The sequence below is a fragment of the Tauraco erythrolophus genome, chromosome 10 (genome assembly GCF_009769465.1).
Source record: "Tauraco erythrolophus isolate bTauEry1 chromosome 10, bTauEry1.pri, whole genome shotgun sequence".
Lineage (NCBI taxonomy): Eukaryota > Metazoa > Chordata > Aves > Musophagiformes > Musophagidae > Tauraco > Tauraco erythrolophus.
This window is the reverse complement of record NC_141474.1, coordinates 28520482-28577349: the sequence shown is the minus strand read 5'-3', so window position 1 is coordinate 28577349 and position 56868 is coordinate 28520482. Positions and strand designations below refer to the sequence as shown.

Sequence of the window (56868 nt, the reverse complement as noted above, 5' to 3'; positions counted from 1 at the left end):
GGAACGCTCCGTCCCGGGCGGGAAGAGGGAGCGGGGGGGGGGGCGCGGGCGGCCCGAACGCTGGTCCCGGGGCCGAGTGAATCCGTGGGTCCGGTCGCAGGAGGCGCCGGTGCCTCGGCGGAGGGAGGCGAGGGCGGCTCGTTTCCCGGAGAAGCAGCCCGCTTTGGTCTGGAGCCTGTAAAGCGAGTTTGTAACCTGAGTTGCTCCCGGCCGGCGGCGGGGAGTCGGTGCCTTTGCAGCTCCAGCCGGACTCGTCTCCTCGCCGTGGTCCGGGGGCCGGTCCGCCCCGCCGCGGGCCGGGACCACCGGCGGGCGCGCCCGGGTGCAGCCCCAGGCGGGGCCGAGCTGCCTGTCGGGCCGCTTTCGCCACTGACCTGCGCGCAGCTTTGCGCGAACGACTGTCCGTCTGTGCCTCCCTCCGCTCTCCCACCTGGACGTCGCGGCTGAAGGGGCAGAAACTGTTTTTTTTTTGCGCTTGCAGGGGCTTTTTTTTTTTTTTTCTTTCTTTTCTTGGGCAAAAGCATTAGCTTAGGCCAATTGCACACCTGTGCTGTAGTCCTTCAGCAGTAGCACGCAAATCAGCTTTGGTCTTCAAAGTGGCGTTTCAGAGCAGCGTCGTATCTCTAAAGCCTGTGGAAGACCAAGTCCTTTTCCTTGAGCTCCTGTTTGCACAGCTTGCAGCTCCCCTGGACAGTGAAATGTTGACGTTAATTATGTAACTCGGTGCCTTCTTGCTCACCCTGGTGAACAAGCTGCAGGTGGATAACTTTCCCTTCTCCTTTCCACGTGTGCACTCCCACTGCCTGTAAAATACATAAACTCCCATTGTGTGCGCTTGAGGGAGTTGTTTCTTCAACAGCTGAATCAGTGTGCAAATAACATTCTTCCCTGGTGATGGTGGCATGTTAAATCTTAGACGTGGCCACGTTAAAGGCCTGTTTGTTGATTCCCTATTTGACGGAAGACTTTTGAGATAATATGCTTTATCAGGAGTAGAAGCTTTTAGGAGTGCAGTTGCTTGAGAGGTCAGCAAACCGTTTCTTTCCTTAGAAGAGAGGTAAAGGGTCCGTTCACTGCTCTCCATGAAGTGTTGGAAGTGGTGTTTTGCTGTCTTTGCCTGCATGCTTTCCCTGTATCTTAAAGTTGAAAACAGCAATCATCACTTCAAGACTTCAATTCTTCTGCAGAAACCACGATGGAAAACATTTCCTGAATTTCAGATTATGTAAACTACATGATAATGCTGATTTTTTGATGGCATCTATGTTAACATTAGAATTATTACAGAGAGTGAAGGTAGATGGTCTAGTGGCACTTAAAGCAGCAAAGTCACATAGGATTAAAAAAATACAGTGTGTTAGCCTTGCTAATGATCCAAAATGACATGTGTTTTAGTATTTGTAATAGCCTTATACAGTTTTGTTGCCACATTCTCTCTCGATAACTCTTTAATGGATCAAAAAAATTTTTCTAAATTTTTTTTCTACTCTCAAGGTTGGTAAGGTGGGTCATGTGTTTGCAATAATGCTTTTAAATAACATCATTAAATGACTTCCAGGTCTTGGTGTTTGCATTGACAATAGTAGCAGCAGAGGCTGAGAGATTGCGATTGTGAATGCCTTGCACTTCAGAAAGTTTTCGACATGCAGAAGAGCGTTTGCAAAAATGTTCAGAAGCAGGAAGGAGTTTGCTGAATTTTGCTGGGTTGGGCAGGTTGTCCTAAAAGCCAGACTGTGTTACTGAAGCTGCTGAAGAACTTGGTGCTGGGTCTTCATTTCCTTTCTGCAGCTCCATCTACTGGAACCAGCTGTCTCCTTCCAGTGTGACATTGCACCGAGGTGGAAACTGCTTTAGATGTTTCAGTTATTGTACTACAAAATGTTGAAAGCGTATATGTCAGGAATTTTGCTAATTTTGGGGAAAAAATATAACTGTTTCCTTGTTCTAGTTCCCATTTTACCTAAAATGCTCCTTTAAAACCCCAATGAAGCTCCTAGGCAGTGTTTTTGCAGGGCTGAACTTGTGATTTCTTAGGTTTCAAATGTATTTTGGGAATAGATTGGCTTTATTAGCTCATAGTTGGAGGACATGATGGTCTAGTGAACTGATTGGAACTAAAAACTAAATGCCAGGTTTTTTGAGTAGGGGTGATAGAAAATGACCTCCTATTTTGCAGATTTTCAGCTTTTGTCTTCACTTCGATAATAAAACTTTCCGTTATCTTTTGTGGAAAAAACAACTATCAGAAGAGAATCTGAATGTTAGGATGGTCATTCAGATCTTCTTGACTTAATGGCTTGAATCTTGAATGCAAATTGAATAGAGTGCAATACTGAATTTGCATGTACTTTTACCTTTCTTTCTCTTTGGCTCTAACTAAAATTGTTATCCTGAGACGATGAAATCTTCTCTCTATGTCTGCATCAAAGTTTTTAATTTTGACCAATCCATGTTTCCTATCAGAAGGGGAAAAAGTCCGGAAAGATCCCAGGCTGTTCCTAGTTCAAAATCAGTCTTGCCTTTTTTGTTTGATTTTTTTTCTATCCTCAGGTAGCATACTTAGTTGTTTTTGCGCTCTAAAATGGAGAAAATAACTGTCTGCTTCTTGAAGCCGTCGTACCTAAGAATAACTCTTCAAAATGGCTTTAGAAATACTGAGTGCCAAGAAAACTTGCTACTAGTACTTTTTTTCTCTTCTTGAGTATTGATTCAATAGGCAGTTTCAGAAGAGTTATGAAGGCATATTGAAGTGCTAGGCTTGAATTTTTATTTAATTAGAGAGAAAGTGGCATTGTTTTTGGTCAAGGTACCATGAAGTATGCTTTGCAGATGGCTTCTGAAATCTAAAGTCAGTCTGTTGGAAGCTCTCGGGGAAACATAATCTGAAACTGTAAAGCGAGGATTAAAGGCAAAGCAGCAATCCTCTGTTAAAGTATTTTATGTCATTCCTGTATATATTTTTTTAATGAGAGCCTAAAGTACTGTTCAGCAATGGAACTGAAACAAAAGCCTGACTTTTAAAGTTGCAATAAAGCATATTACAGAGTAATTTATTTTGAAAATACTTTGCCTAGATTTAATGCAGAAAACCCCCAAACCAAACAAAACTGAAAACCAACCAAGAAACATTTCAGCTCAGGTTTTAATACTGCAGGAAATTGCCTTTTGGGCCAAAATGTATATTTCATCCCTTCCATGTTTGTCACTGCACTGAAGTCTGAAAGAAGCGAAGTGTAAGTCAGCATAAAAAAGCATGAACCAGACTTTACAAAATGCTGAAGAAAGATGCTTAGGTAACTACTTCATAACCTACCGATCAGTCTGTATTATTGCTAGGTAACAGAGAATCCAACCAAAAGGGAAAATTGCATAACATTGCTCCCTAAATTCCCACTTAATCTTATTTCAGAAATAATACAGCCCTCTACCGTGATCTTGCAGTCCTTACAAAAATAAGTCTCAGATTTTGTCTGTCTTCTTACCGTGAATGTGGCAGACGTGAGCTTGCATTTTGCTTAATGCTTTTTTCGGTAGCTTGCTGGATACCTAAATGTACTCAACACCGTTGCAAGGCAATGGTCGAGTGCAGCACTTGTTGATTTCTCATTAGTTTTAATACGAACAGGATTAGGCCTTTAAAAATCGAGAGTAACTATGTCAGAAGTGTAGGTTGACCAGAGGCAGTAAAACTGTGAGAAGTTATGGGACTTTGAGGAAAGAGCAAATGAGTGTTTTAAGGTTGTCTGAAGACTCTTGAAAGCCAAGAAGGCATGTTACGAATCACATCTGTCCTTTGAAGTGATAAAGATTGTAGAGCATTTGAATTGGAAAAGAAGAGCTGTTAAAATGTGCTGAGCATCAATACAGACTGATTTATGATGAAAATTTACTCTGAATTGCAGCATTCCTGTGAATTTCTTTGATGCTGGATATATTTATTGTCTTTTAGTTTTGACCGTGTGTGATCTAATGGTTTCTGTGTTCTTTACAGTAGGTTATTGCAGTTCCAGGATGCTTGGGTTTATCATTTTTAATTTGCCAGACTGTATCATGTGTATTTTGGGGTTTTTTTCATTCTCTCTGATGCAGGCAATTCTGCTAACTGAGAATAATCACCCATAATGGTGCATTTAGCCCACTGTGAGCAGTCATGGCAGTACAACACGGAAAGGGAGCTGTAAAAATGACACCAATACCTTTTATTTGTCTGAACAAACCTATCTTAATGAATTTATTGCGTTGTTTGCCCGTTCAAATACAGGATGAGAACTGTGAGTGTAATGCAACTTAGATCCTGCTTGGTGCAAGTTAAACAGCGGTGGAACCAAGGGCACAACACAAGTCTACTGATTCCCTGGACTTTGTTCTGCTCACTTGGCTGCTTTGCCACATCCCTTTGTTTGTGAGCCTTTGCTGAAGCAGAAGGGCCAAAAGCTTGAGTATCTTTTTAACAGAAAACCTTTGACATTGCTGAGGTATCAGCAACTCGGTGGTTTGAGAGCTGAGTTAACCTCAAATATAAGCTGTGTCATACTCCATGTACAACTTGAACTACTGACTAAGATCTCCTGAATTCCAAAATTGCATCACTGTTTTATGACTATGCAGAATATTTGGAGAACATGAATATTGAAATCTTTTCAGTTGCTTCATTGGTAGAAGTATTGGCATTTCTGCAGCACTGAGGAGTCTTAGTCACAGGCCAGAAATGTGTTCCAGAACACAAAAAGATAAATGCTGAGGTATTACTAGCTTGGCACATAGAACAGGAAAGGATATGGTACAATTAATTTTCTTGCATTAACTTATTTGCTTTTGAATTATGAAGAAATTTCTGTATTGTCTGAAAACTGAAAAGTAAATTATTGTGAGAACTGCTTACTGGGTTCTCCTTTTCCTGGTAATGAGAGCGCTGTTCATCCTAGATTATTTCAGATCTCGTGGGGTCTCGAAAGTATTGCAAAGAGGAAAAGAATTGTTCCCAAGTGATGTGCTTTTTGTTTTCTTTGAATGTAGAGGTTTTTTTCAGTCTCAGGCTCAGAATATTTGTAATGCAGTGTTGCTCAAAGCAGTCATTTATTTACAAATTGTAGTAGTGGTCATCGATTTAGGAGTGACCTGGCAAACTTGAGAAGGCTGAAGAAAGTAACCCTAGGTGTATCCTGGTATCTCGTAATGTCTCTGTGATTATCCAGCATTATGAGAACAGAAAGGGGAGTCATGGCAGGAATTTCTGTGTTCAGTGGGTGTTAAGTTTGCAGACATGGAATGAGAAGGGCACCTGCGTGTCAGCGACAGTGCTCACCACACGCGGTGGCCTGCGTTATCAGCAAGCCAGGTCGTGTTCATGTGTTGGAGGTGTCTTAGGTGTGGGGTTTTTTTTTTTGTTAAGAACTGAAACGCAGACCTTTGAAATGTGCTTTGGGGTGCTCCTCACATCTGTGAATGGGTCGAAGTGTTAGCACTGATGAAGCTCTGGAAGCCCGAGTGGCACAGTGTTTGTAGGGAGCGATATGGCCTTGCTACTCCTTACTCTTTGGGAAAAAATGAAGCTGCTTTGATCATGTGAGACTAATCTCTTTTCAGTTCCGTTTCACGCTCTATAAAGAGGTTGTTTAAGAATTTATTACTTTTTTTCTGACTACATGGCTAAAATCAACCCTCAGTCTCTTTGTAAAGATAGAGAGAATGCGATGCTAATTGTTGTTCCTGTGTACGTAGTGAGCTTTCCACCATCATAGAAGTAAGGTGTGCTGCCAAGTGTATGTGGTATTGATGCAGGTAGCTTAAAACAGCTGCAAAAATATGTGTTGGTGCAACCCAGTCTTTTCTACCATCGCTATGAGTGTTTGTGCTGCTTTTTAATAGCATCAGATTATCATTATCATGTAAAAATTGAAACTGTATGTTGCATAGAAAGCCCTTGATATAAGGGGAGTAAAGGAGGCCAAACCACTGTACTGTCCAAATTCTTAACTATAAAGTCAAGAGAAATTCTTCAGAATTACTTAAGAGGAAACTTTTGAGCTGAATTTGTAACCCTTCAGATGGACAGCCATGTTCTCCTTGCCTTCCATGTAGTGAGTCTGGGTGCCAAACAGTTTCTGTTGTGTTGCAGAAGTGGTGTTTCAGTGGGACAGCAGTAGCAGAAGCCAGTTGTGCAGTATAGGTAGAATTATTGCATCAATCAAGCCAGAACCCAGGTTGGTATTCACTGGAGCAGCTTTGTTGATGTTTCTGAAGAAGATGAAAGCTATGTCAGTTACCATTGAGCCTAATTGCACCAGTGCTATTGAAGCCTCTGAGACAGAAGGTCCCTAGTGTGATTACAGAGATTTTGCTGTGATACTTCTGTGGGATGGGAATGTACTCTTTCCATTAGATGCTTTCCTTTGATCTTGCGTCTCACTTGCTTCATGTGTTGGGGATATATTTGAGAAAACAGGATGTGCTTCCACTGCTCCCCACTCCCAGAGACTCCTGATAATGGAGAGAAGAGAGTCAACTACTGAGTCACCAGCACTTGGTCGTCTTTGTGGTGGTTTCTCATCAAGTACTGGTTCATGTCAGTTGTGCTTGGCGCTCTGTATTTTGTTCTCTTCCTGCAAGTTAGGTTACCCATGCACACTACCTCAGCTGACTTACGCAGATAATATAGATTTGGCTGAGAAGTGCACCTGTGTTTTAGGATTTAAATGATTTAACTTGCTTTCAGTGTTTCACAATGCTGAAGGAGCTCTCGAAGTACTATTAATGGCATTACTATGAAGGCACAAACTTCAGACTTACCTTTTCTTGCAAAGTTCTGTTAGTTACTGAGGTCAAATGAGTCAGTAGTTCAGCCTTTTGCAGAATACAAGATTCAAGATGCTTTTTATTAATGAAATCTGTAAAACCTAATAACAAATCATAAAACATATGCTGCAAACTTATAGTAAGAAACCGCTCAGTATCATGCACACAGTGAAATAAAATTGATGCAGAAATATGGTAACTCCCATGCTCAGAAAAGCCTTCCCTCGCCCCCGCTTTTTACCATGGAAAACATCGTGATTCTTTGCTTTTGAAAGTGCTTTACTTTTCAATAATATTCAGCAATTTAATTTTGCTCAGTTCTGCTAATTTATTTTGTTCAATACTGCTGTTGACATAAAAAGGATTTGATGCTCAAGTAAAAAGGGCATTGCCTAGGATGTACTGAGCAGTTGTGCTTCCAACTCGAGACAATGAGGATCCAGTGGAGTAAAGAGATCAGGTCTTATCTTAAGTCAGAGGATACGCTGTAATTATGATTTGTAAAGCATCCTCAGTCATGGTCCCCAGGGCTGAGAACGATGATTTCATAACCAATAAAACCACAGTGAGAACCAAATGACTATCCTTGCAAGACCTGCCACCAAAAAGCCAAAAAGGAAAGACACTTCTAAAACCAAGAGGGGAAATGGTGTAAAATTGGAAATATTTCAGATCTTCGGTTTTTGTATTTGTTTTCTTTAGTTAAAACGGTGATATATGTAAGAGAAGAGAGGGTGCATGCTGAAGTTTATCTGAGCATGTAATTGTTTCCAGAGAAGTGATATTCAAATTGAAACCTGCCAACTCAACTCATGAAGAACTTGGCAGAAACAGGCATAGCTTTCACCATACAGAACTTCAAAGACCATGTGGAGAAATATATTCTCAATTAGAAATTGTATAAACAGCTAGTGAAATTTATTAGTATTTTTTTTCAGAGTCCTGCCATGGAAGCACCCCAGTTAATTTTAACTTGTAAGCAGTAGTTATTCCTAACTGGGGGGGGGGGGGGGGGGAAATGGTTAATGTCTTTTATCTCCTGCTGTGGCCCAGGTACATAGTGCTGTTAGGAACATGTAATGGAGTCATTAATGGGGCAGCCTGTGGATCTATTACAATAATTTTTATACCAAATGCAACACAGGCTTTTCCTGTACAGGATGTCATAAAAACAGCAAGAGATTTAATCAGGTATGTTAATGCCTTCAGAGTGTCTTCCTGAAATTATCCTTCGCTTGTTTGTCATGTTTAGGTCTTCCTTCCGTGGTTGATGTCTCTTCAGCATTGGTACTGCTTGATGTAATCTAACAAGTAAGACCGGATATAGGAGAAAGATATAGGAGAAATAATTTTTAACATTAGATGCTTCTGGAGAAACTAACTTGGATAATTAAATTGTAGCTCATCAACTTCCATGGTCCAGCTGTCGTAATGAGAAAGAAGACTGTTCTTGCTGCTGGTAGCTGCCCTTCTTATGTGCAGGACCAGTACTGCTGATGTGCCAGCAAAGCGGTTTGGGAGCATACACTATTTTATTTTGGGCAAACTCGGCCAAATGAGCTCACTCCACCAATTCAATTGTTTATACCAACCTGTCATTTTGCATGGCATTAAGGAGAGATTTGTACAATAAACGTGTAAAGCCTTGCAACCTCCCAAATTTATAGAAACCAACAATAAGCAGCAGTTTAGCTAGCTGGTGGATTGAAGCCTGTTTTGCGGAGAATCCTTGCTGAAGAGAGGCACTTTCTCATCTCTTTTTCTGTCTGCTTCTCACATTTGCAGCAATAAATGCCTCAGTTCTCTTGCATTTCAGCTGTCCTCCTTTCACTCTCCATTCTGGTTCGTAGTTTTCTGACGTGGTCCACTGCCATGTGCAGTAATTTTTGTTGTTTCGGATCTGTAAATACAGGGATACTTGACTTCTGCCTAGTTTGTACCAAATGAAAGCCAGCTGATGCTGCCACTAACTTCCAACAGCTCTGTAGATCCAAGACACTGGCAGCTGCTGGCACCTTTCTGCATCAGTAGTGAGTATCCAGTGATACATGAACTTCATGTGTCATGGACTGGCTTCCAAATCGCTCCTTCGGAGTACGTTGTAAGTGAACTAGCGATGCTCCTAACTCTCATCGTGTCATCCGTAACGGCCAATCAGAGGGTATGGTACCGCGGGCGGACAGACGGACGCTGCCTGGCGCTGCGCTCCCAGCGTGACCGGCAGCGGCTTCAGTAGCGCCAAGAGCTGCCGCTGTTGCTGCTGCTGCTTAGATGCTCGTGCCTGAAGGCTGAGCGCACATACAGATGACTATGTCAGAAAGCACAAGAGGTTTACCAGAAAGGTAAGTAGCAGCACTTTCCCTTTGGCTTAGAGGCAGTCCTGATCTTGCTGTTGAAAGGAGAGAATCTGCAGCCCACCGAAGCATGACTAATCAGTTTGCAAAAATGCTTAGCACTCTCTGCTTTGAAGTATTTCTTCTCTGTTGTTAACAGCAACAAATGATGATGTGTAGCATTTATGTAAGGCGTGTGTTGTGTTCAGGCCTTAAGCCCTTTACTTGAGAACTACACCAAATGTCAGGTTTTCTCGGAGCATGGGGGAAGTGTGCAACTTGTATTTTTGCTGCTGTGTGCAACTTGTATTTTTGCTGCTGCTGGCGGTGGCACTGTGTTAATAATTCTTACTCCAGAAGAGATGCCAAGTAATTAATGTATCTTATATATGAATCCTGAAACTTTGAGCTTCAACAGTGTGTTTATCATCTTTCTGTTTCAAAGGAATGTTTTGAAAAGGTTTATTTGTTTTGAATGGGGTAATTCTTCTGCATGACAAGAAAAAAACAAACAAAACCCCAGGTAAAATGTTACTAGTCTAAATATTTTAAACCAGATATGAATATGTTTTATATAGTTTTAAATATGCTGTTTGGTTTCAGGGACACAGGTTTTCGAAAGGCAGGTAAGAATTGTAATATATGTAGACAATAATTGGCAAAGTTTTAATTATTACAGTAAGTAAGGCTCAGATAGTTAGGCAGACATAATATTGCATATTGTATGAGATGAATGCAAAGATTTGGTTAATCAATGTTTGCTAAGCACTTGGAGAATCTCTGGGATGCAGATTGATTTGCAGTGTATCTGAAGTGTGATGACAACAGCCACTATGAACAGTGTCATATAATGTTTCTCTCAAATTTATAATCTTGATTTTCATATATATAATTATGCTCTTTTTTTCTTTGCAGTCATTTTTGTTTTTGCATTCTTCTTTGTTCTTAAAACCAAAACCAAACCACTGCTGCCGTCAGTGGTTATTACTGATGATACTGGTTTGTTCTGTGCTCCTTGTCTTTTCCTTAAAACAATGCCAGGACTTCGCTTTCTGTTTTTCCTTTTAGCAGGCTGTGTTGTACCACTTTTTAAGGAAGTAACATAGTTTCCAAGTCACAAGACAGTTCACATCAGTTAGAGATGTTCCGGGTCAGGAACACAATGAGGATTTGTTTGTATTTTATTGGGGGAGCTTTTTTTATACAGACTTGTATGCAACATTAGTGCAGAATAGCTCTTTGATCATTAGATGCAGATGTTTCAGCTGTCCTAACATTGGCCAGGTTACCTTAACTTTGTTAGTGCAAGGTTTTTCCTGTGGATTTTTTTGTCCAGCAGTTCTGGTGGTGATGAACTTGGGCCAAACTTATTCAGCTGGTCTGTATTACCCTGTTGCCAGTAACCCGAAGACCAGCTGAGAACCCTTGTGCCAGGTCAGGCTGACATCTGAATGTTGTAAAGGAGAAGAGTACAGCCAGAGTAAGCCACTGAGATAATCTTCTAGCTTTGGGATGCAACAGCAGGGTTTTTTTTGTTTGAGTGCACTTCTTAGGGCCTGTGATGTTCCCAGGAGCATGCACAATGTGAAATTTTAACCCGCCTGCAAGTCTGTAGTGGTCTACTGATCAGGAACCATACTGAACAGGAGCTGAACTAAAGCAGATGTTCCAGCAGCAGTCAGTATAATAATCTGATGCAGTTTGGCAGTGTCTCATCCTTCAAGTGACAAGATGATCCTAACGTCACTAGCCTGTGGCCGCTGTCAGCCTTACACACAGTCAGGTGTGCGTTGTCACCCATTGCTGCTGTGTTCCTGATACCTGAGCTCATCAAATTGCCGCGCTCCCACATGATACCTTCTGCATGTCCAGGTTCTTATTTACAGTACATGCAGTTTAGATTATTGCCAGAAAGTACAAAACTGGAATTGCTTTCCACATGTCATGGAGTAAGCGCATAGTTTAAAAAACAAAAACAAAACGCCACAAACGTAATGGAAGACACTTTGATTTTTTGCAGTCACTAGAAATGGAATAGCAGATTATACACGGGACTAAGGCTAGAACTGTAAATGGGGATAGAAGGAGAACAGATGTGCTGAGTTTATTCTTTTTTTCTTCTGGCAGGTCACCGACGTCAGACCTCAACATGGCATTGCATGAGTGTATGGCAGCTCTGGATTTATTTCTTAACAACAAGTTCTCGGATGCTTTGGCTTCTTTACAAGCAAAGTAAGTTGATTAATTTTACTAATTTTCCTCTCTTTATTTTTCTTTGCTTTACCAGCTCTCAGGAGAATTGACTAGACAGCTAATTCTCCATCAATAGTTTATAAGACTGCATGGTTTTGGTTCAGAAGGGGGTGGTAAGTTAATGCGTTAAGTTTTGGGGAAGACAGAATAAGTGCTTTACACTTAGGTGAGTAAATAAGAAGATTGATCAAAGGTAACTACAAAAAGTTACAGAATTGTTGTCCAAAGAAGTAACCCCTCAGCTGTAGTACAGTATGTGAGATTCTTGCTTCTGGAAGAATAAAACCCATCTTCTGTCACTTTTTTCTTTCCCTCCTTTTCCATATTTTTCTGCGTGCTGTGAGAATTTGAGAATTTATAATGTTGTGTCTAAATGAGCAACTGACCATGAATTGCCAGGTTCGGGACGCAGTACTTTAGGTATGAATTCTTTTTTTGTCTGTTTTTTAATAACCACTTGTAGAAACTTTCTCACAGCTTATTTTGCAATTCAGTGTTGTGGTCGTGCACTCTGTTTCCTGATTACATTGCGTCCCAGTATGTAATGAGTGGCCCAGCTGCAAGCGGTGAGGTCGTAAAATAGCTTCTAAAAATTGCTGTGTTTTTACAATGTCTGTGATTTTTTTCATATCCTGTCCTGAAGTTACCTGTGCTCTTGGCTTGTTGAAGTCTGTGGTTAATTCACATTTTTTTCCCCAGTTTTGCTCCGTTTATTTTTGAGCCATCAGCAAATTACATCATGCCTTCTTTCAGGCCACTGAAATATGAAACAAGCAAAATTCGTAGGTAATGCAGTCGTGTGTGTTTGATATGCATCGGGGTAACTATAGTGAATACTACCTATCTACTTTGCTGAGGTATCAGCCTTAGTCTTTGATGCCAAAATCTGTAGCTTAACCATGCAAGTACACTCCGTGAAAGGCATTTGTGATAAACTGTAGGCTCAGATTTCTTAATAATACTGGGTTTATTCACAGCAGTGTTGTTTTGTGTTTATATATCATCAGAAGATACCATAAAAATGGTAAGAAGAATAACTGTGTTTTCATTAAATTCTGACAGTAAAGTCTCTGTGCCCATCTGGAAATGCTTACTCAGTGCTCAGCATAAAATAGGGAGATATTTTATCAAAGGCAGTTTCCAAAACACTGCAAAAGCTAGTGAGGCTGTGGAGGGAGGTTGTGTCTGTAAATCCATTTTTTCTTCTATTGCGTATGGTTTTCATTGAACTTTTCATGGGCCCTGCAAAACTTTTCATGAGCTGATACTCTGTTTTTGTACCTGTGTTCCACACTGCAAAACCATTTCGAAACTGATTTTTCATGTTAGCCTGTTGTAATGAGGAGGCCCTTATTCCCGTTGCCTTTGGCAGTAAGGGAAATATAGGCGTGTGATCTTTGCGAGTGTAGTGCAAAAACAGGATGCTAAATTTCCCCTCAGATTATATCCATTATGGACACATTCCGTCTCTTTAGGGAATGACAAGAGCTGTAGAGTGGGCACATGTGGTAATACTGAGTATTTTCTTTGGGAGTCATCAGTTCCTCACTGTTGTCTTTTAGTGTGCTGAGATTTGAAATTGGTTTTCACAGTCCATAAACATACTATCTTTTCAGTTTTTACATGCTTGTAAAGAATTTCATATCATAGATTTTGCAGCTTTACCACTTATGTTGTAGGACATGCTCTGCTCTGTATTACATTATAGCAGATTCACTAAATTACTCACATTTGGCTTCCACAATGAGTGTATTTTCGACTGATTTGTACCATGTGTGACTGACAGCAGATTTGGCAATGTATGAGAGTTAAAATCGGAATATCTTTCCTAGTGGCTTAAAAATAAATATCTGAGAATGGAGTCTAGACTTGTGTTGAGGTAAAGCTCTTTTTTTCCTGTTAGAAAAGCAAATCCATGATAAAGACAAAATCTCATTTTATTAAAAAATTAATTTTGTGTTTTTGCTTCATGTTACATAACTTCTCTTGTTTCCTCAGCTACCTTTTAGGTTTTAGAGTCAGTTTTCTTTATTATCCATTAACAATCATTGTACAATAGTGTGCTCCAATTATCTTGTGGTTTCTGCAGTAAGTTTAATTAAATTAATCGTTTATATGGAGTATTCACAATAAGTTTAAAAACTCTTAAGAAATTCCTTAAATTCAGTCACCAAACACAGCAGTGATTTTCAAACCTGTTAACTGTGGCAATGAATACTACTGAAACTGTCTAGTCACTGGAGTGGGGAAAACATCTCATCTTCCTCCTCAACCCCAAGATACATACAGTAAATTGATTAGAAGCTGGCTATATTTTAGCTCTCATGTAATTGCAAACAGATAATCATAAAGTAGAGAGTTGGTTCAGGTGAGATGTCCCCTTCCCTTCCTGAAGACAAATGTTTGCTATTTAAATAATTATCCTGAAGAAAGGCATGACATAATCACCTAATATTTGCTGATGTCAAATCACTTGGGAGAATGGTAAGTGATAAATTAATGACACAGAGTAATCTGGATCATTGGAAGAGCTGCAACACATCTGTGTTGCTAGTTGCAGTATTATAAAAACAATATGAGAATTATTCCTTCCGGGCAGTTGACTTTATTCTGAAAATAGTCTCCAAAAAGCACCTGGTGTTGTTTGGTGGAATGTTCGTTCTAGAATGACTGTGTTTGAAAAGTAGGTTCAATCCTTTGATGTAGGAGTATCTCAGGTAGGTGTGAAGAGATTGTGTTACTGCTCTGCTGGTTACTTGCAAAACTCTTAACGGAATAGTGTAGTTCTGCAACACTTATTTACTATCACTGGAATTTTTAATATAAATCCAGTTTACAGTATTAGATGGACATGGAGCTGTTGGAGCGAGTCCAGAGGAGGGCCACAAAGATGATCCAAAGGCTGGAACATCTCTGCTACGAAGACAGGCTGAGAGAGTTGGGACTGTTCAGCCTGGAGAAGAGAAGGCTCCGGAGTGATTTTATTGCAGCCTTCCAGTAGTTAAAGGGGACCTACAGGAAAGCTGGAGAGGGACTTTTTACAAGGGTGTGTAGTAATAGGACAAGGGGCAATGGCTTTAATCTGAAAGAGGGGAGATTTAGATTAGATCTAAGGAAGAAATTTTTTAGGATGAGGGTGGTAAGGCACTGGAACAGGTTGCCCGGAGAAGTTGTGACCGCCCCATCCCTGGAAGTGTTCAAGACCAGGTTGGATGAGGCTTTGAGCCACCTGATCTAGTGGAGAGTACCCCTGCCCATGGCAGGGAGGTTGGAACGAGATGATCTTTGAGGGCCCTTCCAACCCTAACCATTCTGTGATTCTGTGTCATACTGTATATTCTGATCTGTAAAAAGGATCTCCGAGGTACTCTTGTTGAACCACAGCTTTTTGGCTGAGACCAGATTTAGACCATTCTGGTGGCTTGTGGTAACTAGGGAACCAGGCTGGTGGCTGATGGGAATGGTCCTTTCTACTTGTAAACTTAACACTAGTGGGGAGTTTTCATAGGAAACAGTTTTTTATTGGAAAATGTCAATTCTTCAAAACAGAGAGTTTCTATGGAAGCCCATGCAGTGGGCCTAGCGAGTTGTTTGGATATTGGGTGGAACTTCCGATCAAAGATGAGGAAAGCCTTCAGACCCCGTGTAACCATGTTCTCCTGATGCAGTTTCGATTTGGGCCTTACCCTCTCACTCTTGGCTGCATCTGGATGAACGGACTGTTGACTGGTCTGTGGAGGGTCTCACTCTGTGCTATTGGATTTGTTTTGCTTGTTAGAAACATCTTGATGCTAAATGAGGACATGGACTTGAAGCTGGGATGTCTATAACTTGATGGTGCATATCCTCGATTACTGTAAAAGAATCCACAAAAAGATTTTGGGCACTATGTTTTTCACAAAAAATACTAGCCCCTGGGTTAATTCTGAGGCCAAACCAAGCCAAGTTTTTGATTTTCATACTTAAGCTGGAGGGGAGAGCTTTCACCGTCCTCACTGAGGTGCTTGTTTTCAAGCAGGAATAAAAGTGTTCTCCAACAGCTCTCAGAAGAGGCATTGCTACAAGATGATAATGATTGCACCGTAGTTGGAAAACAGGCATGTGGCATAACTCCATGAGTGCCTAAAGATATTACTTATAATCCTCTTATTCAGCCATGTGATACCAACTACTGGGATAAATCATTAATCAGGATATTAGTTGTATTTATGTCATAAAGGCATGTTAAGTCCAACAGTGTCCTGGGGAAAGTGCTGCTGAGGAATCAAAATAAGGAAAAAAACCAGCAGCAACCTATCAAGTTTCATTCTGTATCCATCCATATAAAATGCAGGCCTTAAATCTTCTGACAATATGCCAGAATATAACTGGCAACTTTAACTGTATGGTTAGTATAAATAACATAGATAACTGTTACATGTAGTTGAATTTCTACACACCTCCCAGCCCCTGAAAAAGAAAAAAAAAGGGTAAATTTTAGTGTTGATAAATACCAGTTGACAGATGATAAACTGTAATTATTATCTCCTTTAAAATATTAGAAGCAAAATAGATGAAACCATAGATTAGGGCAGGAGTGATTTGGCATCAAAAGCAAATTACTAGAAAGAGAAATCCTTTTTCACTGTGTATGTGTGAAAAGTATCAATTTTCCTTTAAGTGCAGTGAATTTAATATTTGTCTGCTTTGATTGTGAAAGCAAATTTCTAAAATTTCGGAAGGGGGTTATTTTAGTGCCTTCTAAGTGCTTTGAATTTAAACCTTTGTAAGGGTTTTATTTTAATAAATATGTGATGAAGTGTGTTTCTCTGCGCCCACTGAAGCTGATGAGTAATGAAACGAACAGGAACACTTCATCAGGCTGACATTTTATAGCATGTTCATTTTTTTTCAATTTTACGTTGTCAATCTACTGAGAGAATCATGATGCAGAAGGACAGGACAGTGCTGTCCTGACTCCACAGTATTTTAAAGTAATTTCTCCATTATCTTTCTGTTCTTATTACTCAAGTTGGAGATGAGATGGATGTTTGCATAGTCTGGAACTCATAGCACTTACAGCAGTAGGTGATTTCCCAAAATGTTTTTTTCTGCTAAATCAGTTTAGATGTTGGTTAGAGCAGCTTGTTTGGTGACCTGTGGACATGGTGAGGGCAACTGGGGATTAAGGAGAGGCCCAAAACACAGACTGCAGTGAGGTTTAAAGATGGACACTGCAAATGTCATTGAGAGGGGGTTACTTTAGATGTAGACAAGGTTGGTTTTTGGCATTGGAAAACGCTAACCAGATGTCAGGGACTCCTGAGGATACTCAAGGGTGTTTTAGTCCATCGATCAGAAGAATTAGTGCACAATAACGTTTGAATTCTTAGAAAACTTAAAGAGATCCAAGTAACCACAGTGAGTTACTAGATCATTAATTAGTTTAGGATTGTCTCAAGTTATCCTTAAAATTATCTTTCAGTTCAAGCCAGGTATCAATGCTTGGGGGAGGCAAGTGCATTTACAGGGGAGAAATTAAATGGTTTGAGGTGTCTTTAAGGTTTGGCTTTTCCCTGTAAAACAGAACCACTGAATCAGAGTGGTTGAGTTTGAAAGGGACCTATGGAGGTCACCTGCTCAAGCAGGACCACCTGTTGCTGGTTGCCCAGGAACGTCTCCAGACAGATTTTGGGTATCTTCAAGGATACAGACTCTACAAGCACTCTGGGCAAGCTGTGCCAGTGCTTGGTCACCCTGATAGTAAAAAAAGTGTTTCCTGATGTTCAGACAGAGCACCCTGCCTTCAGGTATTTCTACACATCATAGGAACCCCTGAGCTTTCTCTTCTCCAGGCAGAACAGTCCCAGCTCTCTCAGCCTTTCTTCATAGGAGAGATGTTCCAGTCTCGTAATCACCCTCATCACCCTTCATTGGACTTTCTCAAGTATATCCGTGTACTGAGCAGCCCAGAACTGGACACAGTACTCCCGGTGTGGCCTCACCAGTGCTGAGCAGAGGGAAGAATCACTTCCCTCAACCTGCTGGCAGCCACACTGCTCTTAATGCAGCCCATTAGCTCTGTTTGTGGCCAGGGCAAGTTGCTGGCACACCGCTTTCTCCTTGAAAGAAAAGAAAAGAAAAGTGGCTCGTTTTGAGAAACAAACACCTGAAATACACGTATTTAGAATAGATGTGCTGAGGGTGGAGATTTTATTGGAAGATATCCTTGTTTAACTGCAAGTATTCTTAAATATTCCCTGCCATAAAGAACTATCTGATCCATTCTGAAAGTGTAAACAATTGAAATAGCAGTTGTTGCTCTTCAGCCATGTTTGTCTGTCATGTTGTTTGTCAGGAGTGGGCTGGCAAGGTCTACAGAGAGTTTCTGGTTCAGGAATTCATCTGAGCTTTCCCTTCAAAGTATTTCCCGAGTTATCTTCATTGGACCTCTTGGCCTGAATATATTTTGGTTGGTTTGCAAAGGATTACAACATAATGGGTATATTAGAACAACATGGCTACTGGCTGAATGCTGTAAACGTGTGCAATGTGTAAACCCTTCTTCTGTCAGAGAAAGGGTGCAGGCAATGGTGGCAGGTAGGAGTTAATCGTTTTCCTTGCTGTAATGCCAAAGTTTTTGACTTTCTGTAAAAGAGGCACCATCTGAAATCCCACAGAAAAATATTTAAGTTGAATAAATTGAGGTGGAAGTTCAGCAGAAAGGGAGGGGAGGAAAAAGCTGTAATGTTTGGTGTAGACTGGAGTGCTTCTGGTCAGATCTGTTTGAAGAAGATTCTGCTTCGGCCAAGGTTATAGTATTGAGTTACTTATCTCCTTGAGTCTGTCCTGAGTAACTGTTCCAAAATAGAAGAATAATATCTGGATTTGTGTCACGTGTTGTAGTATTCATTAGACGCTCCATTAAAAAAAACCCCATGATTCTGTCGTCCTTGACTGGTTGGCCACATGGTTAATTCCCGTGCTTTACGTGTGTTGAATACCTATCCTCAGCTCAGAATTGGAACATTTTAGCACAGTTGTTGAAACTGGGGCTGTACACACGGTTTCCTGTTCAAATTTCTATCTATTAATGTTTCTTGATTATTTTTTCATGTCCTTTGTGTTTGATTTCTAGTTCATTTAGACCTTGTTCCCATCAGACTGATAAGTTTCTGGAATTGGATTTGGATTTGTTTTTTAAAACTGATAATGTAGTCAAATCAGCTGTGCTTTGCATCTTGTGTTTTGTTTCAGGACTAAAGATAGCATGTATCATGCACTGACTTATGCCACTATATTGGAAATGCAAGCTATGATGACATTTGATCCTCAGGACATACTGAATGCAGGAAACACAATGAAGGAAGCTCAAGCCACCTGTCAAAAGTAAGTGTGGAACAATTCAGTCAATAAATTGTACTTTCATGGGAAAGTTTTGAAAGACATACAGCTTAAAATAGGACATGTAATTTCATAGAAATCATAGGAAAACTGAGGTTGGAAGGGGCATCAGGCGGTCATCTAGTCCGGTCTCCTGCTCAGAGGAGGGTCAGTTATGAGGTCAGACCACATAACTTAGAGTTTGCAGCAGTCTCATCTTGAAAACATCACTTTACTGCAATATCTGATTTTTCTTGTCAATTACATTTTTGTCCTGTCTGTAGCCCCGCTTCTGCAGTGTCTGGAAGTTATTTATCATTTAAAGATGCTGCAGAATCTTCCTGTTTGGTGATGGCTGTACTGTAGCCAGCTGTCTTTGAGTCAGCTGTGCTCCCACTCCTGTACACACACATGCACACGTTCACACACACACAATAAATCTAAAAGCCCCCTTATCCCCTTCCTTCATCAAGATGAATTTCTGCACATGAAGGGTAAAAGGCAAATACCAAGAGGACCATGTTGACTAAGTTCTGTCTGGAATATGCTGAAGTTTCTGTATGTGGTAAGATGACAGAGGGTTGGTGAGCACTTAAGGTATGCTAGTGACTGTGTGCATGGCCAGCTGAAAGATACTGTTCTCTGTTGTTGATGCTTCATGTTTAGAATGACCAAAGTGATTTTCTGCAGGTTTAGGAAGAAATCTACAGTAGCTGATTCTATCAACAACCTTGTGCATAGACAAAGCCTGGAACACTTTACTGAAGGTAACGTTGTCTCTAACATGCATAATGTTTTTGTCTTTTTTTTGCTGCAATTTGAATTGTGTAGAATTGTTCATCCAACGTGTTTTTGCAGATTGTGAGTTCACTGACAAAACCACTGTTTTGGCATTTCCAAAATTGCTGGATCAGTGTTTTGGCAGTTGCTGTGTCACCATATCCAAAATCAGTTAACTTTGGGTTTTTTTATTTCTGATTCAGCGTTTCCAAAAATTGGAAAGAAATACCTAGAAAGAGAGAAATGCCTAGAAAAATTCTAGATTCAGGTATTCTTGGAAAGCACTAGACAAATTCCTGCAAAGTTTCTGTAACTGTGTCATTACTGTTGTAGTTGCTTCAGTAGTAGTTGTTTCAGTCTAGAACTGAAACAGTACAGCAAATTTGGAAGAGATTTTTCTCAGTTTGAAGCTTCGTAATCTTATTTCTGTATGAATGGGCTAAGTGTTTTTTAGTTACTTTTTGTCTGATTTATTTGTTTTCTTCCTCTCTCTGTGTAATACTAGAGGAAATCCATGCAGAAATTTGCTATGCTGAGTGTTTACTTCAGAGAGCAGCACTCACATTCCTCCAGGTATGGACTCCTACATGGTTCTTCAGGCATAAAAAAGTACACACCATACAGATTTCTTTTCTTAAAATTAATGAAATGGTAGAAGACCTTGGTTTGACCTAATGGTGTAAGACTCTCTCATCTGGACTAAATCTGGATTTTTATCTGTATTTTCTGCTGATGAGATATTAGAATGTTTTGTTATCCTTCATGATTACCTAAAGCTGCTTGTTTTGGTACACATAGCACTGAGTTCCCCATGATGCCCTTCTCCAGTCCCTTTTGGATGTGTGAAATGTAACTGCAGTAAGCACCAGTTTTCAAATTCTGTGTGTTGGGCTATCAGATTATAAAAAAAAAAGAGGGATGGTCATTGAATCTGAGCCATGCTGGAAGGCAAGTGAGATTTTTGTTTCAGGCAGGCTGATGTTTACTTTCCCAAGACTTCTTTCTCGCTCGTTTATTCTTCAGCAGCTATTGTGATCTGCAGAGCTATTAGGCTCCACGTGCTTTGTGCTGAACAGTGCTGCCTGTCTTTAAACGAAAGGGAGTTCTCCCTCTTCTTTGAATTTTATCTGTCTGTACTAATGAAGCTTGATTTGTTTGATGGATCAACATTAGCAATACTTACCTGGGCTCCAGCTTGCAATTTAAATTGTTAATCATATTTGGAATAGCTGATTTTTCTTGACTTGGCTGTACTTGCTATGTGACAGTGGGCCTCTTCATCTGTGCAGAGGGGATAATAAAAGTCACATTCACAAAGAGCTTCTGCTTCTTGGCTCGAAGATGCTGATGGAGAATGAAATGCAGGTGATGATTTTATAGTGTTTGAGACTTGCCAGATGGGCTCTGATTTATGTCGCTCGTGATAGTTTATGAACCGTGTAACTTTTTTCAGCGATCTGCCATGCCCCTCTGCTGGAAACTATTGCTTCATAGCAAAACCAGTAATCAGAGTAGCTTCTTCTGAAGATTTTTAGAGTGCTGCTGATGATGACTTCATGGTGAAATGATGGAATTTGAAATGGCCAAGATGTAGCTACCTATTTCCATATTCCTGCTGCTTTGGGATGAGTAGCCTCTAGCGCTGGAGACAGCTTGGGTGATATCTGAAGCTATGGAAGCAAGGCTTTTCAGAACTTCTCCATTGTGCCTGTGAGAAAGGAGTGTTTTAATGCAGCGTCCCTTGGTTTTAAGCATTATTTTGACAGCTATCTGTTTTTTGAATTGTTTATAGATACATGAGAGATTTAAGAGTAAGAAAATAATTTCTTGTCCTCTTCTGTATAAAGAATATCTGTATATTTACATGCTTTTCTATTCTGTGTTGAATTTTTCATGAGCACTTGAATTAATTTTAAAAATTAAACAATGGCACTTGGTTCTGACAGTCGTTGAAGTGGGTTAGTTTTGATGCTTAATGTAAATGACCAAATCCAGTTGAAAACACATAAAAATTAGTCTCAGGATTTTTCAGGGGCAAGACTATTCTCACATTGATTATTTCTGTTGTTGGTATCGTGAGTATTCTGACTTTATATATTTTAAAACCATCTTTTTTCCTCTTTCCATTTTCTATTCAAAGGAAAATATATCTGAAACTTTACATATGGTTAGGTGTGCTGTACCCTTTGCCCTCCAGTTGCTAATTAGAAACTGACTTTTTCTGCAGAACAAATTAAATCAGGGTCATGTTTTTCTGTGGTTATTTTGTTTGCATGTGAATGGGATTCAAGTCTCTGGGTTCATTTATAGTGCATAGTTTCTGTCCTCAATTATCATTCTTGATAATGTTGCTTAAGGATGACTGTCAAGGACGCCAGGCCAGTGGTGGTGTTGCAGGCTGCAGGACTAAGCCCCTTCCCTTCAGTTCAGGCCATCAGGCTTCCTATACTAGTTCATAATTCCACTTCTTCCAGACTTTGTTTTCTCTGTGATTGGATTGGATTCCAGGAGCCTGGAAAGCTCTTTGAGACAGGTACTGTCTCTTTGTTTACATATTGATGAGCACAACTGGACCCCTGTTTCCTTAACAAGAACAGTAAAACAACCAAATATTCCTCTAATCTGTGCTATTTTCTCCATAGTGCTTCACACAGCCTTTTAAAATGCCATCACAGAAGAACCATCTGCTAAAACACACGTAGTCTTCCTATCGCAAAGTAATAGCAGTTATCAAAACAAACCAGAATGACAAGCTCGATACGATGAGTGAGGCAAGAAACTGCCACCAGAAAGTTATGAGACTAAACAGTTTTTTCTTTGAGATACAGCTGTTAACTAATGGTCCCTCAAATACACTTTGCTGTAACTTCTTAGTTCATTATAGTTTTCTTTGTATATCTGTATATATATTTAAATTTATATATTTATAAATATACATAAAATATATAATTATATGTATTTTATATATATATATGTTATTGTACTAGTATGGATCTCATAGATACTTGAATATTCAGACCAGAAAGAGCATAGCCTGTGTAACGTTACTTAGCCTGCTTCCTTTTTAGGATGTGAAACTATATTCTGTAGACTCCTGAGGACAGGCAGTTATTTGTATCTGGTGCTGAGCCAGGAAATGTTCAGATCTTAACTGTGCTGAAGGACAAATGAGAGAAAGCTGTTTTTTGAAACAGCCACAAATGCATGTACCTCATATGCCATTCATTAGCTTAGTCCCTGTGTTCATTAATGCAAATTCAGATGGTCCGAGGGTCAGAGAGGCTAAACTAATCACAGAAGGCATCATGGAAAGTGTGTATGTCTGAACACAGTAAAAATATTTTAATATCCAAAAGGAAATCCTAAATCCATGTATTGTTTCTCAGAGACTCATATTGTCTGTGCCATGGTGGTTATATGCAAGACATGCATTCATCTCAAGAAGACAAAAGCTCTTTATAATGCTTATAAATTCATATTACTTCCTTGTGTTTCCTTTCTAACAGGATGAGAATATGGTTAGCTTCATAAAAGGAGGCATCAAAGTCCGAAATAGTTACCAAACATACAGGTAAGTCAGAGTGATGATGTGGTTATCATAGAATCGTCTGGTTGGAAGAGACCTTCAAGATCATAGAGTGCAACCATTCACCCTGCACTGTCAGGGTCCCTAAACCATGTTGCTCAACACCAAATCCACACGGTTTTTAAACACCTTCAGGGACGGGGACTCCACCACCTCCCTGGGCAGCCTGCTCCAATACTTCACAACCCTCTCTGTAAAGAAATTCTTCCTGATATCTAACCTAAATTTCCCCTGGCATGACTTGAGGCCATTCCCTCTCGTCCTGTCATTCATAACGTGGGAGAAGAGACCTACCCCCATCTCCCTACAACTTCCTTTCGGGTAATTGTAGAGAGCGATAAGGTCCCTCCTGAGCCTCCTCTTCTCCAAACTAAACAGTCCCAGCTCCCTCAGCCGCTCCTCATAGGTCAAGTTCTCTAAACCCTTCACTAGTTTCGTTGCTCTACTAAGCATTCTCTTTCAGTAAAAAGTGCTGCTGGTCGAATTGTCCAATTCACAAATTAATTACTGTTCTGTTTATTGCAGCCCTTATTATGGGTCTGGTGTCTGTAGCCTTTCTCAGCCCACACAAGGTCCTCCTTTCCATAACAAAGGACATTGATATTATGGTTGATTTGGATTGTAAAGATAGTGGTGGACTCTAATCCTGTTAACTTCCAAGCTTCGCCTGCTTCAAATACTATATCCTTGAAATTATGTCAAAAAATAACTGTTCTAAATGATGTAGTGCTCATTGTGTCTGCACGGCACAACTTGGAGGTCTCGCAGTCAGGCATGTGAAATGGCATTTCTTTATAGTTCTAGCTGCAGGTTTTTTGAAATCAAAACCAGTACCTGGAGCACAAGTGATTCCATAATAAATGCATAAAACTAAAACAAAATGAAGAGACAATAAACTGAAGACCTTGCAACGGAAAGTATAAATGGCTTCAAACAAAGATTAAACAAATTTACGGGAAACAGGTTTATAGGGGCTAGTTAGCATGGTAGAACAGATGCAGTCTCTCCGTGGTATGAAGTCCCTGAACAATCAATTCCTAGAGGATGCTTTTCCAAGCATATGACACTGAGTGAAATATTTGGTTAGCTGGACTTGTAATCTTGTTAAGTGTGGCCATTGTTCTACTCTAAAGAGAAGATGCGTGCTATTGAAAATGACAAGCAGGGTTGCTTATCTGAACTCACAATATGCTCGTTACTTAGTGTCTGTAAGACAAAAACATCTGCTTAAGCAGATTTCTTTTCATTGAGGAAGCTATGGAGAGCTACTTTTAACAAGTGCAAAAGGTTTTGAAGTGCAGTAGTAAATTCTAAAAATCATATTAAAATGTACACCATAGGAAGCATATTCAGTTGTGCCTCAATAAATTAAGATCAGCTCTAGTATCTGTAAAACCAAAGTGTTATAAATCTAGTAGCTCTTAGGTGGTCGTCTTGAAAAGAATGCTAGTAACAGCTTGCATATTACTAAAACACGTATTTTAACAAAGAGAAGGTTTGTGTGAGAGATTTGCAGTTAGGATCTTTGTCCTGTTCCTTTGATGTGGGAAGAAATAGTTTTTTGCAGTTTTGGTGAGAGTGTAGTGCAACAGGTTAGAGAAAACAGTGAAATATGGAAATGAGACTTTATTTGCTTTGATTGATCAATATTTTTTACAGCATAGTTTATGATATAAAAAGCCATCTTTCCTTTCCCTGCTGTCAGCGGTACTGCTTGATAATCTGCAACAGCAGCAACCCTGAAAAGACAGGAGGAGTAAATGTTGCAAAGATAAAATTTTTCAGACTCTCTTTCAGGGAGGAAATGTTACCATACACTGTAAAAAAGATTGAATGAAACAAAACAGTAATTCAGAATGAAACATTTGCTTATGGTCAGTAAATAAAAAGTATCAGAAAACTTTCACTGTAGTACAGGCTTACATGAATAATATAAAAAAGTGAAACTTAAATATGCATTGTATTTTGTTTTAATTTAGGACTTCAAATTTGAACTCAGAACAGCTGCAAAAAGTCACATGTCTAGCAGACACAACACAGCATCCAGTCCAGGTTCTCCAGTAGAATACTGAAAGGGAGATAGATGAGTGTCCATATTTTTGTGGATCGAAGGCGATGCTAATGCAGGTCCATTGTAAAGACTGCAATTACAATGCATAGTCCTAAATCTGTTGGCAACACCAGCAGATAAAAATACGACTACCTGAACACAAATGTGTGACTGCTATTAAAACAGTGTTTTTCTTCTCCTAGTAATTAACAAAATTAACTAAACCAATAGTGTGAAAACACATAGCTTGGAGACAAAACAGGTTCAAATCCAGCTGGATTACACAGGAAAATAAAGGGACGCTACAAAGTTGAGATCTATGAAAGTCAGAAAAATGAGTGAAAAGCGATTTCTGATATACCTACCCCTTTAAAAATATTTGTTACAATTATCTTTTCCTATATATAACAAAATATTCTTTTGAATGAACATGCACAAAAAGGGAATACCTAATCCAGGAATTAGTGAAACTCAAATCAAATTTGCTAATTTAAATTTAACTCTCCTGCACTGCCCCATCGTCTCCTTTTGCAGTAGTAAACGTTGGTGTTGCTCCCAGCAGCCGTTCTGGAAACGTTTTCAGGCAGAAGTGTGGTTGCAAATTGACTATGTCTGTTTGACAGGAATTAATCTCCAGGACTCCACATTGATAGTAATGTGACAGAAATGACTTGTTGATAAATGCAACAAAATGTTGTAGATGTTGACCTGGGTGAGGTGACAAATTGGCCTTTTTTGAACTACTAAGTAGTTCAAGGTAATTGGTTTACTTCTTACTGAGTTGTAGTTAGTAATTTTATTTACTGACAATGTAACAATCTGGTGTGTTTTCAGGGAGCTGGACAGTCTCATACAGTCTCCACATTATGTCAAAGGAGAGAACCATCTTCATTTTGAAGGAGGTGTAAAACTTGGAGTTGGAGCATTTAATCTGGTATGTACCAACAGTTCTTCTCTTGAGCTGAAGTCTTGCAACCTCCTGAAAATGATCTTAACTTAAATACCTGAGGAGTTTCACTGACATCAGTGTTACTCATCATGCGGTTAAAATTAGGTATGTGCGCTGACGCTTGCAGGATCCCAGTCTCTGGCCTGAGAACATCAGATACTAATACACTTTGGAAATAAACAGACTACTACCTGCAACATGGGCAGTACTGCTCTGTGTGTGCAGCCCCACTTGCGCATCGTCATGCAGAGATTATCAACTGGGAGATTATCTCATCTGACATGGGCTAAGGCCATGTTCTTTGAGAACATAACTGAGTGCCTGTGCCCACCTTCCAGTAAGGGTGTTCATTAGCCAAGTGACCAATGCTTGGGAGGCGTTTGGAGAGGAAGGTGTTTAGTCTGTTGAGAAGGGATCCACTGGGATGGGGGCCAGGAGAAGCCTTGCACAGAAGCAGCAGTTCCCTGTGCTTGTTGACTTCCATTTACTGTTTAACTGTCACTTGGGAAGCAACCAGGGACTGCAACTGGGGACTTGGCTGTTAGGACGACAGTTAGTCAGGCAGGGTACATGAATGGGGTGCTGTTCAGGCCAATATTGGCTGTTGTTGCTTGTGTTCTGGTCAGAACTCCAGTGATCAAATGGTGCAGGATGGTTCCTGGTATGTCAGAGAGGCATTGACCCACAGATGACACGGGGTGACGTGATTGTTCAGGTGATGGGCTGCAGAAAGTGTCTGGCGCTTCCCCTTGCTTGCATTACTTTGTGTGAGGCTGGCACATGCCCAAATGTTAGATTTACTGCACAAAACCCAAATATGTACTGTGTGGTATGCACCCAGTATTTCTAAAACATCCAAGAAGTACTGGAGGATGTGCTGTGTAAACATGTTTCTATGCAAGGAAACCCAGAGACACAAGGTCTCTGTATTAAACAGGTATTTATTTTTAAATTGTGTGTAAAATAGAGCAGGTGTATACGTATTGGCTGGATGGTCACACTCAAAGAGTTGCAGTCAACAGCTCGATGTCCAGGTTGAGACCAGTGATGAGTGGCGTTCCTCAGGGGTCAGTACTGGGGCTGGTGCTCTTTAACATCTTTGTCAGCAACATGGACAGGGAGATTGAGTTCATCCTCAGCGTGTTTGCTGACAACACCAAGCTGTGTGGCGTTGTGGACATGCTGGAGGGAAGGGATGCCATCCAGAGGGACCTTGACAGGCTGGAGGGGTGGGCCTGTGAGAACCTCATGAAGTTCAACAAGGCCAAGTGCAAGGTTCTGCACGTGGGTTGGAGCAATCCCAAGCATAAGTACAGGCTGGGCGGAGAATGTATTCAGAGCAGCCCGGAGGAGAAGGACTTGGAGTGCTGGTGGATGAGAAGCTCAACGTGAGCCGGCAATGTGCTTGCAGCCCGGAAAGCCAACCGTGTCCTGGGCTACATCAAAAGGAGTGTGGCCAGCAGGTCGAGGGAGGTGATTCTGCCCCTCTACTCTGCTCTTGTGAGACCCCACCTGGAGTACTGTGTCCTCAGCACAGGAAGGACATGGAGCTGCTGGAGTAGGTCCAGAGGAGGGCCACAAAGATGATCTGAGGGCTGGAGCACCTCTGCTATGAAGACAGACTGAAGAGAGTTGGGGCTGTTCAACCTGGAGAAGAGAAAGCTCCAGGGAGACTTTATAGCAGCCTTCCAGCACCTACAGGAGGCCTACAAGAAAGCTGGAGCTGGAGAGGGACTTTTTACAAGGGTGTGTAGTGATAGGACAAGGGGTAATGGCTTCAAAGTGAAAGAGAGCAGATTTAGATTAGAGAGAAGGAAGAAACTCTTTGCTATGAGGGTGGTGAGGCACTGCAACAGTTTGCCCAGAGGAGTTGTAGATGCCCCATCCCTGGAAGTGTTCAAGGCCAGGTTGGATGAAGCTTTGAGCAGCCTGATCTAGTGGAAGGTGACCCTGGCTGGTACAAGTGTTGCAACTAGGCGATCTTTAAGGTCCCTTCCAACCCAAACCATTCTGTGATTTACCCAGGAAATTGTCAGACGTATAAAGAGGTTTTTAGTAATTTTAGTGATTATTTCTTGTGTTTGGAAAAGTCATAGGAGGCAGCTGGTAGCTGAGAGACAGAAAGTCTATTACTGCATAACTGTTGCATTTCTTTCTATAGACATTGTCCATGTTTCCTGCACGGATTCTGAGGTTACTGGAGTTTGTTGGATTTTCTGGAAACAAGGTAAACGTGAACTAAATATTACTGGTACATTCCCCTCACTCTTAAATTAAAAAATGGAGGCAGGAGTTTTCTCTCTTCTTCCTCACATTAGCTGTAACCCTCTGAAACACTCTCATTGATATCACGTGCTGCGCACTGTCGGCACTGATGCTTTCATGCAGCTCAGTTTTCCTTTATATTTTTGTCTGAACTATTACGCTTCAAAGATTGTGATACTGTTGTGCAATGAGGATACGGCCGTGAAACATGATAAAGACAATGACCAAAGCAATGATGTTGACATACTTAGTTTTGTAGTTACTGGTCTTTTGATGTATGCTTGTGCTTGGAAATCCATAGCCTTTAATATATTACCTTCTTTTTTTTCTGTCATTAATCGGATACTGTCATTACAGTAGCTGAATGTCCCTGACAGATTCCTGCATGACATCCAGCTGCGGGGGGGCGGGGGGGAGAATTCAATTTCATTTCTTGATTTTTATTTTTTTTTTTTGTCTCCATGTCTTTAATAGCAACTGGTAGCTTGGGTGTGGCACCTAAATTCTCTTTGCCTAAAAGAGTAAGTGCTTTTTTCCTAGAGAGTAACCAATCTGACCTGAGTTGTTTGAACATGCAGTTTAAGGACAGAAGTTTAGTAATGAAGCACCAATAAACTCGTGTGAACCTGCGTTATTCTGCAGGGCAGATGCACAGAAAATGCTGTGTTAGTTTTTTGTGGATTTGTTGTTTCAAAATAGGATGCTAAATTGATGGGAGTATCCTGGCCTTGATATCCTGTACCTGCCCTTGTCTCTCGTTCTACCAGCAGAACAGGAGATTCACTCAAAGTTGGGTTCCTGGATTAAGAAAACACAGTCCATTTAACCTAAACCACTAGTCATATTTATTTCATAAATGCTGGGTGAGGTAAATGTTTGATGTCCTGCAAACACAACAAAAGCTGTATAAACAAGTTAAAACTGAACTCTTTTGTAATGCTTTCTATTTACAAAACAAGTTTCAAAGACAAAAATGCATCAGAGCTGCAACCTTATGTGACAGTTGGATAAGTGTCATCTCCATTTTATTAGTTTCCAGGAAGGATCTTAGATGTGAGAATAAAATGTCTTGTTTAAAGATCAAGGAGCTTTTGGCAGACCATGGATTAGAACTTGGAAATTTCCCGAAGCTGACCAGGAGCTGTCTCAGAAGCAGTAGAGGCAAAAATCAAATAGTTCTAATTGTCAGCTGCAAAACCAAAGAGCATCTAAAGCAAAATACTCTCCTAGAAATGTAAGGGCAATTCATGTACCAGCAGAGTTCTGAGAATACTTTGCTGAACACTCATCTTATTACTGCAAGTGAAAATTGTCCCTCTAATTGAATTTTGGTTGTTTTCTTTTGGCCCTGGGATTTCTTGTATGGCTATGAGTGGGCTGATATTTGTGTTGATGAATCAGCTCCTGTTCCAGTTTTTTGATAACTCACTGAAGCATGACCTAGATTACTGTAAATTTAAGCAAAAACCTGCTGTCTGCACACCATGGAAAAGGAGTATTTTAAACACGTTGATCAAAGTTCATCGATGGTCATTTATTTTAACATACTAAAAAAGTCGTTCTGCATTTGACATTTGTCAGTCAGATGCCCAAAGCCAAAAGCAAAATTGCAATTGCATTTACAGTCCTTTCCAGTGGTGGTTTTTCGGGGCTTGCAAGAGGAAGCTGTCACCTGCAGTACAGACAAGGGTCTTGAAGGTGAAAGAAACAGTCACAGAGGAGGAGAGGACAAGTTTGTGTGTCATGTGCTGCACCCCATCCAGAAGAAAGGAGGTTTGAGCACATCTGTGCTTGATGTTGCAGTCTTTTCAATTAAATGCTCATGGTGAGCATCAGACTGTGAAAGACAAGAGCGCCATGGTTGGTGCCTTGAGCTGTTTACAGTTACCTGAGAGAGCTACAGTGCACTGGAGGATAGCTTGCTTTTGGGGTGGACCATGTGTTTATTAAAACTGCATATAAAATTGCATTGTGATATCTTCCACAACACTAATCTGCCTTGAAGCCAGCAGATTTGCCCCTAGGGACTCTCCTTGTCTCTCAGACATGTCATGTCTCATGGTAAATGAGGACATGCCCAAAGCTCAATTACTTCCTAAGCCATTTGTGGGTACTGTGGACAACATGATGAACTTAAGAGCAGTCTGGAGTCTCAAAATAGTAGGTAGGATAAGATCAATAAAGTATAAAAGTAGCCTGAGGCCACATTTGTTCCCTTCCACTCTAGGATGTGCCAGTTGTGCTGTTCTCACTGCCCAAGCTCCTTTCCCCTGTATCATTAGTCAAAATATGGGCTTATTTGTGTTTCATGGCATAGGCCTTGCTTTTGGGCACTGAGGTTCACTGCAGTTTTGCCTAATTTTGTGAGATGTTTTTTATGGGCAGAGGTATGTATTCCATATGATCAGGTACGCTGTGCTGGGGAGGCGTTCCTTCCTCACTCGTTGGGCAGTAGGTGGAGTATGTGTCCCATCTGGACTGTGTTTAAGGACAACTAACTTCTGGGTGAGATCAGAAGAGTCCTTGCACTATCTCCCATGTAAGCATTGAACCCTTCTTACTGACCCCTCTGCCAGGTCCCAGGCTAATATTTACTCTTGTTTGTGCTCTGTGGGCGGTTACAAATACTGGGCTGCTAAACTGTTTGACATGAGCCCACTGTATGTCAAGTGCGATTTGTCAGGGGGTCAGCTGACAGCGTGATTTCAGGAGAAGACAGGAAAGCTTTTGGATAGAGCCAGTGTCTTTCAAATTACACTTTTTGGTGTGGGAGGACGTTTTTCCCAAAGCAGCTGAACTGAAGAATATTTTCCATTTCTCAGTTTGTAATACCTTGATTTGCAGTTTCCCACTCATCATCTTTTTATTTGCATTTTGGTCTTTTCTGCAGATTTTTAATGAAGGTTAAATCTAAAATTGTTTAATGAGATAGATACATATTAGAACACGTTTTTCTCTAAGAAGTATCATTGCTTCCTGCTCTGCATTATACCTTATATCCTTCAGAGTAACTTACATTTTGTGTGAAAACAAAAACTAAATGTGTTAATGTCATTTAAGTATTTTGTAGAAATTGTGAACAGTTATTACCTTGACATCTGTTTTACATTGTGGCAATATGTCCTGTAATAGACTTAGGAAGCTCATTCCTGGTGTTCTGGGATTGCTCATATCACCTCTGGCGTAGGTGTGGGAGATACTTATGGGTTATTTATGATCAGAAGGTGTGTCCTGATGATTAAACATAATATGCTCAGTGACTGGCAGCCGCGAGTGTAGTTTGTTTACGGAGTTACTTCTTAGGCTCAAGTAGTGTCTGCTTGTGATTTGGTACCGAGATGCTCAGTTTGATCCCCAGTGAGGGGTGGATGTGATAGTATTGCCCAACTTGTGACACCTCACTGAGCTGATAGGTTTGCTGGCTAATCTCCACTGGCTCCCTGTGGACAAAGAGTGGGTGCTAGCCACAGAGGGAGCCTGGGGACACTGGCCATCGGAACATGCTATCTAAAATGTGTTTCTCAGTGACACCTTTCATTAGCCCACTTTCCTGGGGATCTCATCATAACAGAAGCAGTTTGCAAGTTTTCTTTGGGAGAAGCAGCTTTGTTGCAGCCTTTCCTAAAAGCAAGCATTGTAATAACAACTACTTCTAGATTTTTTCTTTCCCCATACTGTGTCTACTGATTATATTGTTACTTTAATATAGAAAGCGTGGGATATTCAAGTGGCAGAGTCAAAAGTAAGCGTTCTTTAATACCTATACTGGACAAAATAGGATTATGGACATACCCCAGAGTGAGCTAACTTGCTCGGTGAGCTTCCCATACCTGTGCAGCTACTCAGTTTAAGAATTTAGGCTCAAGTATGCCAGATTTGCAGCCCTCTTCTGATGACTAGGTGATGTTCTTAATCCAGTTACTTCACAGTTACTGCTTTCCAGGATGCAGTCCCACATAGGGTGGGTGTGGGTTGCATTCCCTGTCCGTACAGGTGATAACTTTGTGCTCAGCTGTATTAAAATACGTTTTTGAGACCAAAATACATAAGTGAGATCAACTTGACAAGTGATCAAATTATTCGATATGACTAATCAAATTTGTTTCTGTATCATTCTTAGTGCTATTCACAAATGTGATCAGCAGACATTGTATATGTATTTTTATATTATATGGAAGATATCAAACACTGTAAGGCCTAGTACTGATGTCAGTAAAGGCTCAGTGAAGTATCCAGCCTGCAGATTTTTCACTTGAAAAAAATGTACTTTGGAAATCTACTTCGGAATTTTTTTCTGCCAAAATTCATTCCACATAATGTTTTGTCTTACTTCTGCCTCACAGTGCTATAGTGCTACTTTTTAAAAATCCAAATATTTGTGGTTTTCATCTGGGCAGTTTAAAGAAGCAGAATATATAATATTTTGTTACTTATCTGTATCAATAAAACTTCTCTCAGCAGAAAATGAAGTTGGCTTTATTTTACTGAGTGCTTGATTTCCATTAATTCATTGCTTTTCAGTAATGATTTTACTCTGTTTTAATCTCTTCTGAAGTGACGTGCAAGTCAGTCTTTTCATTATATTGTCCAGGCTAGATGCTACACTAATTGACCTGCAAATATGTGTGTTAATAGTACCTTTCCCTATAGCAGTAATTAATGTAATAAATTGACATTAAAAAAAATAAGAATTGTATTTATGTGCAAACAGTTAACCACACCAGTTAAGTGAAAAAGTACATGTATGGTGAAAATTAGAATATGATTACAGGCTTCAGGGTTTACACAGTAAGTGGTAAAGCTGAGGTAGCATAACACCCCTCTGTCCGCAAGGGCACACGAAAAAGGACAAAACCTGTGCTGAGATCATGCTCTGAGTGCTCTCGCTGATACTTTGGGCAGTGGCTCCGATAGACATCCCTCAGGGTCCCTATTTATAGCGTGGCTGGTTTGAAAGGATGTCCTTATAGTCACATACATTACGTTCCTGTAACTTTCCTTTGCAGTCATAGTGTGACTTTTAAACAGCATTTTCCCCAGCACACAGTGGATGTCTTACTGTGCATATTTACTAGAAGGCAGATCTCATGTTTAATATATTTGCATATTTATATTCTTGCTGTTGATATCATGGAATCAGTCCTAGAATGGGTTGCTAAAGGCTGTTGCCTCAGGAGCCTGAATCCTTAAAGTTGGTTATCCATCATGCTCTCACTGAATATGAATACAACGTTACATTTGATTGCTTTAGTTCTTCCCAAAGGGAACAGAAATATTCTTTCCATCATGTTTTTCTACTGGTAGTAGTGGGCCAACATCACTACAAAGCTCTTAGTTCTTAGCATACTTAAAAGCATCTTTTTGCTGTGTCATCTTTTGCCCTGCTAGTTGCAGATTTTTTTTCTTGGTATCTTTAATTTGCTTATGCAGTGAATAACAACAAACATGGAAATGCTGCACAATGACGATGTGTGTTATCTGCCTTGCATTTCAAAGCTCAGTGGTTTTTGTTTCTGGATGCTGTTTACCAGCACTTGAATGATGGTGATAAGTTGTCTCACGTTCTCTTACGTTAACCATGTAATACATCCCAAGTTGCTGCTCTGTCATCAGATGTTTTTCCAGGCTAAGCAGTAACTCCCTGAAAAACTGTTAAATAACTTCATATGTGTATTTTTATCTTTGATCACTATGTAAGCTATGTATGTCAATGCATTCTGGGAATTTGGTGAGTGAGCAATCTGTAGATGACACTGCAGAGGTTAATGAACTAGCAAAACACAGCTTTTGGTTCTTTTCCAAGACTTTGTCCTCCTCACCTCTGTTTGCACAGGAGCGTGGTCTGCTGCAGCTTCAAGAAGGAGCATCATCATACAGCTTTAGGTCGGTGCTGTGTACCATGCTGTTGCTTTGCTATCATACTTTCATGACCTTTGTGTTAGGTAAGATTGTTTATAATAACTCTTGGATTTGATTAGTTCTTGTGGGGCGCAGAGGGGAAAAAGATGATTCCATCACCTATTTGGTGGTGAATTGTTTGTTTGTGATCAGATTAAATAGAACTCATTTGTGGGTAATTTAACAATAGTGATCATAACTGAGTAGAGTGTCTTAAACAAACCTCCATTTTGAAGATTAACACATAAGAAGGGAGATGGTGGGGATGGCAAAGGAAGTTGTGAGAACTAAATCGGCCTTCAGTAGTCAGGTGCGTTATTTTGGGAGATTAAAATAATGACTGTAAGTGACGACTTCCTGAATACTTTGTTCATGTTTATATGTCATCCTTGACTTTTCTGGAAGGTGAGACATACTGTCCCGCTGAGACATACTTCCCTGTTATCTCCTGCTAAAGCATTCTACAAAATGTGTTTGTCCACACGTAACATCAGTAAGCACAGCGTTGTTCAGGTCTTCCTGCTCGCTGTATTTGTGCAAGACCCACCTGTTTTTATGCCTTACTTACCAGAGAGAGGAACTTACGTATTGGCCTGATGAGGATGACTAATCTTGCATTCCTGGTGTGGTTTTTTTTTTTCTTTTTTCTTTTCTTACTGTTTTTATCACTTGCCTTTTTATGCATTCTAGGAACAGGAAAAGGAAATGTTGAGGAGGCGGAAAGACTGCTTAACCCTTACTTGGCTCGCTATCCCAAGGTAAAATGAGACATAGTTTAGTTTGGTATGATTGTTTAATGTTTTCTTGCCAAATAAAAAAGATCTAGACTGTATGGTCAGCTTGAAAACTGTTATAGAATACTTGTATTTTTATTATTATTTATTCCAGGGAGCCATATTCCTGTTTTTTGCAGGCAGGATAGAAACACTAAAGGGTAATATTGATGAGGTAAGTAATCCTTTTGCTTTTGGGAAAGTAAGTTTCAAAAGCTTTAGAAAAACTCCTCCAGGAACAATGTTTCCTTTTTGGCTAATGCTTACTGTGGCTTTGGCCTGTATGTAATTTTTAGTTTATGAATTACAAATAGGAATTTTGAAAACTATTTTGACTAGCTTGTTTGACCAGCTCATTTTGCTACCTTCCTCAATTGCTGGTGATAATCTAGTCACCAGTATTAATGACTCAGTTTTGTCATTGTCTTTCCTATCCTGAAGCGAGTCGTGCCTTTAATAACATCCAGTGATAATCCTTTGCCTTCAGTCTGAGTGCAGAGTCATACAAGACTTGAAAGAATTAAGGAGGTGAAGATTGCGTGTCCAAAACACTCTGAGACAGAATATCAGCTGGTGTGCCATGCGGTAGCTCCTGTTAAATCTTTGGAGCTGCAACAGTAAATGTCAGCTGAACATCAGTCCTCTGACTTTAGTTTCCTGATTTCCCCAGACACAAACATTCATTTTGCCTCTGCTTAGAACTTAGTATAATTTCCAGGAACGGAGACCTCCATGGCAGGGGTAAACTTGCTGGCATGGGGATGACTGTGGAGCCAAGAATCTCTCGTGTGAAACCAACAGATGGGATTTTGGGGAATACTGGGCTGGTAATAATTCAGAAGTTTCAGGAGCCATGGCGGGAGATCATGGAGCCCCAGTGCCTATTGCAGCACTGGCCTATGTGCATTTACACATGATTAAGGCAGTGTTTGGAAATCTCTGTGTCCAGGCAGTTAATAGGTACGAAGAATGTTGCGAGGCTCAGCAATATTGGAAGCAGTTTCATCACATGTGTTACTGGGAGCTCATGTGGTGCTTCACCTACAAGCGCCAGTGGAAGATGGCTTTCTTCTATGCAGACCTGCTAAGCAAAGAAAACACTTGGTCAAAGGTGAGTTAAGCAGAACAGGAGGGTGGAAGGCCCTGTAGTAGCTATTAACTTCCAATCAGATTGAGTTGACTTTTTGTAGCTTTGAAGATGAAGATTGTAAAACAAAACCTCGTCTGCTGTGGCTCTTCTAGAACAATGTGAATTGCAGACATTCAAATCCGAGCAGATTGTGGGCAAACAGAAATCTTTTGGGCCTGACTTGTAGAGGAAGAACAGCTTGTTGAAGATGTTCTGCTCTGTGTTGACTGGTTGTGTCATCAACATGTTGCAATTAATGGCACAAGTTGTCGTTTCTTTCATTACATTGTGGATATAAGCTCTTTTGGTGATGAGTGAGGCTAGCCATGGTGGTGCCTCCAGCATCATAAATATAATTAGAAGAGGCGCCTTGCCCTGTGCATCTGAAAGGGAGAAGCTCTTCTGTCCAGAATCTTGGTAACTTTTCTCCCTTCTGTCTTCCCCTGAGCCTCAGGGAAATCTGTCAGAAGGCATTAAGTCTGGCCAGGGGGCGGGGTGTAGTGCATTGAAGGTTTGTTTCTTCTTAATGTGATCAGACTATGTGTGCGGGGAGAGTATCTCTTTTTTCTACCACACATTGTATGTATTGGCCAAGTGGAACCAAAAGCGACATGAGGTCTAAGCAGCTAGGTGAGAACAACTCTTCAGCACTCCCACTTGGGTGAGAACTGCAGTATGGACTCCCTGTGCCCCCAGGGATTTCAGCAACGCGTTCGTCCAGGTGTATTAGTCTGAATAGCTCCTACAGAACTCCCACAGCCAGGGGTGCACCACCTGACTAAAAGCTTTAATATCCTGAAATGCTGTGGGATTAATATTAATGTGTATACTTTTAAACTGTGTGTAGAGTTTTATACTACATTGCCAGGGCCTTAGAGAAGCAGAGAAGATGCTTCCTGTTGCTATGCAATCTATAGTGCAACATGCTAGTAGCAAACTAGTAACTACATGAGCTAAATGAAAGATGGTCACGTATATGCACTGTTAGATTTGGGTCTAAATAAGTAATCGTATCTTAAAACATCCCAGAAAACTCCTGAAACTTAATGGTTACTGTAGACTCCTTCAGGCACTACTCAAGAACTCACCAACTGTATTCTCTACTGTTGCAGGAGTTGTAATGTCCTCTGCTGCTTTTCTTTCCTTGGTTACTGAATGTATGATTGCTCGGGAATCCCTGTGGAATCAGTACTTTTCATAATCTGAAATCATGGAAAGCTTCAAAAACTGTTTTCTAGAACCTAATATTTGAGATATGCTACCAAGTCGTGATTGGACACATAGACTATCTAATAATATTTTTTTAATCTGACTATGACCTTTTCATAAATTTTCTAGCATGTATTCCTGAGAGTAATAAAAATTCACTTTATACAAGCATGACGTTTGTTCTTGGAATCCGGACATAAGCTATAAACTGCTACAAAGTAAACAAAGACATGCATGATAAAAAAATATTTCTGTACTTCACTGTCTAAAATACTTATCTCCTGCTTAAATTTTTATAAGATTATGTATGTGAGCAAAAGCAGCAACTTCTTCATCTTTGTTGCTGGTGATGCTGTAACTTCATTTTCCTCTATAGATATTCTTGATTGCATTTGCAGGCTACTTATATTTACATGAAGGCTGCGTATCTCAGTATGTTTGGAGCAGATGACTGCAGTCCCTTTGGAGACAGTGAAGTTGAATTATTTAGGTAAAATTTGCTAACTCTCCGTTACAACAGTTTCCTATCTTTTCATGTCACAGTGTTGGGGGAAGAGAGGTAAATTACTCATCGTGCAGTTTAGAAGATGTGCACAAATAGCACTGGGTTGACAAGAAATTGCAGAATGAAACATTCCCTTAGACTAAAGTGGACCCTGACTTCAGACAGGAGATTTTTCATCTGGCTTGGGAGTACTTTAGGGATAGGATATTAGGTCTGTCGGCCATAAAGTGGCTGCTGCTGTTGCATGTTATATCCACATTCTTTTTGAGTTGTTTCCTTTAATCAAAACGACGTGTATGATATGAAAGCCTTCAATAGGTTATGCTACAAGATGTGTGCCTCTTTAGTGGAGACATCAGTACAACTTGGTTGCTGGGGTTTGAGTCCGAGAGGAATATGAAATAGTTAAATGTGCAAGTGAATGTATACGTTATTAACACAGTGAGTTAAGCTGATTGTAATGTTTAAGCTCAAAAATGCCTAAACCTTGCTGGGGCAAAGAAAATAGATTACTTTGGTTTTTACAAATTTTCTATAAAATCTAAATATCACTTTTTAATGTGGTTACAATCTATTGATACTTTTTAGATTTTCCATATCTTACATAATCATTACAAGGAGATTTCATTGGATTTGAGATTCATTACAAGCTGAATAGGTTTGGTCATTGGGAGAATGGGAGGAGGAACACTGACAAAAGCTAGCTTGCCTCTTTCTTAGCCTGTGAAGAGAGATGGGCACCTTATAAGTTACATGCATCATCTAATTTATTTTTTGGGTGGAGAAGAGTCCCTCTTCCTCCTGCTTGATTAAAGAGGAAGCCTAGAGATATACGTGCCCTGCATAAACACAGCTTTTGTGAATATGTAATGCTCAGCTTCCCCAGAGGTAGCAATTGCTCAGTGTGTAATAGCTTTTTTAAGTTCTCTGGTTTCTTTTTTTAGTTTTTTTTTCATGTTTGAATGTTTTTTTCCTAGAGGTTCACAGAGGAAAAGTTCCTTATGTTTTCCTTTATACTTTTAGGATCGTTCCCAGTTTGAAACTGAAAATTGCAGGGAAATCTCTGCCTACAGAAAAGTTTGCAATTCGGAAAGCTCGACGGTATCTTTCTTCAAATCCCATTCCTTTGCCTGTTCCACCTTTGGTAAGTTAGAACTATCCCTCCCTCCTTTATTAACATTTTTTAATTTATGGAAGTAAACCCGAGATAATTAGAATAGTATCTTTCTATGTTTCTAAGGTAAAACCTCTGCAGGAGACTGGAATGTTCCCAAAGCAAAGCCAAATGAATGCGAGGAATGCTGTAAAACTGGGGCATGCACCAGCCACAGGGAACTCAGCCAGTTGTTTGTGACACGTAAATGTGTTGCATGTGAACTCATTATTCTGGCTATAGACTAGCGTGCTCCTAACAGCTTTCTTTTGATTCCCTTTTGAGGAACTTTGCCCTAGGTCTCTTCTGTCATGTGTCATTTACTGAGGCTACTAAAAGAAGACTTTAATGTACAAGTTAAGGGTGGGGGCGTGAGTGGGAAGGGAATCAAGGAAACAATTTGATTATTGTTTGAAGAATTAGAGACTGCATGTAAGCATCTATTTAATGTGCCCCTGAATGTTTGCAATTTGGTGCTCTCCAGAACAACTCACGGGTGCTCCTTTAGCCACTCCAGGAAACCATTGCATACTCTTGATCTTTTTTTTTTTTTTTTTTCCCCTGTAATACTGGCCAGTTCCCTGTGGCCAGATGAAAACAGCTGCTTAAGGCACCTATTGCCTTGCTCACTTACAAAACTGCACAGAACACGTAAAAGAACATAAAAGCATTTTGAGTCCATAGGTTTGCCGAGTGCAGTGGTGTTAACACTTGCAGTGCTTTGAGCTGTTGTGTTTGAGAAACAGATGGATAATTAGTAAATACTCTTTAAGAGAATGCCTGAACAAGGAGAGCCTCTTGGAGACGCCAGTGAGGAGTCGTTTCTCAGCCCATCAGCTGGATATGTGACACGGTGCTTCTTGAAGAAATATAGTTGTTACAGCACAGTGTGGGTGTTCACTAGGGGTCACTTTCGCCTAAGTCTTAAGACTGAAACAAGATAAATAATTAGGTTACTTTGATTTGCCTTTCAGGTTTCGGAGATCATAGACAGTAAGAAGTGTACACACCTGGGGTTTGGCTGGGCTATTCTAACGGGATTTTAGCAGAACAGCTTTCTGTGCTAAGGGGCTCTCCTTGGAGTAGCCGGGCACTGCGTCCTTTGTTGCTGCTGCAGTTGCATTTCTGAGGCAGCAGATGCCGCAGCTGAACAGTTAAAAGCACTCTGAGGATGGAGAATTGGGTGCAGAATCTCCTCTCTAGCATTTTATTTTCACTGGGAAGGGACGTGCTGAGAGGAACAAGTCCTCAAGCAAGTCTTAGCTCAGAGATATAGCCTAGAATAAATGTAGTTTGAATACTTCTGTTTCAAAACCATGTTAACAAATCTGCACTAGATACAGTTAAGTTCAGCACAGGTTTTCCAATCAATAGAGACCAGATGGTGAAAGCAGTAGTGCCTGGGGTTAACATGCTGTTTCATCTATTCCAGCCTGACAGCTTTTTGTACTGTAGTTCCAAAGCTCACTTATTCCATACAGAAATTTTATCAAAATGTTTTAAACTATCAAATACAGTCTAAGTCTTATAAATAAATAGAATAAATAACTTGTCATGAGGACCAGTCGTAAGTCTATATAATATTTCCATCCTTAATTTTGTGATTGCTAGTGGCAATGGGCACATTTGGTCTGGTGATACACTCTGAGAGAGAACCCTAATAACGAACAGGAATTAAACCAAGAGTTTTTAATAAAATTTACTCTAAGAACAGTTGAATAAGAAAGAAGTTACTGATTATGGGAACGTCAAACAAACCTGAGGAACTTAAGGAGTTTACCGTTCGGCTCAAAAATTCTGTTGGTTGGTTTGTTTGAAGATTGGCTTAAAGGTTAGGGTTTTTTGTTTTCTTTTTGTTTTGTTTTGTTGTCCTGAGATTTCTTATTTTCTATGGAAAAGCAATACGTTGTAGTTATTTATAGTTATTACTGCCCTGGGTAGGATAGAACTGAAAAACAAGAGGAAGCCTCAATCGAGCGATGGTTAGCCATGTGCCATGAATGTTCTGAGTCTGTCTGGTTTGTTGGTGCTTGCCTTCATCTATAACTGAGATCGTGTTTGCATTCTGTTTAAGCAATCCTCCTTGCATTGTGTGTAGGAAGTGGCTCTTTAGTTGTCTTCCAGGGCTAATCTGTTCTGAAAACTAAATTTTTCAGTTGCAATAAAAATATGTTTTGACAAACTGACTGTTTATTTAAGGAATCTGTAAATTTTTCATCATGCAGAGATGAACTAAAGTATTTGATAACTGCATTTATCCAGTACTGTAATTAATGATGCTGTCATTTCTCCCTGACCTTAGGAAATGATGTATATCTGGAATGGCTATGCTGTGATTGGAAAATGTCCCAACTTAACAGAAGGCATGTTAGAGACTTTAATTGAAGCAGAAGAAGCACTGGCAAGAAGTTCAGGTAATCTGTGATAGGGTTTAAGCAGGTATTTTACAGTGCAATAGCTAAAGATATTATCTGTGAATAGAGAGAGACACTTATTAGTAAAGTTTATCTGATCATAGGAGGAACTTAGATAATGAAACCATAAACTGTTTATGCAGATAGGAATAATTTTCCTTTTTAATATAGCAATAACTTAGAATAGTAGCAAGTGATTTTACATTGACATATGTATATTAGAAATAATTTATGACATGTATTAAAGGACTGTTTATTTTGCTAGATCAAAATCAGCATATGCATTGACTTGATTACTTGGATCATGAAGCTTTGTTATCCTCAGATACTGTATTTCAGTTTTGAAGGATAAATAGAAGACGAGTCATCTTCTCTTTCAAAAGTGCTGTCAGTTTATCATGTGTCTTTGGGCTGAGCGGTGTTGGTGTGTCAACAGTATGCTATAGAAAGCCGGGACACCGGGGATAGGCTTCATTTGCACTATGAATGAGCATAAGATAGGGGACAGTATTGAACTGGAGCAGGCTCTGCTACCACACTTTCTGTCAATCTGTTAGTTAGCCATCCATGAGAAAGTTCAATTGATGTTTATTTCTTGCCAATCTTTCCCAGCTCCTATGGGAGCGCAGCCAGTCTGCACAGCTTTTCTCACAAAGTTTTCCCTTACTAAATATTTTATCTTCTTATTATATACTACCTTCCTGCAAAAGGATGAAGCCCGTGTTGACAAAGGAATATTGGCTAAATCACTGCATTGCAGTCTTTTCTAGGACCTTGGTCTTCCTGCGCACATTGTGTTACACAAGATTTGAAAGAGTTGCCTGAAAGACGGGCTAAAGCTATCTCCTTTTTAACTGATTGTGAAAGAGAACAGAAAAATATTTCCAGTGAAGGTGTCATCTTAGAAGGTGGCTTTTGGCCTCTTAGCTTTCTTTGTCACCCATTTTGCTACATTATTTTGAAGAAGTGAATTATTTCTCTCTTTCCTTTTTTTGTGGATGGTAAATTGTGGATAAAGCTGGCTTTTTGCAGGGATTTGTAGAAGCTGATTCATGTTTATAAAATACCATGAGGACAGGTAGTCAAAAAGTGGGGTATGTTTTAAACATGCCAGCAATTTAAAGTATTACCTGTTCCAAATAGTGACTTACTGTTTCCAGGCATCATGCTTTTCTTGAGCTTCCCTTACAGTGTTTGAATCTAAACTGTTGTATTTTCCCTGTCTCACTGCTAGATTCATAGTGCAAGAATCTAACACTATAAAATTCTGAATCTCAGAACGTGCTCGTAGCAGCGTTGTATCATATACGATGTAAAAGGCAGACTCTTAGAGGAAGTAATGCCTAGAAATGCAAATCCAATATGCACAATTGTGTCCAGGATAGGTCCCCAAATGTTTGTTTATACAATCCAGGGCAGTTTGTCAGATATGCCGTATGTAGCGAAAATACTTAAATGTGAACTTGTTCATGGGACAGATGTCCAGAAGAGACAACTAATCTGATTTTTTTTAATTATTCTTATGAAATACCTCTTCTGTGGCCCTGAGTCACCTCCCTGTGCACATACTTAGCATGTCAGCTTTTGCCCTCTTCCCCATTTTTTCTAAGTTAGTTTGTTGCATACTCTTTGGGCGTCTTCCCTGGGATTTGCTCTGTTGGCTTATGTATGTAGGTCCTTCTGTGGGACTTAGCAATAGAAGTGACTCCAATTGTAGGATCAAGGCCTCCAACCACATAGTTCAAAGGGAAGCAGCTGTTTCATGCAGTGTGTGTCAGCACTTTTATCAGCTTGGAGTGATAGAGGAAGAACCAAGTGAAGACTGGAGTAGTGGAAACAGGGTGACATTCAATAGCACAGGATACACAGCATCACACGTTTAGGAGAAATTCTTATTGGCTTGTATTCCATGAATTGGAAAAGAGAAAGCAAGCTGAAGATTTTGCTTGTAAACTTTAAGACTAAGCTGCCTATGTGGAATGGCCCTGAAAAAGCCAGATGTTTTCTTGAAATGTATTATGCAAAAAGTTTTTGATGGAGAAAGGATGTTGATAGTAATGACTTTGAACTATGCACTGGTAAGGCTGGTAAGACACTGGGCACTCGTAAGTACATACTTAAAAGAGATGAGGGGAAAGTTTGGCATATTTTTGTTTAGCCAAACAAAGGTGGAGAATTGATAAAACACTTGCATACAAACAGGTCATGTGACTAGAAGTCAAGGAAGAAGAGGATACATACTAAAGGGCAATAAAGGGGCAAGGTTAAGATATAATAAATTTTACCTCAATATTTCCAAAGAGGACACTTTAAATTAATTTTTAGGTGTCAGAACAATGAGATTGTGGAATAGGCTTTCAGAGGGAGTAGGGATGGAAAGAACAACCCAACAATTTTAAGACAAAATTTGATCAATTTATGAACAGGGTGATGTGTGTTTATCTCTGCATTATATGAACTAAATTGACCAGTTAGTTCCTTCTGTGCTGTATTCCAGTAAATGGATTGTGCTCACACCTACCTGTGTAAAAGTTTGTTTTCTAAAATGTGCCATTTACTTCGTCTTGCAGCTACAGAATTACTAGCAGATGACCAGTGTGTGATAAAACTGTTAAAGGGCTTATGCCTCAAGCATTTGGGCAAGATCTCAGAAGCAGAAGACCATTTTAATTACATCTATTTAAAGTAAGTTTTCATACCTGGCATACAGGAGAGCTCTTGAATTTCTCAGTAACTATTCATTTCAAATAAGAGGAGATGCAACCATGACATGAATGGAAGGGAGAGGACTGCAGTATCTTCAGTATTTATTTCAGTTGCTCTGATGTCAAGGAATTGCAATTTTAATTGCCAGTGTTTTTGGTCATGTATAGAAGAAGCATTGCAAATCTGCACTTTTTACTGAGGCATTTTCTCCTTTTTTGGGGACTATACATGCATAAAGGTTTTGAGATATCAATTACCATTTTTTGCCCCCTTCCTCTTACCAGTCATGAAGAACTTGTCCCCTCAAAGCCAAATGCAGTCTGCATAGACAGGTGGCAGCATGATTATACTTGGAACTTCTATACATCATGCAGTGAATGACGTCTCATTTTGTCAGTTCACATGGATAGAGCTCATAATATTGTCTTCTTTTGTAATACTTCCCTGATAATAAAGGCAATATTTTGTAATCCTAAGAAATAACATACTGTGTAGGTTGGTTATGCAAAATGCACATTTCATAACCTGAAAAGTAGCTTTGGATAGAGAACATGACAAGTGTAGTAATAGAGATTGATTACTCCTCCTGATCTTAGCTCATCTCCTATTTGTTTGTTTCTGGAGCTGTTAAATGAGGGAAACAATATATCATTTCAAGATCTTGAGGCTATTTCTTTTCCATTGCAGTGCGAAGAAGATAAAATATGACCATTATCTAATTCCAAATGCCTTGTTGGAGCTGGCGATACTGTATCTAGACCAGGATAGAAGAGAAGCAGCAATAAAACTACTGGAAAGAGCAAAGTAAGTAAGCGAAAAGCCTGTGCTGATGTCTGATGGGTCAGTATGGTATTTTACTGGTTAGCAGGAAGCAGAAACTTTTCATTAATATCATGGAAACTCATTGTTTCATTTTTTCAGTGGAAACATGGATGCCTTAGTTTTAGTTTGGACCTTTCCATTGGTAGACATTATCTGATCGTTCAGTCTGTTACTTACCCATCCATTCTGATAAAAGCAAAAAAAAAAAAATATGTTAAAGATGTTAATGTGAATGTCAAAGGCTTCCATAAGAAATAATTCACGTGTAACAAAGTGTAATAATCTTTGTAGTCTATTTACTTATTCATAAAAGATGTATTAAATTAAATCAAAGCTCTGTGTTATGGCTAAAATAGCGTTACTCAACTTGATGGCTAGCAGTGCCGTTTTCTTTCCTTTATGCAATACATTTAAGATAATGCTTAGGTTGCATTTAATATCTTTGTATTGTTTCATCTGCATCTGAAAGGCAACTGAAGCACCTGCTTTTGCAATTGTGTGTGATTAACTTTTCTGGCAAAGTAGGTTTATGAGGAATAGTTGGACTCGATCATGTATGTTCTTTATTATAAAATTAACAAAATACGGGTTTTGCTTCTCTACAAGCCTTTGCTTCTCTGCTGAGCCAAAATTTCTTGGGGGAGAGGGAATCCAAACCAAAGAACCCTCGCCCTCTTCCAGCATCCTGCAGCAGGGTAGTTCGCCTCCCTGCCTGAATGAGTCCAGATGTCTGCATCTTTCCAAGTGCAGAGAGTCACGCCTGTCACTGCCGCAGGTGTCAGCAGCTACAAAACTGATGTCAGGCCCCAAGTTTCAAAGAGGTCAGATAGAGTTTTTGTGTTGAGCTTTCGTCCAAGTCAGTCCACTATGCAAGACAGAGTGGTGAATCAGCCTACCGAAGATTATGCCAAAAGCCTGTCAATACAAAAATTAAAATATTGCACTTCTTAATCTCTTATGCTTGTGAGCCTGGTTCTCTGTGGACTCATGGAAGATGATAAGAAGAGCAAAAATTACATTAGCAAAATGCAATGGAAAGTGTTTTGATTGGTTTCACATTCTTTAAAGCATGCCTCTCCTCCTGTCCTCATTTCCTTTGTTCAAATCACTCTTAAGAGATTTAGAAATTAATGATTCAGACCTTCTCGTTCCGTCTGACACTTGTCTCACTGCTCAGCCATTGCACCTTTCTCCCCACGGCTCACGTGTGGCTCAGGTCGCAGGCCCCCTCGAGGGATGGTCTTTGGCTTAAAGAAGAGCACCAGCAGACAGCAGCTCTTAAAAATTTGTTGTTACCCAGTGTATGGAAAGCTGATACTCAAGACTTGCAATGCTCAAAGAACTCATGGAAACTGTAATGATATACAAAAAAAAAATAACAAAACAACAACAACAAAAAAACCCATCACAAAACCCTGCCCTTATTTCAGTCAGTCATACAAAAAAAATGTGCAATTCCACGTGTGGCTGTTAAACTATGTTAAAATGCTCAGGGTTTATAAGCTTCCAGCTAAAATGCTGAAAGTCTTTGCAGTCACTAGAGGGAGAACGCGTTGTCCGTGGTGGCTTTCAGGACTGCAGAATTATGTCTGCAGTTGGCAGGAGTGCAGACGAGCACTTGGCTTGTGCATGATGCTTGATTTGCTTGACCTAAATCCACATACTGCTGCTGGCTTCAATGTTTCAACTCTGGGAAAAAGAGTGGAATGAAATGATAAACAGTTTTCGCTTGCTCATGCACGGAAATATTTCTATTTGTATGACTGTAAGCTACAACAAGAATATCAGCCTACTGACTGATGAGAATATGAGAATATCTGTGTGACAAAATCTACTTAATTGAAAGAAAAAACTCCAAAGAGTTTCAGATCAGCACGCAGCAGAACCCAGTCACGTCCTTTTCTCAGTCAGCCTCTTGGGCGTTGCACACATAAAATCATAAGCTGGTGTAGATGGGTGTGGAGTTCCTTGTTTTCACAAAGAGACTGCCACTGCCATAGTGACAGATACCATGCTTCCATGCTTGATTTGAGTTAACAGATTTTGAACTGAAATGCTTTTAAGGTATACACACTTCTTAATGGTATGTTTCTGTAAAGATGACAAATATCTTCTAAAAGAAAATTAGCATCGTCTCATCCTCTTTGGTGTCTGGATTCAGTATCCATGTAGCAGGAGCTGACATGTTAATTCCTATCAAGTAAGATCTGCACTTTCTATGTGGTCCTAGGGGCAAATTTTCTTTTTTTATATAAGCTTTTCCATGAAAATACAGATTCTTTTAATGTTTCTGTAACTCTTTAGAGCATGACATAGCTACTGGACACTAGGCTAGGTAACATGGGCATGACTAGAGACTAGACATAGGCAGATGACACTACTGAGTCAACTTCTAGATGTTGAAGATTGGGAGAAATCCTGCCAGTCTTTCCGTGGACTGGTGAATTACTCCTCAAAAGCTGATACGGAGTCTAGTGTGTGCCCATTTTCTGTTTCCAAGCTTCTAGGGCAGCGAATTGTCTGATGTTATTACCTACACACAGTAGGTAATAAACACAGTTGACTACTGTAGGATGGAGGTGTTTCCCTCTTCTGGTTCAGGGCAGCTTCTCTCTTTTTCTTTTTTCTTTTTTTTTTTTTTTTTTACTCTTTTCTACTTCCTTGAAATATGTCTGCTGAATTAAGATGAGTCTATCTTATTAAAAAGATTTTTAAAAAATCCTGAAAATGTTTGTATTCAGATTTGTCAGTTATACTTTGAGATGGGAAAAAAAAAAATAATCTTAATTTCTGAATGTAAATTAAGTGGATGTTATACATATTTAATATGGACTCAATATTTTGATTGAATGGACCAGATTCAGCTTCTTATTAAGCTATATTTTTCTGGTAATTGCCAGACAGTAGAACTACAAATAAAGAACAAAGAGCTGCATTGTTTGGCTAGGAACACATGCCTTGTATTTTAGAGTAGGCAACAAAGGAGCTTGTGAAGAAAGGCTTTTTTGCTGTCTACAGTTGTTCTGCTTAGAACAATGATATAAAGATAACTTGAAAATGTTTTAAAAATATATATTCATCACAGTGGATCTGCTTTTGTTTTAGACAAAACTACAAGAATTACTCCATGGAAACAAGAACACATTTCAGAATTCAAGCTGCCCTGCACCAAGCCAAATCCACCCCAGAAAATGGAATGCACTCTGAAGCCTCAGCAGTGTTGTAACTTTTTCTTCTTTGATGTCCTGTTTGTTGCAAACTTTGGTGCAGAAAATTACTGACACTGTAGAATTGTTTTTCCTTCTCTTTCAAGTCAGTGAGAAACCAAATTATTTAAAATTTTAAAGGTGATGCATCACACATTATTCTAGTGTAATAACGTGGCAAAAAACCTCTCAAACCAACCATAAGCCTGAAAAATATTGTTTTTCCAGCAGTGGCTTTTTGAATACTTACATCTGTGTAATTCATTTTTCAATCATGTGTGCCTTTTTCTTGTATTCGCAACGTTTACTAAGCAAGCTACAACATAAAGAGGAACAACTGAAAAAAACAAACAACAAAACTTTAAAGATTCACGGATTTAATCTCAGTTAGCTATAAATGTTGAATTCATAGTGCTGGCAGCTGAGAAGGAAGCATCCCTTTTTCCAAGTACCTACTTAGTTGAAATGGTGCGAGAAAAACTGTGCACAAGAAACAGAGCAGGGAGGAGCTCTGAATCCTGGGCATTTCTAGTTGTGCATGGAAAGTTTCTCTTTACCAGCTTTTACAGTCACATCTTTGCTTCTGTAAGAAACTTGCTGGTGAAAAAAATGGTTTCCCTCATGCAAGTATCTTGACTTTTTCTTTAATTTGGTTTTCATGTCAAGTCTGCTGCTCCTAGCAGCCGAATGATTTACTGATGATCTGGGGGGGGGAAGGCGATGACAGTATAAAGCTGCACCATTTCTTTGACAAGTTTAAAAACGGGAGGTTCTTAAGGAAACAGTTTTTTCATCAGAACGAACATGATCTGAAGTTTGTATCAAATTTAAAGCACAAGTCCTTGAAGGTCATTTAAGAAACAGCAATATTGCACTGGCTGCACAGCAATACAGGAGTTACTGTGACAGTCGATTCCTCCATAAAACCATCGTTCTTAGGTTTGCCTAACTTGAGATGTCCATGTTTAAAGAGATTGTATGGCCGTGTTTCCTGTGTTAAGAAGCTGGGGTTGGAGCTTGTGCTCTGCTTTTCCCAAAGGAGAGCCCTTTATCATTTTGTTCTTTATTGATCTTTTGGGGGAATTTCCATATAAGGGGCTTTCAGAATAGAGCAATGAGCTAGGTCTGCTTTCCAGTGCTGTCTGCCATAGAATTGCTGCTTTTCTGCAAAACTGGTAACACCTAGTTGACTCGTATTTCCCATTCTCCAGGCTAGCTCCGTGTTTGCATGCCTGTAGGTTTTGGGGGCACACTTCTACCTCCCTTTTGAATGATCTTCTTCCCTGTGAGCCATTCTGATAATGTAGAGATGGGAGGTCTTCTGACAGCCCTTTCTCTCCAGTGGAGACACTTGTCAGGAAGATTCTTATCTATGTACCTCTCAGTGGATATTCTTTCTAAAGTGGTTGTTCCCAGCAGAAGAGAAGATTGACAGTTTATAGCTCCGCTTTTACCTCCTCTAAGGAAATGACATTGTTTTATAATTGCAAATTAATATGCAAGGAGACAGAACTACCTGTTCCTCAACATGGAGAATTTGCATTGTCTTAAAAATAGACACGTTTTATAAAAGTCTTCCCAAGTTAAAATCACAGATGAAGAATGCATTTTTTTAAGTGACTTTCTCAGATAAGTTCAGTTCAGATAAATTTCTCAATTCAGATAAAATTCAGTATGAACAGTTATGCTAGTTACATATTGCACATCAAAACTTAAGTGTAAAAATTCAGTCATTCTTTGTATAGAATAAAAAATATTCTGGTTCTATTTCATGCATGTAATGCCTCTTCTTCCAGTTGTGTCCTTTTCAAATATTTTGGCAGTCTTAGAATCTTTTAAGCAAGCAATGCCATGAAAATTAGCATAAATTGTACTTTGCAGAAAGTGAACAATCCTTACGACTGTAGATTCATCTCTCAAGGCCACTGAAACGGTCTTTGAAATTTCACCCACAACTGAGTTTTGCCTGATCTTAGATATATTGCACAAAGGACATACTGTGCAATATGCAGTCAACTTCCCTGATTCTTTGCAGCAATGAAAATCCTAAGATTTTCGTAGTTATCTTTGGTTGAGTGCAAACACCAGTCGCATGGTGGACCTGATCTCCAGCTTCAGCTGAGGACCTTGTAGTTAGCCGTGATCACGTAGTCTGTGCTTTCACTCTGACTCTTTAGCTCCCAATCAACAGGAAATATTCACCTTCCTGACGCAACAACAAAGATTTACAGACTTTAATATTCTGAACTCACTTAAAGGAAAATTACACCTTGTTTGCTAAATGATGAGTGGAAGGTCTGGTACGTTGTCACTTTATACATTTTTCAATGTGTTACATTTTTAATTGCCCACCATTACTCTTTGTTCATCAATGTACTTCATTTTTATTCTCTTCTGTGACTAGAGATCAAAACCTCAGTTTTACCAGAATGGTAAATTGTTTCATTGATCTGGAGGCCCAAGTAAGATGAATTAGGGAAAGCACGGTTGGTGCGAGTCCTCACATAGCTTCAGCATTCAATATATTCACCTATCAGAAAATAGCAGTTACTCTAATGGAATCAGAAATAAAGGATTTTCAGCATGGCCCAGTAATCAGGAAACGTAAGTACTCCTTCAGATGGATATAGTCAACACCTCATTTGCAGAAGCAGCACTTCCTTCTGCTTTCAAACATTGCATTGTCTGACCAATGCTAGAGAATCCCACTCTGCATACTAGGCTTCAGCCAACAACTGCTGGTATCAACTCTTCTCAGTCCTCAGCAAAGCCAGAGAAGTTAAACAAAGGCACACTACTAACTCATACAGCAGAAAATAGTTTTCTGCACTTGGTAGGACCTTTATCATGAAACGTAGAAACTGTATTTCTGCGTATCTCTTTTAGTAGCACTAATAAGTGGTTTCCTGCGAGTAGCTGGGGAGGGGTAGAAATTCATACTCAGTTTCCTGGATGTCTGCAATTGCCATGGTGCCCCATGTGATGTTGCTATGCCATCTGAAAGTGGTAGTGGTCAGGAAGGGAAAAGCAGTAAAAGAAGCTTCACTTTTATCATTAGGTCTGACACGTGGGATCCATGTATGTATGGTCTCTCGCTAAACTGAAGGGAGGATACGGGCTGAAGAGCCAGCAGCTTGTGCTGAGGTCTAACGAGGTGTAACTACATCAACACCTAGCTCCTGTAAATGACACTGGGTGAAATAACCTATTGGATGGAGAATGGGGGGCTGAAGCTGAACCTGGTCACAGGTTTTCTTGATCAGAAGAGGTTTCGATGAAGTCACAAACATGACACAGCTGCTGTTATTTGGAAATACCCACTTACGATTGCTCAACCAGTAGCATAGGAACACGGTTTGATTTTTTTAACGATACGCAGTTCTGTTACGATCTACAATTACTGCATTCTGTCATGGGATGATAGCTTTAACAGCTTGCATGCCTCTGGCCCAACAGAAGCATCAAGTAGTGCTCCTGTGTGAAACAAGGCTTTCCTAGAGGTCAGTCCCAGAATGCAAAAGGAACTCCCAAGAGTTTAAATACTACGCGCTGTGCTCTGGTTCCACCTGCGAGATGCACTTCTTTGCCTTGTCAAGCATAAAAAAACAGCAGCAAAGCAAATGTATATGAAATGACCAAAACGACGCATTCCACACACTTCACCTTCTGGGAGGAAGAGGAGAGATAAAGAGGTGAGTCATGTTGTTTACTGCAGTACAGGAAAATTGGTAATGGTTGGAAACGTCACTGACGAACGAGATTTGAAAACCTGAACAGACTAGAAATGAATTTGCTTCTTTTCCCATTATGTTCTGCAAATATCTTTTTGTGATAGATTATATGCAAAGCGTGTATTGGCAAGGATTTTAATTGAATGATTTGTCATCATAAAATATTTTTAAAGATGTTATATAGGTTTGCCTCAGGTGTTTTTAAAAAAATACATAAACACAAATACTTTCTTTTAAAGACATGCCCAGTCAGTCGCTGTCTCCAAGATTTATGAACAGCAGCAGAGCTAATAAATACCTGCATTGCACTGTGGTAAAATTCTGCATGGTGTTTGCTCCACAATCAACAACGTTTTTGTACGGCTGGGCTGTGTTCTATTATTTTCTGGGTTTTTGATATCTCTGGACTTAACTTTCATTGCTGGCTCAACGTAGGCAAAACGTTTATTTGGGATTATGTACTGTGTTCAGTTCTACTTGCTTTGTCTCTCCTTGACTATTTTACAGAAAGAATACAAAACAGAGCAGTCACAACCCACCCTGCGCACTCTTTTTGTGGGCTGCTTCAATTCAAAGAAAGAAAGAAAAAAAAGGGGGGAAAAAAAATGTTTATCTTATGTTAGTCAAGTATTCTAACAACAGTTTCAGGTCAGTGGCTGAAAAGCCATGTAGCAGTGTGGTGAGAAAGCAGGTGAGTAGAAGCTGCAATATTGTGGAGTTTTTGTCTCGCACTGTTCGTTTTTCCTGCAGCACGTAGGGCGTGGAGGTAAGGAACCACTTCCTTAGTGCTGGAGCTGCATGGGATGTTTGTCCGCAGTGCTGGAGCCACAGGGGCCGCGCTTGGTGTTGATAGCGTCAGAGGTGCGGTTCTAGGATGAGCTGGCATTTGGTTTGTGAGCATGCTGCCTTTCCTGACGTTTTGGTAAAGACACCTGAAGATTGCCTCTGTTGATGCTATCTGAAGATGCAAAACAGGAACTTTATCTCCAAGGGTTAGCAGAGCTCAGTTAATCATTCTAGGGAGGTAAAGCAATGTTGTTTAACTCTAGAAGATAACAATATATGGATCGTGTTCAATGTTATCTTCATTATCTACAGTACCCAGCACTGCTGTCATCACTACCAAGGTTACACAGCCTCTGTTGGGCAGCTGCAAAGTTTTTTTAGAAGCAACCAACAGGGCCAGTTGCAGTTCTGGTATTTGCTTTGGCCTTCACTCTTACGGCTCGTGGGTACCTGGGTCCTGGATCAGGTTTCCATTTCATGATACTGGGCTCATTGCTGATGCAAATAATTCTTGGTATTTCTAAGAACAGCAGGAATCTCATGCATAGTGCCTTTGGTAAGTGTCTATTGGGAGTGTGGGATCTGCCTCACACACACTCATCTATAAAAAAAGTCTCTGTAGATACACACAGACAGTCTAGGCGTGTGTACTCACACACACCAGCAGCAGGCTCTGTAGCCAAAGCTTTTTGAAAAGTTAGCGGAACTGTTTGAACTATTACCTTCAGCGTTTATTTTATTTTATTTTTGAAGTGAGATATAGGAAGCAAAAGCTTTGACACCTTTTCAGATGATGGCCGAAGAAAAGGCAGGGATGTTAAGGGCCTTTACCAATGGGCTGCTGTGGGATCACAAAAGGCAGAGTACAGTATATAGCCTTCAACAAGGAGAAATCCCAAAACAAAGAGGCAATCTAGCAAGAGCCCTTCAGTGAGGTAACCTCACCGAAAAGCAGTTTCAGGCTAGAGAGTTCAAGGGCACCAAACAGTTTTTACTCTGGAATAGCAGAGCCCTGCCTCAGCGGGACAGCACCTGGGATGGCTCCATCCTGCTAAGAAAACAGTTCTGCAGTGATTCATCTTTTTCCCCTTGAATTTCTGCCTTGTCTGCCTCCCTCAACCTGCTTACCCAGCGTGAATTCTTGATTAGACAGGCAGCTACCACTAATGTGGCAGAAAGGTAGGAAAAAGATGATAAAAAGGTGGAAGTTTGTCTGTGTGCAGTGAGAACTCTGGCAAACGTGCCTCTCGTGAGCAAGAGCAGGGCCTGTTGTGGCCAGGAAAAAGGCACGTAACGCGTGCAGTGATTGAACATTCACTGGTGTGTGCAGACTTGTTGAAAAGCCTTATTTAAAATAAAGACAAGTATTTTCTAGGGTTTGGTGCTGCAAAGAATAGGTTATGAAGTTATTTCTACTTGTTTTCCAACTGAGAGGACAGAGAAGGTTTGGTGGCTTTTTGTTTGTAGTATGGTTGGTCCCCTCTTGCTGAGTACATACCTCTGTGCTGCTAGAAACATGTACAGGCGTTTTCACAAATATTTTTTTCCTTATAGATTCCTCTCTGCAGCTTTTGCTTAGCTGAGTGTGCAGAGTGGATAACTGTAATAAATCAGTTGCTAGCACGCAAATACAGTTATTTCTTCTGCTGAAATCAAAAAAGACGCTTTTGCAGAGTATGTTTGGACTGTTCTTTTTAGCCATTTCATACCAAGAATTCCAAAGCCCCTAACTCTTACCCCAGAAAAGGTTTAAATGCAAGATAATCTGCAAAGGATGGTTAGCATAAATTATTCTTCGAAGTTAAATGCTGTATAAAAGAAGAGTTAAATCTTTGAAGCTTATTTTTATTCTGGATATTAAGAAGGGTTCTTCTGAACAAGTTTTATTCATGTTTTTTTGTATCTTATCAACTAGTTTGGCTCTTTTTAATAAAAATGTAGTGTCTGTAATAAACTATATTTGTAATCAACTAGCATCCACTTTTTTTTTAAATCCATTTTAATCCAGGATTTAACTGATGAGAGGCCGTGTACGTTTGGTTTCAGCCATCTTGTTATTTATTTAACTGACAGTCTGACTCAGAAGAATTTTCGTCTTTACCACGATTGCACAAGGACAGAAATGTCAGAGTCTTGAAACTGTGGCCACTTCAGTAAATTCAGGTATTTCATAATCCCATAGCCTAGAAATGTGCACTTCCACCGCTGCAAAGAGAGGACTGTCAGCCTTCCAAACACGGAATTGCTTTCAGCCCTGAGAAGCTGCACGACAGTAGGAACTTTTAAAACCTTTATGTGGCTAAAGCTGTTCTACACCACCAGCTTTTCACAAAGAAACTCTGGGCTTTTTTGTTTGTTTATGTACAAATTTTATGATTCTCTCTGAGATTTACACAATGAACTGGCACAAGTAACAAGGATTATCATCCTTAGATGTAAAATGATTAAAATGGTAATTCCAGTAGCAGGCAAGAATCTTTAAGCATAAACATCTTCTTAAGTTGAGTGTTCATTACTTCTCATTGCATCTCTTTTGCCTCAGAGTTGTGGGAATTTTGTTTTCTTCTGTTGTAGGAGACAAAATCCATTTCCTGCTATAATCTGCAAATACAACCTAAAAATTTCCCTGTGGCACCAAAATTTTGGGTGTTGGCAGTGCCCTTTGTCCCTACCTGCTCTGTTTCTGTGGCAGCTCCTTATTCTTTCAGTGGGACAGCAGGTTGCTACGAGAGGCCACGGTGTCCGGCAATGACCAGGGGCGCGTGGACTTTCACACTCCATGTCTCTTGCGTTGTTGCCTGAAATTGCAGCGGATTGAGCCTGATGATCCACTATTTCAGAGTCTGTGCCAGGGCTGTTGTGCCAGTTATGGTTCTGAAGTACAAACACCGTCGTTGCACTGAACGTTTTCATTGTACTGCGTAGCCCCTATGAAACGCTTTAAAGCAGCATTTTTTGATGTCTGTTGATGCACCTGCAACCTTGGTTACCTACACACAGTAGCTGTGAGAGTAATCTTTTTCTTCAAATTGCTTTGCAGGCGTTTTACTATGGGCTCGTCCACTCAGCAACATACAGCCCTGGCATAAGGGCTATGGTTGAACAGGTCCAGATGAGTAAGAGACAGCCCCTTCCACTCACTGAGCTGCAGCAGACTCAAGTTAGGAAACAGCTGTCCTGTAAATGGACTGTCTAATATGTCTGAAGTGTATGTAATTTATTAGAAACCTCTGAGACAGGAGGGCAAATACCTTCATCTTACAGATGGTGGAATTAAGACACAGATCTGGTTTCACAACTATGGCTAAACTTCAGGTTGCACATTATTTTACGTTAAATTCAGATCAATTACTTTTTTTGAATTAGAAATCATCCAGAACAGCATTGCACCTAAAAACTTGAAAAATCATTTGATTTATTTGTTATATTTACACAATTGTCTTTAAGCTAAAATTTTAATTTTATGGAATGTTTTTTTTTGTAATCAACTCTAGTTTTAACCCTTCACACCTTTTTGCTATTTAACAAGTATTTTAATAAATTTTTTTCCCTTGGTCTGGTAAGTATATCAGTGTTCAAAGTTCAACTATACAAAGTGCCTAGAAAAGCGTTCAGCTCAGTAATTGGTCATTTCATATTTCTTTCAAATCTTCGTAGTCAAGTCTTGTAATAAATAAAGACTAATAGCAACATGACAATGCCGTTTTTTCAAATGGTTCATTTGCCAGTTTTAACAAGATAAAGAAAAGAAATTAATACTTAATGTGGACATTGTTGGGTTGTGTTTTTTTTTTTTTTAAAAAAAAGATAAACCAAACCCTCAAAACAGACAAAAAGGAGGACACAACAGAACACACATGGAATGATGAAAAGGAACAGTGATATTGCACAACTTCAGGTCTCTCTTCCCAGATTTTGATCCATCTAATTAGGTACATACGAATTCAGCAAAAAAACTGTGTCCAGATAAATGTGTATCAATTTGAATGAATCTAGAACTGTAGACTGCTTTCAATTCCTTCTGACTGCTACTTGGAGTTCTTCTCTAAGAGAGCAGGTTGCTGTCTGCAGGAGTAATAAATAGATCAACATGTTCTACATGATCTACATTTTGCTGACCAACCCTTCAAAAATCATCCATAATATGCACAGTTCTTCTATAT

At 39.9% G+C, this 56868-nt stretch overlaps 1 protein-coding gene across 1 annotated transcript; it reads left to right on the top strand.

Annotated features, from left to right (window-relative positions):
• The first annotated feature begins 11280 nt into the window (after positions 1–11280).
• On the top strand, positions 11281–48208 carry TTC39A (tetratricopeptide repeat domain 39A). Its single transcript, XM_009982328.2, has 17 exons — positions 11281–11360; positions 18618–18749; positions 19434–19510; positions 20029–20096; positions 23030–23094; positions 25994–26093; positions 28270–28335; positions 34207–34315; positions 34962–35029; positions 35160–35219; positions 35994–36155; positions 37781–37872; positions 38911–39031; positions 41343–41454; positions 44025–44139; positions 44848–44964; positions 48088–48208. Exons 1-17 carry the CDS (start codon positions 11296–11298, stop codon positions 48206–48208), a joined length of 1650 nt encoding a protein of 549 aa, XP_009980630.2. The 5' UTR covers positions 11281–11295.
• Positions 48209–56868: the final 8660 nt, after the last annotated feature.

Excerpts from the sequence above, each read along its gene's own strand:
- TTC39A (XM_009982328.2), top strand. The coding sequence starts at position 11,296 with ATGGCAGCTCTGGATTTATTTCTTAACAACAAGTTCTCGGATGCTTTG. Across the intron at positions 26,094-28,269 it reads GAGTTGGAGCATTTAATCTG|ACATTGTCCATGTTTCCTGC; the intron begins GTATGTACCAAC and ends TTCTTTCTATAG. Across the intron at positions 39,032-41,342 it reads CTTTGCCTGTTCCACCTTTG|GAAATGATGTATATCTGGAA; the intron begins GTAAGTTAGAAC and ends CCCTGACCTTAG.